The sequence below is a fragment of the Centruroides vittatus genome, unplaced genomic scaffold (assembly GCF_030686945.1).
Source record: "Centruroides vittatus isolate TY-2023 unplaced genomic scaffold, ASM3068694v2 contig_8, whole genome shotgun sequence".
In the NCBI taxonomy this organism is placed as follows: domain Eukaryota; kingdom Metazoa; phylum Arthropoda; class Arachnida; order Scorpiones; family Buthidae; genus Centruroides; species Centruroides vittatus.
The window spans coordinates 1,543,414-1,601,455 of record NW_027122517.1 but is presented as its reverse complement, the minus strand read 5'-3'; the positions used below and the strand labels follow the sequence as shown (position 1 = coordinate 1,601,455).

The following is a 58,042-nucleotide window of genomic DNA, read 5'->3' as shown; positions in this document are numbered from 1 at the left end:
TTTTTATATTTAAAATTTCATTTTAGAAAATATTCAACTTGTGAAATAAGGGAGCGTTTGTAACCTTGGCCCAGGGCGCAGATTAACCTGGAACGGCACCGTTTATTATCATTCGTTTTATAATTGGAATAGGTGAAAGTTGGAACAATTTTATCCCTAACTTATTTTAAAAGTATACTCGATAATTTGTTTAATTTTTAATTTCTTTACTTTTTCCGCCTCTTTCTTGTAAGTATTTGGTCTTTCAAATTTCAATAATTTTATTAACTTTTGAAATAAAAACAGAAGTGTGCGGAAGGGACGTAAAGTTGATTTTTTAAAATTCGCTTATATAAATAATTAAAGAATTTTAAAATAATATTAAATACGCGAGTAATGGAAATAATATTATCATTTAAGCTTTATATCGTATGAAATAATAATATTTATCCAAATTTTAATTTGTGTATTATGAATTTTTTTTATTAAAACTCTCATCGTTAGAATTATTTCATAAATTTATTTATAGAGTCATTTAATTGTAATATAAAGCCGTATTAAATAATATAAATAATAATAATTTATTTGCTCTATTTATTCGTAATAAAAAGAATAATTTTATTTCGTAGCACAAAAACACGTACTTTATGTAAATATTTTATTAATAGTTATTGAATAAAATCAATTAAATACGCAGTAAATACATTTATTAATTATTACCAGAGTATAAATTTTCGTATGAAAAAATGAAAACATTTTTTTCATAATTCTTTTCACACAATAAAGATGATTATTCTAATAATCGTTTGCCATTGATTTCGATCAATCCCGCTGCCAGCAACTTGAAAAAAAATAATAAAAATTTAATTTCAAATTGTTAAACAGTATTTATCTGTTTGATCTATCAGTAACTAAACAACTTTCGTGGTGACTTATAAAGTTTTACATCTTTATGCCTACATTTATAACTTTCGGAATACCTTTTAGCTGCGATAAAACTTTTACCCGAGGAGAATATCTTTCTCGTTATCGAGAGGGACGTCCGTGTATACGTTTGAAATGTCTACAGTTTAATTAGTTAATACTGTTTAAACTTTCGCGTGTTTCGGATAGGCCCGCATCTCCTATACTCCGTTATTTCTTGCTTTTAATGTTTCGAGATTGTCTTTCAAATCGTTCCCGTTTAGATAACGAATTTGGAGAAACAGACTGGCTTTTTTCGAGTCTTAATTAATAGATTTTCCTCTCTCGTATCTACGCCCTTCTTTTCCTGTAACTGTCTCATCGGAATTTTACCTTTGGCTATCGTCACTTCTATAATTATCTCATTCTCTCTTTCTCTTCCTTTTTCTCGTCGTCTTACTGCCGACGTGTCTCGTTCTCTTCCTTCAACCCGTACGAAGTTAGTATTAAATTTTATTTAATTTCTATATTAAATGATACCGAACTATTAAAAGCTATTTTTCGACATTCTAATAATTTCTTTTGAGACAATATTATTTTTTCGTATTTAACACATAAATGAAGAATGGATCGCCTATATTCTGGGAAATCTTTTTTATCATTTTTCCATTCGACTGAACTTTCGGTCGTATTACGAAATTTCGACCGACATTTAATAAATTATTAACGGATATTTGTAAATATATCGCCTAAATTGCCATCGGGCTAATTAGAGCCAAAGAGTAGTCGGAATTATTGTCAAAAATGTGGTCCTGGAGGATGACGTGGCGACTTGTGGACGAACGGTTCGCGTGTTTTGTCACGCGACGATCTCATCCGTCAAAAAGTGACGTAAAACAAAGTTTAACCAGGAAATCGACTGAACAAATAAAGAGCTATCAAACTAAACAGGCGAAATGGCCGAGTGTTGACAACTAGCAAACTTCTTTTCTTTCAATTCGTGGCATTTTTCGAAGCGTATTATTGAATTGCGTAAAAGTATATTTATATAAGTCTAAACATCCCAATTTAAGCTTACTAAAATTTTTAAAATAAAGTAAAAAATTAAGTATAAACTTTATAATTTTTCTAATTATTAAAAATTGAAACGATGCTACCAAGTTTAAGTAGAAACAAAGCTTCGATATAGTCTTACTGTAATGAAGTTTCTATAATTCCACTAACAAGTAAGACAATGTATTAGTATATGAAAGCTGTGTACTGCTGTATGAAGACTTTTCTATAGCATGATATTTTATATCGTTGCTTGTATACGGCGATATTCGATGAAAATCTAATTAAATCTACACGAAAATTAATACTTGGATTATTTTATTTTTTCTGATTCTGTGGGTAGAAGATAAGAGCATCGCTATTTTAATTTCGTGCAAAGTAGAAATTAAACGATTGTGATTGCATTTGAAGTCCTCCGGTTCGTGCGAGATTGGCTTTCCGTGCTCTCACGCAATTTCTACTAAAATAAGTGTGAATCGGTTTTAAAATATCGTTTAAACAAGGAATAGCCGTGAATTCTGTAACAAATCTTGTTTAAATTAAGCCTTAATCAACATTAAAAGTAACAATCGTAACTCGTAATCTAGCGACGTTCTCCGACATCTTTAATAGAGATCTTTCGTATCCATCCATTCGTCACAATTTAAATATTAACGAAATTGCTAAAAATTGCAAAAATATATATTGTTTGATGTTATTATCGCTGGGTAATTTTATTTTTATTTCAACCGCCGATATTTTTAAGCGCCTACTTGATTTTATTTGTTTTCTAAAACATTTTTATACTCTAAACCGAAAAATTAAATTTTAAGAAATATTTAAGTTTGTTTCTTTGTGTTTTGTGCCTATTTCATTCCCTGTTAACGCGTAAAATTAAAGGGTGAAAATTTTTCTGCCACGCATCGTTCTTTGGCGTGTTTACAGTTCCGTTTCCGGTCAGGGAGGAGCGATATTTTTCATTATTTTAATAATATTCCCTTAAAATTTCATTTGAAATAAGAGTAATATCGCGTTTATTGTTGGTATTTTTAAATCTTTATAAATTTTTAAGTTTCGTTTAATTACTTGATGCTAAAAATTCTGCACTTTTTAAAGAATAGGGCCTATACGAAGTTTTTGATGTTTGTTGACGTTTGAGATACGAATTTACTTAAAATGTCTAGTGATGAAGAGGGTAAGTAGATCGTTTTTCATTTGTATATGCTTTAAATAATAATTTTAAAAATTAATATATTCCTACATAAAACACGCGAATAAGGAAGAAATCGAGTAGAGATAAACCGCAAGTATTGAATAATTTCTGGCTGTACAGTACAAGTAGAATCTGAATTGATGTCACATCTGAAAGATTGCAGCAATCCATGCAAATTTATAGGTACGTAACTGCATTTTATAACGAAAGAATAAAAAATAAGTGTAGAATTATAAATAAATTAATCACTAACTCAAACTCAGTTTGATAAATTATTAACACTCTCCACTGATCTATTGTAGCATATTTTATGATCTTTTATATAGAGTGGATACAGCCTATACGTAAAAATCCAAAATTAAATGTTGTTTATACATATAATTATTAACATTAAGCGATATATTTTATCATTTAATAAGCCTATTGAATTTGCGGTTTTGTTTTTATAACACAACTAGCTGTTACCCGCCACTTCGCCCGCGCGGATTTTGCAAGCAAACACCATTTATATTCAGTACTTCAACAACCATAGTAATTGTTATATAGCACCTACCGCAGAGAGTGACGAGAATTGCCGAGAATCAAACGAACCGTTTTCAATTTGATCAATTTTCTGGAACGTTTACAATCGTTCTATAATCGAACCAATATGCAATAACAAATTCGAATTTTAAACGATTCGAACATTTGGTTAAAAAATCGAAATGTACAAAAATATTTATAACAATGTCTGAAATGTTATCAATTTAATACACCTAAGTACTCGATGAAGACTAAACGTAGTTGAAAACAAAAAGTCGCATCTAAAATAGTACGGTAGAAACCGTTCTTTCGGCTAAGTCTTAATCCTCTCCCTCTCCCCCGCGGGGAATTTCGAAAAATCCCTTCTTAGTACGCGTTTCCATGACCAAATTTGTGTACCAAATGTCACCTCTTCAGGTTCAGCGGTTTGCTCTGGGCGATGATGAATCAGTCAGTCAGTCGGGACAAGTAATTTTATACATTTAGATAAGTCCTTAATTAAACCATAAATTCAAATTTATTATTTTAACATAAAACGTGTACGCGTGTCAATTGTCTTTTCGGTGTTTATATTTTTTGAAACAAAAAATAAATAAATAAATTCTATAAAATAGAAAAATTTCTAATAGTATCAAACTATAGTTAATTTAATTGTAACGAATATATTCGCGGTAGTTTAATTATAAACGTAATAACATCTATTTGTGTCGTCTACGTTTATTATTTCTTTTTAAATTAATGTTTCTATTCCTTTAAATATTATTTTCTCAATATTGGTCTATTGTGACTAAAATCCATTAATTGGACTTTTTATGCCGATTTACTCGCGGATGAAATTAGAGATTGAATCCGTTTTTTGGTTCAAAAGAATAAACTTTTATTTGCACCCAATTTTCCCTTTTCCTTTTTCATTTTCTCACGTACTTTCCTTATTTTATATTTCTCAAAACCTGCTGTTAATTTTAAAGTCTTATTGATAGGTTATAGTCGTAATAAATTAATATTAATAAAATCATAATTCTTTCTTTACTTAAGAAAAAATGCTCATAATTATGCTTTATAATATTATGTATTATAGAAAGATTAATAACAGACAGAATAGCAAAATTTATACTATAAAAAAATGTATGGAGTGACTAAAAATACCCCCACGAGGGACAATAAATATAAGTAAAATTTTCAAAATGGCGGACCGTATACGGCAATATCGGCAGATTAAACCTTAGAGACACGCTTCGCCTTCTTATTGCTCAGATAAGTTTGCTTATTTTCTCTCTCCCGTCCAATGGTAGGAATAAACGATTCGACGTCACGTTTTGACATCTTTAGATATATTTATTACTCTTTATGAAGTCGAAACGTCAGAGAACGGGGATGAATATCGCCCTCCCGACTTATTCTACAAACGACACGCGGAAGAGGGAAGAGTCGCCCAGCCCATTCTGGTAACACGTCATCCTTTTATACTGTCAAATACTAGGAGAGTTTAGAGCATATTTTGGGGTCATTCGCGCGCGCGTCTATTAAATAACCAACGACGCGGCAGGCGCAAAATATACAAATTACGCCGTATCTTTCTATTTTCGTAATTTTTCTCAAATAATTCGCCACTTCTCGAAGTGACAAAGACGTATTCTTCATCCTTCTCGATGCAAAAAATGCTCGCGATCTGGGAGTTGTCCTAACATAATCACTGCTTTTATTTAATACTTAATTAAATTAACCACCTATTATTATTTTAAATTTAAAAATAAAATAATTCCATTATTATCTTATTATAATCTAACGGAAGTAAGGATTTTATAGAATTATTTTTTAAATGTTTTCATTTTTTATTCAATTACCATGAAATGGTAGGTGGAGGTGCCTCAGTTAATTTATTTACAAAGTAAATCGAATGTCGTATTCTTATTTTCAAAGACGAACATTTAAAATATTCGTGCCTAATATCTAAATAGGGGCCAGTTTCCCGTAGAAAATCCTTCGAGTACCTCTCCCATGGCTAAACAGGGGACAGTTTTGTAAATATTTAGGCTATTTCCTAACCTAACCGCTAATTTGGCTAATTTGAATTCATTATTTATCGTCTTTAATAACAAATTTTATATTTACAGGTTTTTAATTTATAATCCGTTACTTTAATTTTAAAAGATACGTTTAGAGCCAAACGCGTATCTAAGAAGTGAAGAAGACAACGTCGGTTATTCATTTTGGCAAATATCTTCAAACGTGACGTTATCGTGACGCAATTTTCTCGTTTGATGCGCGAGATTTAATTTTAATAAAAACTCTTCGTTTAAATGTTTGAAATTTAAATAATTTGCAAATATAAGCAAATTCACTTTTATTCAAAATTTTCATTTAGGCTTCCTATTCTTTTATAATGTCGATTGATAGGAAAAATTCCATCAAAGTATTTGACGGAATTTTTATTTTTCTTGTACATTACACTTTCTCCATTGAGATATCACAAATTATCTTTCTTTTAGAACGGTTTAGCATCGAAGAATTGATATTTTTTCGGTTTTCTCTTGTTTAGCAGATACTTTAGACATCTTCTTCTAATTCTAAAAGGTTTATTAAAAATATTATAACGGTAAAAATACAATAAAATATAAGTTTTTCTTAAATGTTACCGGCTGGTTTTCAAGCATTTGACTATGGGATATTCTTCCTTGAAGCATTCAATTTGCAAATAGTTGAAGAATGTATTCCCCACGGTTTTGGAGGTCGAAGTATTGGCGTGACTCAGACAAGAGTAAAATGTGTCGTCGCAATCGCAGTGACTTCTGATTTCGTAGAAAATTTGCATCTTAATACAAGAATAATTTTAAATTACGCAATTTCCTTCAAAATCTTCTTACTTGGTATAGAAATCTTTATTTTTCAGTTGATAATCTTCTCCGAATCCGGAAATGCTGACGTTGCAATGATCGTGAACTCTGCAACATTTATCGGCTTCGCGCGAGGATCCTAAATCTTCGTAATCGTCCGCGATGTTTCCGGCTCCGCACCATTTTGTGCCTAAAACGTGTTTGGCTTTTATCTCTAATTTACTGATTGGAAGCGGTGTCGAGACTTAGACCTACCTGGAAATATCAAAAATCTCCGGAAAAACTTTCGAATGTTATCGAAGGGCGTCTTCAACACGTGATAAAAGCCTTTCTGGAGGTTATTCAGGAGCAACGAAGTGCAATTATCCACCTGTTGCTTCAACTCCTCCTCGGACACCGTTCGAGTTAAGTTACTAGGAACGCTGTCCAGCATTTGCTCGATGATGAAGCTAACAAATTATACATCGATTATTATCCTACGCACGCGAAGTAACGAGAACTTAAAAATATTTACCTGTCGCCGTATAAATAACAATCCGAAACGATTCCTTCCGCACGTATCACTTCCACCATCTTCGTGGCATTCTTTTCTTTATAGAACGTTGTTATCACATTCGCATCCGCGTAGACCACGGTAATCAAGAGCAGAATGCTTTTTACGGACATCTTCACACCATTAAACGTGATAAAACGTATTTATATACATTCTAATATTCTATACGGATTAAAACAACGAGCTTTTTAGTGGTTAATTACACAAGTTTGGTAATTATATATTTATTGTATAACCCGAGATACCAGAGACACTGCTTGTATTTATATTATCAGATAATAATTAATACGAAACGTAACTTACCGCTTCCAAGATTTAATACAAAAACGCAAGCCGTCGGCTTTATAGTAAGCGCGAAACAATTCGAATCACGTGTTGGCTGCTCTAATTAGAACAAATGCGAAAAGCGGTTCGACCGTAAACATCAATCAATCGATTCTAATGGAAATATCGTTTCATAAATATTAAATAACAAACGTTAATTTCTAATCGTAAGTGGATCATTTGCCCGATAAATGGGTCGTTGTTACATACAACTTTGTTATATTCGGAATAAAGTTTCTTACGTGCAGGAACAAGTGTCTTACACAAAATTAACTCAAAATCTTTAATTTATAAAAACGGAAATACAACGTTTCCCTTCGTATAATTTAATTTGCGGTTTGTACGATACGAGAATTTATTCAAAATCGAGACCTAAATGAAACGCTTAACACTAATAATTCATCAAAATGAAAAATCATAAGATTTCGCAACAATATTCTCCTCACTCGAAAACACAAAATTAGTATTAACTGGAACAACGGTTTTAACTTTAGTTCATTCTTAGATCAAACACAAAACACCAAAGACTAAACACTAAACAGGAAGTGACGAAAACAATACGCATTGTTTCCATTTTTACTGGAAATTGTGGAAGAAGAACGTTTTATAAGTTTGTATTGTTAGTTAATGAATCATTTAATAAACAATAAAATAATAAGAGTAAAATTAGTCTAATAAAAATTTTATGCAGCTTTTGATTAATAAGAATGGTACTTGTTACATTTGATAAAAATAATTCCGCACCTGCATCTAATTCTGGGAAAATACTTTTTTTGTAAACCACGCAGTGGGAAAGAGAAAAAATAAATGAATTATTTGTACGAATTGGGCTACGTCATCGTTTGTAGTTTAAATTTAGGTGGGGAACAAAGATCTCTACTCTTGTAAATAATTAACATAAATGTTGAATAACAACGAGAAGAGAGAAGAAAACGTCTCCCTCCTGGAAAAACTGTTTTAAAATATTCTCCGAATTTGTTGGAAGGCTAAAAAGCCATTTATTATTAAAAATGGAAGATGCGTTGTGGAATTAAATATCTTTTATATTTCATAAACTGTTGGTTTACGTGTAACCCGAATTGCGATATTCAAATTTCATATAAAAAATTAGAACGTTCTAAAATTAATTCGTTTAGAGAATACTAATATAACGCTCCATTATCCCGTTACCCCACATCCTGCCGATGGCCGCCGAGACGGCCGAAAACGTTTCCTTTAATAAATAATTTCTCGGTTAATGTCTAACCTTGCCTCGTAACTAGACGCCATTCTCCATCCCATCGTCGTTATGCCGCGGCGAAACTTCGATTTAACGTAAGCCATCGTATTCCTTTGAAATCGAACGTGGCACTAAACTCGAGCTCTTCAAAAAATAAAATATTCATAAATGTGAGTTTGCGTGTAGTTAAGTATCGTACAGCAATGAGTATTTTAGGGTTCATTTTATTTTTTCAATTAATTTAAATATCGGAATACGTTAACGAAGTTTCAATTTCAATTAAATAATTGTATATCTGCTTCGGTTTCGTCGTGACGATGCCTGCATTTTTTTACTTTCTCTCTGTTATACGGAGGAAAAGTGTGGCGATCGGTCAAAAAAATGATCCCCTCCCAGATTTTTACATTTTTCAACTTAGGACATCTCGAAACGTCGAGAAATGCAAAATAAATTTGGGGGTAATTTCTGTGCCTATGGATGTTTATTTGTATGTGTGGGGGCGATTTTGTTCAACCTGTTCGAAGCTTTTCGTCGAAAAGTTCTGAAATTTTGCATGGAGGTTTGTTTATTAAATTTTGATAATTTTAAAGGTCGAAGAGGTTGGGCGATAATGGGGTAGTGTGTATCTCTTGTAGGGTCGGACTTGGTGACAGTTTTACTGGTTATTGGCATTTACAATCTTTTATACAGTTCATTCTTTCTCTCAAAATTAAGCTTTTTGCAATTTTATAATAGTTAAAAATATAAAAAGTTTTTTGTAAAATATGGTAACGGATGGCGCCACCAAATTTTGCCGGAAAAGTTGAGCGACTCGTTGCTGAATTTTTGTTAGTAGCAACGCATACTCAGATTTAGGAAACGCGGAAAAAAATTTGATAATAGTCCGGATTTCAATAAATAAATAAAAAAATACGGAAACGTTTAAATGAATATTATATTAAGTTGTACACAAAACAATTTAAATATACAAAATGATTTTCCAGTTTTGCATTTTATTAACATCGGTTGGTAGTTTACCTGCCTAGGCTACGTCTGTGGCGGGGTGATAACTTCTGTTTTTTTTTATTGTAGCAGAAAGTTTCTCTTAATAATAAATCTATCAACAGACTGTAACGAAGTTGCGTATTCCTTTGAACAATATTTGTATTCGATACGGCGACGTTTCCAGATGGGAAATTGTGTGATTTTATCTCTTGGCACGTTCGATTTGTTTAATGGAACATTGGCCACCAATTGTTAAAGTTTCGTATAGTTTTCAATGACAAAATGACTTTCGTAAACTACTGCATTTAAAATACTAATCTACTACGTTCAGCGATCGGGTAAGTGTCATCTAACGACTGTTAACATAAATTTTGTAATAGAAACGAAGCTCGAACGAAATTGTGTCCAAGACTCGAAACGATCGCTGGCATTTGACAGGTTTCGTTAATTATGGAATGGCAGCCGCTAATTAAAAATAGAGATAACGAACAAATCCCTTATTTTACGGTTCCAAACAGTAATTAAATCGTGATACGAAAATTCCACTTTTCGCTGATTTTTTCGTATTCGTACTCCACTCGCCATCCAAATCGAACATTTATTAACTAAAAAAACTGTAAAGTTTTCTATTTTAATATTAATAAAAAGATTTGTTTGCGCCTTTTGCTGGCACTTCGTCGAGATAGCGCTAAATCCAGGTTTGCTGTACTTTATTATGATTTTTTCAGTTCGGCCCGAAAATAAGCATAATGAAAACGTAAATTTGAACTTTTGAATAGAATGAAAATTGCTACCCGAATACGGTAGTTTTAAACACGAATAACTAACGACACTCGTCATTTTAATCAGTTTTAATTTCCAATTAATGTATCATCGGTTACAAAATGTTTATAACAGGGTGGATAATGCGAATGGCCGATTAATGCGCGTACTAATGTATTTTACACATACAACTCCTTTGATCGCAAAACCCGTGTTGATATCCGCTTCTCTGGCATATAGCGTTGCATTTCTGGTCGATCCCTTGACGAGGACAGAAAATCTCCGTCCCGTATTGATTTGTCGGACGGACCTCATCTTCGAAGGCCATAATAGTACCTGCAATCCATACCTCTTAATTATTATGCTTTATACTTTTTTGTACAAGCGTAAGTTTGTGAAAATTAATTGCTATACATAAAAAATAAAAACATTTTCTCGCATTTTATACATAGCGCACCAACCCGGCATTAATAAATCTTAATTTTGTACCGTTAATCGTTAGTTAGTAGCACTAGCAGCACTTACCAATTAGACAGATGTTTATCATTAAGAAACATACAAGCCGAAAAGTCATTTTGGCTCCTGCGAAATAAATGAATAAATGTAGACAAAATATTGCTTTCAGTTAATAATAAATGAAAAAAAGTTGATAGGAAAGTATTATTTTTTTCGACAGGAATTGTAAGCTCGTACTGTACGTTCAAAATATTACACGCGAGAGGATTTGCGTGCCACTCGACACGCCATTATTCTATTTATTTAACTCTCGTTATTTGTATTCGGAATGAAAATACACAGTATTTGCAGTATTTCTTTTTTTATAACGCGCCGGTAATACAACGTTCTTAAAACAGATCGTCGCGATGACATCGTAAAGTATATCCGGTAATTTGTTGTCAATATATCGATTTCGAATTTTCAACTAGAATTTCTTTATTATTATTTCGTGACGTATACTAAGAAAATTAATTAATTCCATTCGCTTCATTTATTTCTTTCGATTCCTAAACGGAAACGCTATTATGAATTTCCGATTCCAGGGGGTAACTCTAAGATCTAAATCTCTACACAATTAAAATTTATGAAATTAAATTACACGGGATCTAAAGTAGCGAAAAAAAGTTTTTAAAGTCGTTACTTTTTACATAAATTAATAATAATAAAAAATTATATTCGCATATATCGATACAAAGAGAGTAACACTACGAAGAGATGTACGAAGAGGGTTCTTTTCGAATGACTTACGATGAAATAAATCTAATTTGCAATCGTCGTATCGTATCAAGTATATAAACTATTTTTACAATGGAGGCTGAAGTTTCACCAATAACGCGTAGATCTTTCGCGCCACTAACTAGAAAAAGGTACACCGTATTGGTGGGACTCGAGACTCGTTCAACAAACAAAAGAGGAATCTATTTAAAATTTGGGTAACAAATTTACTCGATGCTAACGATTTTACATATTTTTAAATGTATACTTAATGAATTTACTTTAAGAAACTTTGAAACAAAATCTGTCAGTAAGACCGAAACATTTCCAGAAACCAAATCACGGAGGCTTATTTTGTGTTAGTTGTCACAACGAAGAGAATGAATTTCGATGGGCGATGGTTTTTAAAAGTATTTCAAAATAAATGTAAACTTAATCTATATTAAAAGTAAAAATCAACTCGTTGGAAAAAGTGTCTAAATATACTTTATAAAAACAAACATTTTTAATCGGTAATGTCGAAATTTTATATTATTACGTGAAAATTTAAAAACAAATTCTTCGTGCAAATAAAAAGAACTTTTACCAATGAAATTTGCAGGTCCGTCCACGTCCGTAGCCCGACGGCGGTTCAAGAATTAATAAATCTATTTTCTCGATAACGATCCGACCACGTAATCCGATGAAAAGCGTCCTCCTCCACCAATAAGCGAGTGCCGAGTCTCGCAAAGATTCGTTCGTTCGTCTCCGACGGAAAAGGAATGTCGCGATTTACGCTTCGTTTACCTCGACATTTCGGACATTTACACCGACGAGAAACGAAAGTGTTTATTTCGGTAACGAATTACATTAACTATTTGATAATAACCAGAACCGGTGGATATTCGGAAGTTCGAGAATACGGGTGCTACTCCGGGCGGATTTACGGACACCGCGGGGAGAAAAAGTTATCTAATCTTACTTAATCGAAATTACGCCACACGCGTTATTATGTTTATTTTTATTTTAAAGTCACAAAACTGAGAGTCTCGATATCGACGGAAGGCTGCGGCATCTCTTTGGACACACCCCGATCAAAACGCGCCGGTTTGTTTTATTACTCTCCGCCCGATGGACGATGAGACTAAGATGGCCATTTTTTCTACGCTCGTCGTCAGTTAGATCGTGCCCGCGATCGAGGAAAGGGCCCGGAATATTTTTAACTTAATAACGGTAAAACTATTTTGTAATCTCGAGTAGAGGAAGAGCGATTCCTACTAAAGCTGTATTTGTTCTGTCGAGTGACGTGATTTCGACACACAAATGACGCGACGTCAAAGAAAAATAGATAAATCGAGAATGAATGAAACTGAGACGTAATATTTACATTACTCTACTTCTATTTAATCTATTTGTTTAAAAATAATGTCAGACATTTAAACTCATTATGTTTTAGTTACATCTTTTAATTAATGCAATTAATTTGAAAATTTGCGAGAACAACGATACGATTACCAGTGTTTGTACCGGTGTCAATTGCATCCGATTTTATACGGTTTTTATAGAAATACATAAATAGCCTACGTATAATTTAAATAACTCGCGAAGAAGAAAATTTTTAATTAGAAGCAAAAATAAATAATAAAAATGAAATACATTTGACCGCTGCACGTCGTAATTTATTATCAATTTTGTTCGTCAAACATCGATTTAATTACCCACAAAACACGATTTGAACGTAATTAAAAAATGAACGCTCGAATAAAATTCAGCAAAGTCTGTTTACTTCTATAAAATTTATATTTTTGACATAAAGTATTAACGATAAGGAATCGTTAATAGGTTTTAAACTATATTTATTGCCTTGGTTATTTTAAAATTAGTCGATCGACTGAAATTTCGAGTCGCTTCGGTTTAACTCGGTCTTTCATTTTAGAAATAACTTTCAAAATCGTTTAGATCGATTATTCGTTCGTTTTGTTTGGTTAAGTTACGGCAACGCGACACTTGGGCCATCCGCCTAGGGGGAATGCCTTCCGGGAAGTCTTTCTAAGGGTAACTAGTCCCTATTCGGGCGTTACGGACGTGGAGACAACCCGGAAAACTCCGCGTGGCCGGCCCGTTCTGGCCAGGCGCCAACCCACCGACGAACTACCGGTGGGCCTATTCCTTCGTAAATATTCGATTCTCACCGGTGACTTCTACCTTAAGAGCGAGTTTCGATGCGAATTTATGAAATAGCATAAATTCAGTTTGTGAAATTTTAATATCTTTTAGGTACGTAAAAAATTTATTTTCTAAACAAAACGAGCAAATATTTATTGTGACGTGGTCGCAATGCCGGGATGACATTTTTAATCATATTTTTAATTTATTTGATTTAAAATATATGCTCTTTACCTCAAATTAGTAGTGGATTTCTCTGCGCATTATACTTTTCCGTTAGCAACAGTCGTGCCAGTCACGTAACTCCTTTTGGAGGAAAAATTTTAAACCGAAATAACGTGATTTCCGGTTTGCATCGGAAGTTCGTAAGATTTATATCGTTAATCCGGGGTCTCCCGCTCCTAAGCTTCCCATATCTGGACTTCAATTTAATTTATCTGACACGGTTCTCGAGATTAAAATATGACAGACGGACAACGGACAACGGTGAGAATCGAATATTTACGAAGGAATGGGCCCACAAATAGTTCGTTCGTGGGTTGGGTCCTGACCAGGACGGGCTGGCCACGTGGAGTTTTCCGGGTTTTCTCCACGTCCGTAACGTTTAATCACACCGTTCTTTCGCATAATGTGATAAGCAGTAGTTTTACAGAAAAAATTACGCATTAACACGACATGTTTCCATAACACAATTATAGAAAAAATCTACGTTATTACATTCTGTATTCTGTTTTGTTTTCGAGAACATTATTCGTTTATTACTCAACAATAAAATCTTCGTTGTTGTCATCATTATTGCTGTGTTATGAAAAGAAAAAAATTAAGAAAATAATAAAGAATGTTTGACGAGATTTCGGGAGGATCCACTTTGACCTTATGCGTCATCTCCGCCGTCAGATGTTTGGTGGAAGTGCTGATCGGCGGTTTCCTGTATTATTTGAAATCCAAAATTGATCGGTTGGAATCTACCCACCATCGCTTCCGCCGTTTCTTGAAGAAAAACGAGATTTCTGAACAGGAATTGGAATCGGAGTCGTCAGAGATCGAGGTCGACGATACAGAAAATAATACTCTTCCTACAACCTCTTCTTCTACCGACGAGAGTTCCGCGTATCTGGATTGTAATCCAATCGACAGTTCACTCGTTTCGGACAGTAAAAAACAATTTCTTAGTAAAGAATCGATACAGTTCATAAAAGTAACAAAATCTGACGATAAATCTTTACAAGAAACCATTCAAAAAATTGTCCTGAGTAAACAAAAATCCGAATGTAAGAACGTGGTCGATATACAAGACGAAGTAGACGAAGAAAACTCCGAAGTTCCGACGTACCAAATTCCTTCGGCTGTCGATAAAGAGAAAGAAGTACTTACGGATACTCGCGATACGGCCGCAGTTACCGGAAGAAATACGCCATCTTTCGAGGAACAGAAAGAAATTTCCGAAAACGTGGAACAAAAACTCGTAGAGGACGAAAATAAAATAACAAGGAAAATTAAGTTTCGCGTTTCGTCGGAAAGACTCGACGGTGGAGTAAACAGCAGCGATATGGCGCGCGAGATCAATTTAGAACTGGAAACTCTGCAGAAAAACGAAGAGAAACCGAACGTATGCGTTGTCCCGAGATACGTGGAAAAATCCAAAGAATATTTCTTGGCCCAACTGCAAATGACGGCCGTAGGTCAGGTGTCGGAAGACGATAAAGTCTGTTTGGATGCGAAAGGAACGGTCGACGAGCGGGAGGACGAAAAGAGTATCTCCGTCACTAAAGGAAAAGATGCTCGTTCCATTCGAAACGTCATGAGAAGCATCGAGCAGTTGGAAGAAGAAATAAACGAGACGAACAGGCGCAATTCGGAAAATCTGGCAAACGAAATCGCCAGCAAGTTTACTTTGCAATACGCTTTTGGTGGAACGTCCAACGAAACGGCCAAGAAGACCGGTCAGAAGACAGATAAACAGGAATTGCGAGTAACTTTTCGAAATATTTAAAAGCCAAGAGGATAAATTTAACCTTTTAAAAATATATTAGCAAAATTTACCCAACCAATTCTCTAAATATATTAAAAATTCGAAATAAATTACTTTTCCAAACTCTTTAAGTCAAACTTGTTTTCTGAATGCGAAGTTTATTTCTTACTTCGAAGATATTTCTCATAATTATAGGCGCAAACTTAAAATATTTTATATGATTTTAGTACGAGTACTCGCGACTCTTTTTTGGAATAATTAAGAGTAGCAAATTGTTTTAGTTTTTCCCATAGCTGGCATCAATTATGTCTATTACGAGTGGACTCGATCCATCCTTACTTCCTTAATCGAGATAAATTACAATATTCCCGATGGATTCGAATCCGGATCTATGGCAGCAATAGACAATACTCTATCCGATGATTTATGATCGGTGGTAGTTTTAATTGCTTACGTGATTCGACCCGATCAAAAAGCAAATAATTAAATATCAGAGTCGGGATCAGAAAGGTCATGGATAAAGTCCAAGGTAAATGTACTAAATGGTTTTTAATACACCATATATGTTTAGTTTAAGTTCTTTGCTTCCTCTGAGCACTAAAACGGTGGTTTTCTACGCCCATGACGGATGAACTGCTCTATACGAGTCGGACGATGGACGAGTTCAACGCGTTCAGCAAAAAATACGCATTTACTATTTAGGCAAAAAATTAAAGATAATAACGAACTAATGACTGTTAACCAGTTAAATTTTATAAATATTTTATAATTCGAATTTCGAGTCTTTTGAATTTATATACAGGTTAATTCACTCGCTGAAACGTTAATTCTCTGGCAACACTGAAACGTTTTATTTGGCTTTATTCAATTTATAATTAATTAATTTAATAACCCGGATTAAACTTTATCTTGTCGAAAATTAATTTACCGATAATAAATCGATAAATTCAATTCTAATTTATTTAATTTAATCGATATAAAATTTGCCATAAAATTCTTATAAATAGATCGCTGGGTGGAATCTACTCTCGACAACTAAATTATAATCTTTTCGTTAATTAAACCAAGATATTCTGTTAATGTAATATTTTAATATTACAATTGTAAAGGTAAATAATAACCTACGTCCACTTTCGTATTAAAATAAAGGATAAAATTAGAAGAGAGTCGGCGTGCGAGAGTTGTCGGGGACGAAAAGGTCGACATCTTGTTTGCACGGGGAGGCCGGCGAAAATCTGCAAAATGTCTCTGTTCTCGGCTCGATTGGCCAGTTTCGTTATAAAACAATTACCCAAAAACGTTCCGAAGGTAAATCGTCTACTTACGGTACTTAGCGTGTGTCTTCGAGAAAAGAAATTAACAAAATATTTCAATCGACGTATTTATTTTCGATGCTGCAGTTATTAATAACTGCAATATTTCGTTCTCTTCTCGTTTCTCCTTGCTTTTAACTACTTTAAACAGTATCTTATGTAAGCTTATTAAGTAGAGCTTTAAGATTTTTAATTATAAAATGTAGCTTTTAATATAGGTTTGTAGGAAATTTAGCTCTGTATTATCTGAGTTCGGGAAATGCTAATGGAGTGGCGAGAAAGCGGAATTTTAAGTTCATTTCTGATTTTTTTGCTTTTGCAGGAAAACTAATGCAAAACCTGTGTTACACCTGCAGTTTATGGATAGAAAGATATAACGATATAAAAATAATTTTGCCAAGTATTGGTATGTTTTTAAGAGAACATTTCAGAATTAATGGAAAAATACCAAATTAAGTCCGAAAATATATTTAGTGAAATTAAAAAGCGTCGTCCGGTTCGGCATTGGCGGTTTTCTAAAGTGGCTTCCGGCTCGTTTGTTTGGGAAGTGCCTCTGTCGGAACTTGGTTAGACGTGGTGGGTGGTAATGACGAATTGCAAAGTTGGAAAACTCTCCTAGTAGAATAAGTAACCTCTGGGGATGTTTTCGAATTAAAATTTGTCAAAATAGAACGATCTATTTGAAACGTAACCTTTATTATTTGAATGTACTAAATGGTATACGCATTGGGTCGATGCAAAAGTTTGTCTCGTCTTTTGACAAAAATCGAACAAAAATTTTACTAAAAGTTACGTTTAATTGATGCGGCGTGTGCCGTTTCCTTGTGCCGCCTTTCTCCGTCTCTCCGGCGGTTGCGCCGTCCCTCGCTCGAGTTCCGAGGTTTCCGGCCAAGGAACTCGTTCGGGTGTTTTTCGAGTCTTCCGGGGAAGTAAAGTTTTTACCGTCCGACCTTCCTGTCGAGATTAAAATTGTTCTTGCTAAACTTTCCGATTTGCTAATGGCACTTGTGGTCGTCGACGGCACGTGGCGCGTGTCTTCTTTTGCTTCTGCGGAGCGTTTTTGCCTCTTTGGAAATAAAAAAAAGCACGTGTCGAAAATGCTCGTTATTTTCTGCCGTTAATTCTTGACGAAATTTACGGACGACGGCCGAGCGACGAGATTTTTTTTTTCTCGGGTGCTCGCCGAAATCCCTCCCGTGGTACGTCAAACTTTGCACGTGTGGAGTAGATAATATTTTGGTTTTGCAGTGCGATGCCGTCTAGCACCAAAAATGGGAGGAACTTTTGCGTGGGTTCGATACCGTTGTTATTCCCTCTTGTTCCAAAATTGAAAATGTGTATTTTGAATCGGAGTAACTTGAAATTTAGAGATTTTGTTATGGTCGAAGCAACGAAGTTCTGATTGTTTCGGCTGACAAGAATCTTATCTGAAAATGTAGTAAATATCTTGACTAATAATTATGCAGAGAAATAGATTTTACTTGTCTGAAAATACTATTATGTGAATTTAATAAGTATGATTATTAAAAAAAAAATATTTAAATAGCATAGATATTGCCACTTTAGGCAAATTTCAATATTAGTAAAAATTGACGACATCCAAATTAGTTTCTTAATTTTAGTTATTATTCATATACTAGCTGGTGTGTGCAAGCTGTTGCTTGGGGTTTTGAGTGTGTGTGGAATTGAGATTGGTGATGAAAATAATGGTCCTAGTAACTAAAATGTTCATTTATAATAATGAAACTGCAAAAGAAAAAAACAAAACGTTGCTTGGGCTTGTGAGACAAAGATAAAAGATCGTTCTCGTCCCATCGCATTACTTTGATGATACAAATTTCACAAAAGCATTACTGGTGCACCAAAAAGAATGATTTTAATGGATAAATTCAAATCTTGCATACTATTGAATCATTCTCAATACTTTTTGATCATGGCTGTATATGAGAGGAATGAAGCAACTCACTTGGAAATCATAACACTTCACTGATGATCATAATTTTTCTCAATAACACATTATAAACCACACTAATTGGGAGTTATATTCTCTGATGAATTAAACTTGGAGTTCACAATTATTGGCACAATCTTAGAGATGAATCACAATTGTTTAAAAAGAGTTTAGGGTGGTACATATGTTATGATTTGGATCACATTTGGAAAACAGATTTTGACAAAATGCTTGAAAGTTGTCAATGGAAGAATGAATTCAAAATATTACATAATTTAATAGTGAAAGTATTACTGATTGAAGAAAGTATTATAGGTGAAGATTGGTTGTAATATCAGGATAATCCATTTATATTGGTATCTATCATCTAAAGTAAAGATGTTAAACTATTAGGCTGACCAGCATTAAGACTAGATCAGAACCCAATAAACTTTAACCATAACCCATATATATGATAATGGTTAAAGTTGTGTACGGCTCAGGGAAGCAAAATGCAATAAGGAATGCACTGAAGTAAAAAACAGTTTAAACTTGTCATACAATTAAGTGCACGATCAATTACTTTATTATTAAACTTCTGGAAGATGGTGGAATGACGTGACAACTAGGGTTTCTTATTTCCCAGACTTTTGCTTGTCCTGGGATTCTGGGATAAAAATAAACTTTCCCGGGATTCTGGGATAGAATTAATTAATTTTAAGATATACAAAATATCTTGAAATCAAATGATGTAATTATTTTTCATTTTTTAAAGTAATTTAATATGTTCAGCAACCTCCAAAATCATATTAATAATGCTGTGTAAGATATATATTAAAAATTATCTTTGAATTACATAGAAATTTTTACAAATAGAAAAAATTTATTGAAGTTTGCTGGAAACTGCATACAACAACAAAAATGCCTTTGAATTGAGTTGAAAATTTAAAAAATAAAATGAACTTAGATCAAATTTCTAAGTTAGAAGGTAATTTTGAATATTTAAATAAAACATAATACAAAATATTATTGTAAATTTTCATAATAAGATTTTAAAAAGCAAATATGGTCAATATTGTGATCACTCAATCTAATTCTTATTTTAGTAATGAAAAGTCCCGCTACCGTGAATGCCCTTTCCGATTCAATTGATGCGAGTGGAATCGTGTTTAATGCATTTAAGAGAAGACAGATGTTATGTGTTTTTTCGTCTGTAGCCTGGAAGATTTCTAGTTCGTTTTCAAGATTGTAGTACTTTTGCTTTCTAGTATTCTTGATTTGTTTACCTGGGCTGCTTTAATAGAAACATCAAGCTTACAGCCTAATAATTTGGCAGTTCGTTTGTCCTTAATAATCGGGTTTATGAAGAAAAACTTCAAACTTGCATACTTCGTACTCGTTTGTATCCTTGTCTCCAATTTGCACAACCTGGCATTATGCAGTTATTGAAGCTACTGGGCTTGGTTAAAAATTAAGACAGCGTAAGTGCAATTATTCCATATATTACAGGTTCTGACAAGTAAAGAATTTTCAGTGGCTTGTTACAAATAGGCTACATATTGATTATTGACAATCTGTGACATGCCATAACAAGGAAAAATTTTTTTAAAAAAACTAGGTTTAAAATTAATAAATAGAAATGTATTTTGACAGTTTGAGTTAGTTATACTTTCTATTTGCAAAATTTCCACAACCTTAATGCAAAATAAGAAGAAAGTGAACTTAATATCAAACAACAATCATTTTAACTTTAGTTTGTGTTAGCATATAAGTTTGTTTTGCACAGGTTCTAACTGTTCAAATTAGTAGCAAAGATATAACATTACAGCTTTTCATGTTCTACAGCTTTATCTTAGACAAGTTATTTTGCGGGAAAAAATTTATGGTAATAAACAAAATTTCCAGCATGAGTTTCTATCTTAGGGAGTATTTCTTTCAGGTTTTGCTGTAGTTTAATAGGAAGAGTTAGATATTGATCAAAAAGCATTCAATATTGTCAGTAAATCTTGCCTGCATGCAGTATTAATAATATGGAATTGCAAATTAAAATACAATACTGATACCAAAGTATTGCAGATTCAATTAGTGCTTCTGGATGGCTTGAACCTTATGACTTAATGAGGATGGACAATTCTCACACTACAATGATGTTTTTCAATCTCTTGAGAATGCTGGAACACTGGTGCTTCCTCAGTTATGCAAGCTCTAAATGTATATGAATTAAGTGCAAGTAATAAGTAACTTTATTGAATAATGGTAATGCAAAGATGCAAAGTACTGTTCAAATCTTCATGGAGAACCAGTTGAGAAAAATGCTTTAGTGAACTGTTGATGTAATGAAAAAACATCTTGAGTTACGAATGGATCATATTCTAAGTTTGTTCATATCTCAGTGTTGTAATAATTTTTCTCCCATTTTGCTATGTGTGAGAGATCTTGTATAATATACATTCCAAATAAATTAACTATGTAGTGTATATATGTCATGAAAATACTACTGAAAATTATTGCTTCATTTGTTTCCTTTAAGAAGCATAAAATATAACATTTTATAAAACATGTAACTTTTTTCCAGAGAACTTTTTAATATGACAAACATACTAAAACAAAAGGTTTGTGTGTATATATACACTTGTGATGTTTTTCTGAAAAGTATATAGTGTAAGATGATTAATCCACCATAATAAGATAAATTGTTTAGCTTATATTCAAATTATGTAATATGTGCTTATTGTACCAAGGGTTGTTTCAGCCTTAGGAAATGTTCTTAGTAGCTATTATTCACCAATATACATAAGGACTGAAGAGGGGCATAAAGCCCCAAATGCATATCCATTGTAAATTATAGAAAATAAAAAAATTACCATTTCCATCAAGAGGAGTGTTCCTATATGATTTGTTCTCAATAGCAACTTTATGCTAAGTTTATTAAAAACCATATAGCACATTGAGAACATATAACTAATTGAGAGAACAGCAAATAATCAAGTGTTCTGTGCATTCCAATTAGAAATGAACAATTTCAACCTGAAACTGGAATCAGGTGGATTCTGAAAACATTTGTTTCATCATCTGCATTTTACTGGATGCTGAAGAGGTTCTGTGATTAGATATTAATGTGTTTCCAGTAATAGAGAAGTGCTTTTTTTTTATAATTAATATTTCTTGTTAAAATTGTCAGAGAAGAATGTATCAGTGAGAATCTGAGATTTAGAAGAAATATTTGTCAAAATTTTAACTTGATAGAATGATTATCAGTCTTTGACTGACTCAGGAAGAAGGACATTTAGTTCCTCCCAAAAGAGTAGTTTCAGAGCAGCAACCTGCCCAAACTATTGTTCAGTCACCCAACTTCCTTCTCTTGACAGAAGTATGGCATGACATCTCAATAATCTTATTGGATATAATTTCATATAAAAGGGCAAAGGTCACCTTTTAGCCCGGCTCTTAGCCACTGCTTTATTATGTTCTAGCCATGCTCTAGTCATTGTTCTCATTTTTGGTGCACTCACCAAGTACTGAACAGATTAGCGATTATCATCCCAAGATTTTGAGTGTAACTCCATGAATTAAGTGACTCTGTACTTACCATGCACAGATGTCAGATTATATATATATTTATACACTGTAAACTCATTTTCAAGGTAGAATTTGAGATCTAGAAGTTGATAATTTTATATGGTCAAACTATTGATCTTTTTATGTATGTTTATCTTATTTTATTCTAGTATTATTTGAAACAATCCCCCTAGTTTACATTCTGGTGTCATTGGAGTGGGATTGAAAGAGACCCCATTCTCACCTAAACATTTAGATTTAAAGCAAGTTGGGCTTAATATACTATGTATTTGAAATTTGTTAGATATGTATCATAATTTTCTGTAATTATAGCTCAAACTCTGCAAGTCTGGAATATACCAAAGAGAACAGTCGAATTGAAAAAATTATCTTGAAGAGATTTAAATTTGATTTAATTGGTATAAATTATTATTAAAATGTTCCATTTTCACATTCTAATTTAAAGAATCCTGAGGAAGATCTGTGAAGATCAAAAATGTTAAAATTTGCAATAGATTATGTTGGAATTTCTTTTAAGGTTCAATTTGTTGCTATGTTTTTTATAATTTTCCTTTTTAACAAGAGGGTATTTGAAATTCTAACTTTTTTTCTTTTAACAAGTATCTGAATTCATTTTTTTAATTGCTTGACAAATATTTTATCCTTGAGTATTGTTGCTGCTGAGTCTGAACAGGAATGTCTAAAAATATTACTTTTACTGTAATAGGAAAAATTTCACTGAAGCAATTTCATTTATTTATTTTTTTCCTTTCATTTATTTATTTATTTTTATTTTTTGGTTCTTTCTGGTTAGCAGGACACCATTGAAATTCCTACTGATTTTTGCAATAATGAACTTTTATTTTGCAATTTTTAAATAAATCTAATTATAAACATAAATTAAATAAATACAAAGAATTTTAACTTATGATATAAAAAAGGAAAAGTTTCTGTATTCTAACTGTGGCATATCATTTAGGTGGCATAAATTTTGAGATGTAGCATAATGTAGCTGTAAAGGCTTCCTGTTTACAATGTTGTCTTCTCCACATAAATTCAATGAAATAGGACTGTAAGTGGTGACGAGAGGTACAACATTGTAATTTATTTCTCCATTTAAATAATCCATAGATCATATAACTGTTCCAGTACACAGTAGTATTTTGATTTAGGCCTAGTTGCATTTGATAAAATTCACAGGATGATAATTCACATGACCATAAATAGATAAAACACACAGCATTTAAAAATGATATGCGGGATCCTACAAACCAGTTGTCAGTTCTAATGCCCTTTTCATGACACGTTCTTACGTGACATCTCAATTTTGGACTTTCTGATGAACAAAAATACAAAGACATTTGGTGTTTATTCATGCACAGTCTTTTTGGTAGGGAATATTCAGTGTTTTTGAAATAACACCTCTTCGTTGTGAGGAATATTCCATAATGTATATTCCATTTTCAGTTATTTTTAAAAAAGTAACTAGAAAAGAGAGAAACAAGCTCCACAAACACTACTCACTATGAAATTAGGCTAAATTACTGCACTTCTCACCAATGCACAAAACACTTTGCATAATCGCACAAAATTAATGACATCGCATTGTCATAAATGTAAAAAAAATTTTAAAAAACCAACAAAAAATATTACAATATCAATATTAATAATGTATTTCATGTTTATAAATATTTACAACAACAAATGAAGTATAATAAAATGAATTTTCATTCGAAAACCGACATAGGCACGTAAATAGGCTAATCGTTTCGTCAAACTTAATGTAAATGTTCCACAAGTGTTAAATGTCACAATCAACTTTTGTAAATTTTTAAATCCCATTCACAGAAATAGTAAATTTGCTTCCTTTTTCACTGAAAACAACTAATCTGTTGTAACTTAGAAAATTTCACACGAATTCACAATTTTGATCACCTCTATTGACTGGCATCCTGCTAACCAGAAAGCACCATTTTTTTAACAACTTAAATGAGGAGTAGGAAATTCAAAACTTAAAATAATTGCTCAATAATAAAACACTACAAAATTATTCATCTTATTTTAACAAATTATTTCATTTATTTATTTTTCATAAGAAACCAAAAACAATTATTTTTTGGCTTTTTATTCTTATTGGATTGATGGGGAAAAGGCAATGAAAACATGGGCACATTTCCAAGGTGAATGTCTCCTAGGAGACATTCACCTTGGAAATGAGGCAATGAAGCTGAGACTGAGGAAACCAGCTCCTGTTTAGGTGTTAGATATGTAAAGAAAATCCAGAAAATGCCACTTGGCAAGCCCATTGGCAAGACACAAAGCCACCATTGAATACTGGTGTTTGGTGGTTTTATCCATTCATCCACCAGTAAGCCTGTTTCTCTCAAAGTTTGTAGTTTGCTCAGTTGTTGAAATGGGTGGGAAATAAATAATTGCTTTTAATTCATTATGAATATTTTTTATAACGAAAGGTTTTTATAAATTTATTTTATTGAATGAATATATTTTTAACTGATTTAATTTATTGTCAGAAAATATATAAATTTAAGAATATTTATTTGTCAATGTTAATTTTCAGATACCATCTAAATTTTTACCATGCGCTTCAGTTGGAACAAGAAATTTCTCGACCACAAAATATGCTGCTGCGGGTCCAGGTGAGTTTTATTCCGATTAATATTCTTAATATATTTTGTTCTAGCATGTGTGCTCTCTCTCTTTCTCTCTGGGCAAATTGGGTTGATTTTGTTATGGATGATATACATGAGGGTCAGTCAGAAAGTAATGCCTCCTATTTTGTCTCTCTTATTTTACAAGAAAACTTAGTGAAATTAACACAGCATTTTAATAATAATCTTGCATGGTAAAAATCACTGTCCTTAGCCATTGGCTTGTGAAATTTTTCAGAATCTCATCATCTTCAAAGTGATGTCCATAATGAGCTTCCTTTAGTGGCCCAAACAGATGGTAGTCTGATGGGTCAGGACTTTGTGGTGATGGATGAGGCAAGACTTTCCATCTAATATTTGCAACCTCATGAGTGGTTTGTGCACTGGTGTGTGGTCGTGCATTGTAATGCAAAAGAACATCTACTGGAGCTTTTGTTGGGCAAATTCTCCAAAGACATGTTTTAAACTTTCTGCCAGAAGAAAATATTTCATTAAATGCCAAAATAAACTTGCTTTTTCAGAAACATTATCCATGTTTTAGGAACTTAATTTCTGGAAGACCACAACGGCTCAGTCTGTATCCTGCAATAATAAGACTTCTGGAACAGTGGAAAGCTATTCAAGAATAGTTTAAATGTTTTCCTTCATTTTAACTGAAAGTTATGTTATCTCTGTCAATAAGTTATTTAAAAGTTATGTGAGGATAGTAGAAAGCTTAATGTAGCTGTATTTTCTGAAGTCAGGAGTTAGGTTTAATTTCATCATATTTCACAAAAAAATATTGATTCACATTTTTTATGATCATTGGAGTGATCTTACAATTTTATTGCTATAAAGATTTGTGAAAAAAGATTTAATAGAAACCCCGAAACGCACAGAATTATAAAGAAATAAAAAATTACGACAGTTGACTTTGGGTATGGTCATGTAGCTATGATTAATTTGATGACAAAGAAGCAAACAGCAGCAATTTGAGGAACATGAAGCTTCTATCAAAATGTGTTTCAAAATTTAGTACAAATGATACATCTTTTCAGCACTCAGTTTTTCAAAACTGTCATTGTATGAAGGCAACTGCTCATAATGAATCATAGTCTACTAAAGCAAGAAAGCTTCCTTCAACCATTGATGCTGATACCCTAGAAAATGAACAGAAACTATTAATTAGGATTAATTTCCTAAAATTGTTATCAAGAAAGTTGGAGATCACATTAAACACATTTAGATAGATTTCTATTGCAGGAATATTTTAAATATAAAGAATTTTGTAGGATTGTTGGAAGCACTAGAAGCACTTGTTGGAATTGCTGTAGAGAACTTATCATATAGGATTAATCAGCTGACATTTCTGTTTGATAAGTTCTCTACAGCAATTCTGTGCTTCTTGTTTTTTGCTTACTTCCAATGATCTAAAAAGAATCTAGTACTAATTTTGTTGGATACCTAAAGTATCCATTACTGGTGAAACTGATCAAGATAGCCTTTATCATTGCCTATGGAAATGCAGATATTGGAAGAGGATTTTTCATAAAGCAGCAAAACTAACTTCCGAGAGAAAACTTTGAGCAAAGCTTCTATCAGTGGTCTTACATCAGCTTCTGATGGATTGAAAGCATTCAGTACAAAGTACATTTAGTAAGTATCAATAAATACTGTTACTATAGTCTATTTATCATAACTTGGCACTGACTGTAAACGAACTAAGACACACCTCCCTTTGTTTATTCGTTTAAACCAGGGATGTCCAACCCGTGGGCTGCACTACGGCCTACTTAATATTTTATGCAGCCTACGGCCTACTGGATCCTCCACATTTTTTAGATACATTTTCATTTATTTTGATAAACTATGTCATAAAATTCTCATTTCACTGGATATACTTTGATGTCATAATAATATACTTGGTTCTAGTAAACTTATGCATGTGCAGTAGTACATACTGTTGTGAACAATTCTTTCGTGCATGTAAAACATCAAAACTGTTGAAATAAATAAGTCAAGTGATTCTAATTCAACTATCTATCTTAGAATTAAGACAAGTATCATAAAAGCAGATATTGACAATATTATAAAAGGAAAGCAATGTCAAAAATTGCTTTGAATTAAATTATATTCCCACAAAATAAAAATATTTTTTTTTCCAACTCACATCAACCAAACATACTGGATAAACGTACTTCTTCTAATGTAACCTTAATCCTTCCAGTTAATTTCTTTCACATTTGTTCTAACATTTTCGGCCCACCCTGGGCCATCTTCAGGAATATAATGAATGAACGTGTAGATTTAGAATGTATAAATCGAATGTCGCCCGATTCAAATTACTGTGAAACGGTTAATTTGTTGAAGGAACATTCTCTCGTGCTATGACGATACGGCACGTAAGAATTTTTTTTTTTTTTTTTTTTTTTTGACTGACAATAATACAGTATTTTTTTTAATTATATATATTTGTTATTAACATTTGATATTTACATTTTAAACTTTTTAAAAGCATATATTTATATAAAGTATCTTTGTGCCCTGAATATATGTAAATTTCTAATTTGGCCTATTGGGGAAAAAGGGTTGAAAAACCCTGGTTTAAACCCATGTCCATCAATTAGAGATTGCATTGCATCTCATTTGTCCACAGAAAATAGTTTTTCGTTATTTATAAAATTATTAATTAAATACTGGTTACTTAGCAATAATTATAAATGTAATTATTTCATATTTATTAAATTGTTATTTTAATGAATATTTGCATATTCTGAATCATTAAAAAATAAACTTTTTCCAGTCATGCGCACTATAATGTTTTGATTCATTTTCCATTTATTGCAATAACTGTTGTTATTTCAAACTGCGTGTTGTCGAATTACAAAAATGGTAAACTTAAATGTAAATACCATTAAACATTGACAAGGAAAATCACTGAGGAGCTCAGATAAACAAATAGTATTAAATTTGTTTAATTCTGTAACTGAAAACAAATTCAGAAGTCTGTGTGAAAATGGTAGCAAAGACAACAGGGATATCAGAAAGGAGCATTCACAGAATGCATAAAGAATATTTTACTAATGGTAAAATAATAACTACTTTGAAAACCCATAAGCGTACTCAACTTGTTGACACACATGATGAATTACCTACTGTAGATAAGGTATTACAGGCTGTTAATGATGATGATCATTAACATCCTGTAATACCTTATCTACAGTAGGTAATTCATCATATGGTTTGAAAAACTATTGTCAAAATTAGAAAATAATGCTGCTGTTGTCATGGACAATGCTCTATATCACTCAGCTAAAATTGAGATTCCAAATTGTAGTTGGAAAAAATAGGGTTCGTCATGTCAACAAAATGTTGAAAACAGAACTTTTGAATATTGTTTAAAAAGTAAAACATAAATACGATAAATATATTATTGATGAAAATGGCCAAAGAAATAGGTGTAGATGTGTTACATTTACCTCTGTATCATTGTAATTTAAATCCTATTGAGTTGATATGGGCAGATATGAAAAGTTACATTGCACGTCACAACACAACGTTCAAACTGTCGGATGTGCAAATTTTAATGAATAAAGCTATTGAGCAAATAACTGAAGAACGATGGAGAAAATGTATTGAACATATAGAAAAAGAACAACAATGAATGTGGGAACTTGATGAGATTTCGGAAACTGTTGTAGAAAAACTGATTTAGTCGAACACAAGTAGTGATGAAAGTGATATAAATGATTACTTTGAGCAACTATCTTCTGACACAGATGATTTACATTATAATTATTTTTAATTATGTAAATATCACATAAATTCATACATTACAGTAACATTTTCCTTTGGAGGTTTGCTTATGATTTTGAAGGATTGCCAAGAATCGTTTTTGTTTTGTTTTGTATCTATTTAATAAAATAGTTGTGTAGATAAAAATTCTGAAGTATGTTCAACTACACAATTATAAATATATTTTGTGCAAATCTTAATATATATTTAATAATAATGTTTGACAAACTATATTTAAACAATGGAAATAATTTAAATGGCTACATAAAAATGTTAAAGTAGGGCTATAATAACTTTTCTAAGTATTATCTCAGTAATTTTTAAATTGTGACTACTCTGACCTACTTTAACATGTGCAGAGAAAGGGGCTTAACTAGTCAACACATGTCTAGCTGCTTCCAATTGTGATTTGACCAATGAAAATCTCCAGTGGATTAATAGGACAAAATCTTTGTGTACAGTAGGTGCCAAGTTATGATAAATAGGCTATAAGTACGCATAGTTTATACATTTAGAGATTAGCAGAAAGAAAAGGAGATGACGGAAAGAGGAGAAACCAGGGGAAAAGAAAAGGCCCATCAAACCTTCAACAAGATGAAACAAAAGAAGTGTTTTGAAGAGAGAGAAAAGGTCTTGGCTGTGGAAGAAAAGAATGATAAGGAAGAAATTCATGTTTCATTCCTCTATTGGATCAAACAAATAAAAATTGAAAATTGCTTTATGGAATGATTATTTCCAGGGCATGGATGTAGCTCGGGCAGTGCTAAAGAGTGAGGAGAACAAAGTACAAACTGGGACCAAAATTCTGGAAGATAAGACAAGATCAAACGAAGCTGTAAAGGATAAAGAAAGCAGTAGACAATTGTTAATCTTCACCAAAAATACAGAAATAAAGGAAACTTTCTATTTTGTGTGGTACATAATAGTAATTTTTAGTAATAAATAATAAACTGTATTTAAATGTAGTGTTGCAATATTTTTGAGAAAGAACACATTCTTCTTCTTGCTCTTTTCCTTCCCCCTCTCCATTTCTGATGCATATTGTAATTTTTACAATAATATTTTAATTTATGTTTTAAGAAAATTGTGTTACTCTTATTTTCTGGTTGAAATAGCCCATATTTTTATTTTTTTTATATCACAAAGGTATGACCCTTGAAATTTAAACATGTTCTAACCAGTGTTACACAACCATTTTCTCTATCATTTCCTCTGGTAATTGAAGAAAACAGCTGAAACACACATTGAAATTTGAAATAGTTAAGTTGGGTCTGAAAATGAGATGCTATAAACTAAAAAAGCATTTTATTGCATTAAAACAAAATATGGATTCCATGAAAAGATTGTGTTTTTGTAAACAAAACAGTTATAAGTTAGCCAATTAGTGGTTTACAGTTATGAACAAACTCTATGTTCATAACTGTAAACCAATATATGGCTAACTTATAACTGTATTGTATCAGCACCCTGTATGTCATGCCATCCTGCAATGTTATGAAGATTTATTACACCTGTCTGCACTGATAATGCTTACTGCTCATACAGTTATAATGGCATTTTCATCTTTATATTGTACAGCTTTAGGCATATTTTTAAGTTAACCTTTTACCTTGTATAATTTTAAATATATTAAAACCTTTAGTTAATACCAATCGAACAAAATGCATTTCAACCTATTTTCTATTGGAAAATAGTTTGAAATGCATTTTAGGTTTTTTCATTTCCATACTTATGTAGTCATTTTTGTGTTTATTAAAACGTTTTCACTTTGATTCCTGAGCATTTGTGCCCATCATTGGTGTGATAAGCTTTCACTATTATCTGTCTCACGGTTGTTGATAACTTAATTAATATAATACTTTATATAATGTTCGTAAAATGTTCATATATGCTGGAGAGAGGCAAATGGACAAAAAATGAAAGCAGCCACAAAAGCTCATTCAGTGTCAAAAGAAAGTAATAAAGGCACTGAAAATAGAACAACTAAAATCCAAGTATGAGGTGCAATCAAAAAGTTCCAGGATTGGTTCAATAAAACATATCTGACATGCATGTTAATTTATTGAGAATTGTTATCTTCAAAATAAGTTCCTTTGCAGCTATACATAGATTTCAGTTTTCTAAACATTCCTGCAACTTATTTTCTTTTTTGTGACATTGTTAAGCAGTCGCTGTGATTTCGTTTGAATGTCATCAATGTTCTTAAATCACTGTCCTTGCAGCACTTTTTCCAGCTGTGGAAATATAGAAAAGTCACGCAGTGCCAACTCTGGTGAATAAGGGGGGTGGGGAACCATGGACATTTCATTTTGCAAGAAACTGTTGAATAAAGATAGCTGTGTGAGTAGGAGCATTGTCATGAAGCAACAACCAGTTCTGAGTTTTCCAAAAATCTGGTCTTTTTTATCTGTTTTTATGCAGATACCCCTCAAAACATCCATATAAAACTTTTAATTTATGTTTTGGTCTTGTGGAACAAATTTTCAAAGAATAATTCCTTTCCCATAAAAAAAAATGAGCATGCTCTTGAGATTTCACCTCACTTGATGTGCTTTCTTTGATCTAGGTGTGCCACAGTTTTTCCACTGAGTTGATGGTTGCTTGGTCTCAGTGTCATAGCCATAAATCCATCTTTCATCTCCTATAATCACTTTATTTTCTGCTGCAGTCATGCTAAGTTTGAAACAAAATTTCACATATCCACACACCCACTGTTCCTTAAAAGAATTGCAATTTTCATTGCTTTGTGAAATGAAATTAACAAGAACATGGATCTAATCCAAACAGCAAAAAACAAAAACTAAATATGATAATGGCACGAAATTAGGCGGGAAGCTAAATGGCTGTCACATGTCCTAGTCACGCAGTCTGCATGTGGCCAACTGTAGTGCCCCGTCACCAGTCCTAGAACTTTTCGACTGTACCTTGTATTTTAAATTAAAAGTTAATAATACTTAGTGTTAATTTAGTGTTTCAGTTCTAAACAGTAGATAATTAATTAACATAGTGGATAAAATAGAATGTTTTAAACTACAAGAAAAACACATCTTTAAAAATCCAACAAAGAAATTTACTAATAAAAATGTTTTCGATTGGTTTAACTGATCTTCCTCAATCACAATGAAATGAAATGTGAAAATAGAACATAAAATTTAAAAATAAACAATAACCAAAATTCTAAAATAAATACATAAATAAATAACTAAAATTGTAGTTGAGAATAATAAATAAATAATTACAGAAATAAAATAAACACTAAGTAAAAATAGATGAATAAACGTCCCTTACTAAAATTAACTTTCATGAAAAGACAGCCATGCAGTAGCCAAGGTGTTGGCGTCTTTCTGGTTGACGCAACTGGTATTTTTGTGACTTTAAAAATCTTCAGTCTTTCCAATTATCTCATAGTATTTATATTTGATGTTGGTTTGATGATCGATGCCTGCTCCCTTTGCACCTGAATGTCTTGATAATGTGCGTAAGCTGCCAACGTCGTATTATTGAGATTTTTATCAATTGTATATACCATATTTACTTGCATATAAGACGAGGTTTTTATTGATTTTATCACACGGCTTCAAATTCCTAGGTCATCCTATATGCACGAGCGAAAGATTCTTTGAGTTTTTGCAGATAATTTTTGTGAACCGTGTATTCGCATTTTTTATCAGATGCTTACCCTCTTGTATTTAAAAACATAAGTATTTTATCTGGGTTGTTTGAATTGTTCTTGTATATTGTCAAGAGGAAAGATGAATAGCAATAAGAAAAGCAAAACTTTTGAATTGAACTCCAATTTGAAATACCCAAGTCACACGGGAGCCCGATATGTTTTAATCCATTCCCGTGTGAAAACAATGATTATTCGGAAATCAAAATTTGGAAAAACTCATAAGTGTAATCGACGGAGAGTGGATTTGACTGTTAAGAATTTGCAGAAAAAAGGTCTAGCTTTACCTAAACAAATTATGTTGTCAATTTTACAAGATTTTCCGTAACATATTAACTAATAATTGTTTGAATTCATTAATAAAAAACCAACAAATATAGTGCCGATTATATTGATTTATGTGACAAAATGTCGCGATTATGATTTAGGCCTAACTGAGATTGAAAAAATACAAATAAGCCATGTAACTTCGTTATTATTTTAGACCTGTATATTTTATACGATATTACACAATTTATATACTTTGTATACATCATCAATACAAAAGTTGAATTCCTAAATTTCTGATAGATTGCTAATGCCATTTAAAATGGTTGTAAAGTACTATTTTAATTTACAACGATTATCGACTCTACCGTGTCGGAAACAACCGTTAACCTACCGGGTACTTTACTCGGATTCGCGTTAGCGTGCCAGGCCTGGACTTTAAGCGTGCACCGAATTAAATAAAGACAATATTTGTCAATAGAAAAAAATCAAAGATTTAATTAATCGTTTAGCAATAACTATGTACAATATTAAGTAAAAATCAAACAATAATTTATTCAAAGAAATTCAACAAAGTCAACCCGACAATTCTCAATTCAAATCTATGTCTAACTTAACTCTATCCCCTTGGGAATCCGACAAAACCAAAAAGTTTAACTTAAAACAATAATTCTTATAAACTAGAAATCCTAATCGTCACCTCAATATACTCGGAACCTATTTCCTTAAACTCTCAAGACTTTCTCAGACTGTCGATCCAAACTTCGAATCACTTCAAAATCACCTTGGAACTACTCGAGATCCTATCGGACACCTCTATTACTGCTGCGAAGCTCACCAAGCTCGTTGCTATCAGAATTCACCTCTCCGTCTTCACTTGAGACTCGGGATTTATAGTGTGAGGTGACGTCACAATTCTGAATGCGGTCACTCCCCTCATTTACATACTTAAATGCTAACAATAACGTTTTTCATCGTCTGGCAGCCCTTTTTCCGACAGTTTACTCACTAACCTTTTACATTATTTGTTGTTACAATTCTTTCCGGGACGTTTTTATTACTTAAGGTTTAGCGAGTTTTATTTCGTGCTTGTGGGTTCTCCCCCCCCTCTTCTCGGTGCGGACCTATTCTTTGCCGCTCGGGGCGCGAAAATGTGCGTGAGTCCTATGGCGCTTTTCTTTCGTCGGTGAGTTGGGTTTTAATTCTTCTCTGTTTAATTACTGAAGGTGAATGGTGAGGAAACCTTCGTCCTAACAAAACATAAGCCCCAAACAAAAATAGAATAATAAGCAAAATAAAAGTAAAATAAAAATAACGCTCGGACTTGGTTCCTTACACCCCTTCCCCTTTAGAGTAAAGAGAAAGTTATTTCTCTTTTTACTTACTGCCAAAATCCTCCAACTCTTTTTTTTCTTTTAAGTAGTGCGCCTTATTTACAATTGCTGCCAGGTTACAAAGGAATCCGTCCCTTACAATGATTTATCATAAGCGAGAGTGACTCGTTGCTTAGTAACTTTATTCTAACGTAATGATACAATAGAGGGGAAACTGTTGACATGTGCTCATTTCGTGTTCCAAGGTTTGTTGCCATTTTCACGCTCTAATTTGGCGTGAGCAGGGTGAAACGTTAACCCAAAATTTTGTTCTAACGATGATTATCATCTTTCTTACGCTACGGACTGATTGTCGGGTTATAATTTAGCATTGTTAATGGTTTTAGTGTGTGGTTACTCCAGTCCGTCATCGTGAGAAAAACAAACAAAAAAATATGTTTTTTTTTTTTCTTCCCCCCCCCGTAGCCAAAATCCTTTCCCTTCTAGGGACCCTTGGATTACAATTAATTTGGTCAAGGACCATCTGTAAAGAAAAATATATACCTCTGGTTTCCTTCTCTATCTTTGGGCTCTCGGCTTCCTGGTGAGACCGGCGAGTTGTCTGTAATCCACTCGTTGCATCGGTCGTAATCGTCGCTGGATGACTCCAGACGGTCTAGCTCTGGCGATGGACGGCGCTCGGGTTCCGTGATCCATCGACGATCCCGTAACGGAGTGTGATCCTCTAACGTTGCCCCTATTGGTTGCGAGTAGGGGTGTAGTAGTTTTCCTCTTTGGAAAAAGGGTGTATCGCTTCAGATTAGCGATATGTTGACTTCCGTGGCTGGCCCCAGTGTGGGGATCTTTTATCTCGTAAACTACTGGTGAGATAATCTTAGCGATCTCGTAAGGTCCTGACCACTTAGGTGCCAATTTAGCGCTGAAGTGTCGGCTAGAAGAAGAAATAGGGTGAGCTTTTAAGACAACTAATGAACCCACCTTGAATGTATCTGGCCGTCTTCGTGAATTGTAAGCCCTTCTCTGTTTCTGTTGTGCAGTTCGCACGTTGTCTCGGGCTTGTTTTCTTATCTGTTGTAATTCTGCCCATTTTTCTCTAATAGTCGTAGGGCGACTTGGATAAGCCGTTAGACGGTCCCACGGGAGTGCAATCTCTCTCCCGAGATGTAGTTTAGCTGGCGTATATTTCGTCGAATCCTGTTCTGAAGTTCGTAAGGCCAGCGCAAATTCCGATATATGTGTGTCCCATTCTTTGTGGTTCCTTTCGATGTATGCCGCAATCATCCTACCCAAGGTGCGGTTCGTTCTTTCCGTAAAATTCGACTGAGGGTGATATGGCGTCGTCAGGATGTGCTTAATTCCGGTGCGGTTACAAACTTCCGCTAGGAGGTGAGATATGAATTGGGGTCCGTTATCGGATACTAAGATTTTTGGCATGCCATACCTGCAAAAGTATTCTTTATACATACAATTTACCACATTTTCCGCGGTAATCTTCCGCAGGGGAAAAATCTCCACCCACTTACTGAAATAATCCACCATAACAAGAAGATACTGATTACCTTTGTTGGACTTGGGATAGGGTCCCATAATGTCTACGCCTACCTTTTCCCCTGGTTCCGTTATCTCGGGGACTTGCATTAGTCCGGCCGTTTTCTTCTGGTCGAACTTCGTTATCTGGCATGTATGGCATCCTAGTACATATTCTTTTATGTCCTTTCTCATTCCAGGCCAATAGCAACGTTGTTGTATTTTTTTCGTAGTCTTTCGTACACCTAAGTGGCCAGCAGTGGGATGATTGTGTAGTTCTTGTAATACATCCTCTCGTAAGTTGTACGGAATTACTGGTCTGTAACCTCCAGTGTCATCTGTTTTCCGGCTATAATATAAAACATCATTTACTAGCCGGTAATGGGATGACTTACCTACTATTTCTGCTGACATGGCTGGGTCATTTGGTAAGTTCCCAGTCGCTAAGTAATCGTATAGTCCGCTCCACTGTGAATCAGTTCGTTGAGCGTCTATAAGGTCTTTCTCTCGTTCAAATGTTGTTACCGCTAACAATTTTGCGGTTATGTCCGAGTCGTTACTTAGTTGTGGATCTTCTAATGGACGTCTAGATAAAGCGTCTGGCAATTGATTGTCCTTTCCACTTCTATGTTGGATTTGGAAACTAAATTCCTGCAATCTTAATGCCCATCTCATTAACCTACCTGAGAGGGATGTAGAACTATTAAGCCATCGTAATGCAGAATGGTCCGTTACGACGGTGAATTTGGTTCCGTCTAGGTAGATTTTGAACTTCTCTGTAGCCCATACAATGGCTAGACATTCAAGCTCCGTGGCCGTATAGTTCCTTTCGGCTGCGTTTAAAGTACGGCTAGCGTATGCAATGACTTTCTCCTGGCAAAGCACTGCTCCCAGTCCTACCGTGCTAGCGTCTGTATATAACGTATAGGGCACACCTGGCCTAGGAAGCTGCAAAATAGGTGCAGTTATCAACTTACTTTTTAGCTTTTCAAAAGCTTGCCGGCATTCTTCCGTCCACTCCCATCGTTTCCTTTTCCGCCGTAATTGATACAATGGTTCGGCAATAGTTGCGTAATTAGGTATGAATCTACAGTACCAGCTGCACATTCCTAAAAAGGTGCTAAGATCCTTCGTATTTCTGGGCGTCGGAAACTCTCGAACGGCCCTTACTTTTTCATCTTCCGTCGCAATGCCTTTATTGCTGACTTTAAATCCCAGGTACTGAACGTCTGGGCGGCAAAAGTTACTCTTAGCCAACTTAATGGTTAGTCCTGCAGCTGCCAATCGTTTGAGTACATTGGTCAAATGTTCGATGTGTTCTGTAAAAGTAGATGAGTATATAATAATATCGTCTAAGTAAACTTGGCAATACTTCCCTTTTTCTTCCTTTAGGACTTTGTCCATTAGTCTTTGGAATGTTGCCGGGGCGTTTTTGAGTCCAAACGGCATGACCAGGAATTCATACAAGCCACTATTCGTAATAAAGCTTGTCTTCGGTCTGTCTTGTTCCTTTAATGGCACTTGCCAGTAACCAGACGATAAGTCCAAGGTAGTTATAAAGTTCGCTTCTTTAAGCGAAGTCAGTAATTCTGAAATAATCGGTAAAGGATATTTATCAGTCACTGTTACCTGATTTAGCTTTCTATAGTCAATACATAATCTCCAATCGCCCGTTTTTTTCTTGACCATGACGACCGGGGATGCCCACGGAGAATTTGATGGTTGGATGATACCATCTCTTAACATTTCCGCTATCTGGCGGTTCATTTCCTTTAACTTTACGTCAGAGTATTTATACGGACGTCCACATACTGGTGTCGCTTTGTCAGTGACGATTTCATGTTCTATCATATTAGTTAGTCCCGGCTTATCTGTAAACAGTTGCGAGTATTGCAATAATACATTTTTCAAAGTTACTAACCTTTCACCACTTAAAGTGGTTTGGAGTTCGTCCCACTTAGGTGAAATTCTCTCTTTGGGATGACTTACGTCCAAAGAAATTGTCAAATTTTTAAAGTCCATTGTTATTCTATGATTCTTGGCGAAATCACGCCCTAGTAAGCATGGCATTATAAGTCCTTTTACTACTACGCACGCCTGTCGAAGGGTAACACTTCCAATCTGGATTTTTGCCAGGAATTTTCCAATGGAGGTTCCTTTTCCTCCTTCAATGGCTAACTTAAAATTCGGTCCTGCTTGTAACCGAATATTTCTATTCTGCAAAGAAATTCTCCTCCACACTAATTCATTGATTAAAGTAAAGTCAGAACCCGTATCAATCCGGGCTGAGGTTAGTACTCCATTAATAAAAATATTTACCTCAGGCAACTTGGAGGCTTCACTCACGATTAGTCCTACGGTGGAGGTATTTGGATCCATATCGGAGACAGGATCCTCCCCTCGCTGTCTCCGGTTTAGTTTAAAGGTTTTCTTTTTCCATTACCCTTCCTTTTCCAGGTTACTTTTCTTTCGGGACTATTGGGCGTCTTGACATTTGTTTGATCATTTTGTCCTTTCCCTTTTGGACAATTCCTCGAAAAATGTCCCACCTCACCACATGAATAACAGGTCATGGGTGACTTTGCCGGTGCAAAATTTTTCGGCTCTAGCTGCTTACTTACTTTTCGACAGTCCTTAATCTGCTTTGCACTGTCAGGAGAACCTTGGTCGTTTCGTCTAAATTCGTACTCTTTCGCAGTACGTACTAACTCGTTTAATGAATAAGAACGGCGATTTTCCAGATACTCACGTAACGGAAGAGGCATCTGGGCAACTACACATTGTATAATTTCCTCATCCCGAGCTAAAGGTCTCCACGTGCGGTATAGCTGAACTGTGGTCCATATAAACTGCTCGACTCCATTGGTTCCTGTGTATTGTCGGCTAAATAGTTCTTTAGCGACAGCTACTTCGTCAGCTAAAGGAGCGTAAAGATCCAGAAAAGATCGCTTAAACAACGGCCAACTGTTGCCGATTCGGTGGCGTCCTTCATTCTTCCACCACATTGCTGGGCTACCGCGAAGACAACTAGCGGCAGTATCAACCCATCTAGTGTTCGGTATTTGGTTTACCAGGAAATGCTGTTCGAGGTCCTGCAAGAAATCATTAGCAGTTAATGCTGACCTACCGTTAAATTGGATGGCTGGCGGCGGCGGTGCAGTCTGAAGCCAGACCATCGATGCATTAGATGTAGGCACTTCCTGTCTCGGAGTAGAAGTTTCGGGCCGTACAGCACTTGTAACGTTCGGTGTTGTTGGCTCTACAATTCCAGACGTGACACATGAAGTTAGATGAGTCACGGCGTTTGACAAGGATGACACTTGTTGCAACAGTACTGACAATTGTTGTTGCAACTGGTTATATTCGGCTCGGGTGACTGGTGCACTATCTTCCATTTTTTTGAGATTACGAGGTGTTATTCCTCTAAGCTAAAGTCAATATCAACAAAGAAAGCAACAAAGTCTAATATTAACCTTTAGAGTCCCTGTTCGGGCGCCAGTTGTAAAGTACTATTTTAATTTACAACGATTATCGACTCTACCGTGTCGGAAACAACCGTTAACCTACCGGGTACTTTACTCGGATTCGCGTTAGCGTGCCAGGCCTGGACTTTAAGCGTGCACCGAATTAAATAAAGACAATATTTGTCAATAGAAAAAAATCAAAGATTTAATTAATCGTTTAGCAATAACTATGTACAATATTAAGTAAAAATCAAACAATAATTTATTCAAAGAAATTCAACAAAGTCAACCCGACAATTCTCAATTCAAATCTATGTCTAACTTAACTCTATCCCCTTGGGAATCCGACAAAACCAAAAAGTTTAACTTAAAACAATAATTCTTATAAACTAGAAATCCTAATCGTCACCTCAATATACTCGGAACCTATTTCCTTAAACTCTCAAGACTTTCTCAGACTGTCGATCCAAACTTCGAATCACTTCAAAATCACCTTGGAACTTACTCGAGATCCTATCGGACACCTCTATTACTGCTGCGAAGCTCACCAAGCTCGTTGCTATCAGAATTCACCTCACCGTCTTCACTTGAGACTCGGGATTTATAGTGTGAGGTGACGTCACAATTCTGAATGCGGTCACTCCCCTCATTTACATACTTAAATGCTAACAATAACGTTTTTCATCGTCTGGCAGCCCTTTTTCCGACAGTTTACTCACTAACCTTTTACATTATTTGTTGTTACAATTCTTTCCGGGACGTTTTTATTACTTAAGGTTTAGCGAGTTTATTTCGTGCTTGTAGGTTCTCCCCCCCCTCTTCTCGGTGCGGACCTATTCTTTGCCGCTCGGGGCGCGAAAATGTGCGTGAGTCCTATGGCGCTTTTCTTTCGTCGGTGAGTTGGGTTTTAATTCTTCTCTGTTTAATTACTGAAGGTGAATGGTGAGGAAACCTTCGTCCTAACAAAACATAAGCCCCAAACAAAAATAGAATAATAAGCAAAATAAAAGTAAAATAAAAATAACGCTCGGACTTGGTTCCTTACATGCTTATGTACATTTTCCGAACCCACTCAATTATGAAAAAACAGCTACAATCAGAAAAAAGTCTGCTAATAGTATTGATAAGTACATCATTATTTTCAATAAATTCATCAATTTACTATATATTTCATACATAAAAATACAAATTTTAAAGCTATATTGCAGTTTTCAAATTTTTTTAATTTTATCTTTATCTCTAAAACAAGTCCAAATAACATTATAGAATAATACATAAAAATAAAGCCCACACACATCAAAATTGAGTATCGTACAGATAAATGTTTTCAATATCATAAACTGTTTTTACTTTTTATCTAGCTTTAGTCAATCATTTTTTATTTTCAGTATAAAATACTGTAAAATTGCTTAAATCAGTCAGCACATAGGTAAGGACTAGATCAACTGGGCCAGCGCAGTCAGTGTTAATGCACCATATCTAAACGTAACTTATATATAATGAATAAAACAACTCTATATTTGCTTGCAAAATATGGTGACGAAACTCCAGATCGGATGATGATTGTGATTGGACAAAATTGCTGATATTTCAAATTTCTGAATAAATAGTGCCCATTATTTATTAACAGACACACTAAAATACACAAAGAAATCGTATTTTCATTGCTGAAAACGTATTGTTACGTTTTGAAGCTAGAAATTACAGGATATATTGACAAACGTAATATTACGTTTTTTGCATTTTGCGAAGAAAAGCCTAAAACATAATATTACGTTTCTAGCATGGTAAGCGTTAAAATTTAAAATGCCAGTAATTTTTTTGGGACAATGTGTGCATTTATGTTTATTTGATATTTTACTTGTGATTAAACAAAATAAAATTAGAATTGTATTAATAAATTTAATTTTCTTTATTTTGATCTTTAAAATCACATCTCGTCCTATATGCGAGGTTATCTTATATGTGAGTAAATACAGCATATGTTCTTTGAGCCATTGTTGTAAGTTGTGCATAGACCAGTTTTGATTTGAAACATTAGTCGATTAATGGGATGGAGTAAATCCCGATAGCTGAATTTTTTATTGTTCCTTAAAATTCTGAATATTGTCGGGTTGCGTCAATATACAACCTCAAGATTATTAGCTCTGGCAGCTTTCTTATGTATTCCGTAATACATAAGAAAGCTGGATTCATTTATTTGTATATTTTTACTTTTTATTGTTTATCTTATTTCTGTAATTATTTATTATTTGCAACTATGATTTCAATTATAATGATGCCTCGGTTTTCGTCGATAATCCGTCTGAAAACAATCGATGAAGTCCGAAACCAACAAATACCGAGGCAATTATTCACATATGAATTAATGTAAATCCAATTAATTCGTTCTAGACACTCCGAAATACATACCAAAAACACATTTTATAAAGAATAAATATACTGTTTAATACTAAAAACAATAAGAATTTAATATAAAATGAATATAAAACACTAATGTAATGGATAAATTAACATTTAACATGGCATTCGAAAGGATACTGACTCTGGAAACTTTCTTTGGTCCCATGATGGAGCTGAAAGGAAAGCAATGGAATTGTTTGGCTTTTTTAAACTCTTTCTGCCCTGTGGGCACTAAGAGGGCTTATTTTAGCAGGCCCATTATGGGTTCGGCCAGGCCCACAATGGGGCAGCCGAGTGTTGAGGACGGGGCTCGACATATCTGGACAGTCCACCACCCAAAAATTCTTGGGGATTTTTTTTACTTGTCCAGATTTGATCCCGGGTTCCCCAAAGTGGTTGGCTGCCACCTTCACCACTCGGTCATCCGGCTTTCATAGAAAAGTTGTTTGGCTAGACGCACAGCTAGTTCCCACACAATGAGAAACAACACCATGCTGAGCAGGAAAACACGTGGATTGCCCTTTGTTTTCGAAAAAAATTAGCAGCGAGATTATATGGACACGCCAACAAAATCTGAGACAACTGACAAAAACAGACAAATTTTTTGCAAAACAAACAACGAAAACTGTATTTATTTTAGAATTCTGGTTATCGTTTATTTTTAAATTTTACATTCTATTTTCACATTCTGTTTCATTGTAATCGAGGAAGATCAGTTAAATCGATCGAAAACGTTTTTATTAGTAAATTTCTTTGCTGGATTTTTAAAGTTGTGTTTTTCTTGTTGTCTAATTATCCAGTTGATAGAAAATAAATTGATATTTTAAACTTGAAAAAATCAGAAGATCCTGGAATTTTTGGATAAATCTTTTTGAGATTAGACTTTATGTATTCATCTTGTTGCTGTTGAAATAAAGTAGGGGGCAATCAAACAAATGATTTTTGATTACACACACTATGGCTATTTTGAACTAGTCCAATTTCCAAATCCAAACTTCTTATGAACAAGGAGCTATAATTCATCCTCTCTTATTTTCCAGAGCATTCTACAGTGACAATATCTAAATTTCTCATCCTTCATTCCAGAAAAATCTAAGATACTGCTAAAAAAAACTTGGCATCCCTTTTGGATTTCTTTAGAATACTTAACCTTTTGTCTATGATTCTTTTTATAAATTGTTGCTCCCAAGTAAAAGTGGCAATTGCTTGGGGCAAGACAACTTTCTGCTTAGAACTAAACTTACAGAAACCAATAAATCCTAAAAAATTTTTCAACATTGTAGTCTTAACCAATTTTATGATTTATAATAATTGTATTATCGGATATTCTTATAAAATATTTTTTTGATAAATCGTTACCGTGCAGTGTATGATCTGTAATTTGATCCTGATAAAATTTATTTTTACTTTTTGTGTTTACTGTATATACAATTGGACCTGTGTCTTGAATCTTACAAGAATAAGGAAATAATTTGAGATAGACAGGTTCAACTGTATTTGTAAACTGTGAATATCAGTGAAATAAAAGTATTTTTAAATTATAGGTTCTGCAGAAGTTTCTTCCATCCTGGAGGAAAGAATTTTAGGCCAAGCTCCTACTGCCGAGTTGGAAGAAACCGGACGAGTGCTGTCTATCGGTGACGGTATTGCTCGTGTCTATGGCTTGAAGAATATTCAAGCCGAAGAGATGGTTGAATTCTCGAGCGGATTAAAGGTTAGTTTATTAAGTAGAATAGCAGTAGTAATAATTTAGTGCCTTGGTTTGGTTCTTGATTTTGTTTTCTTCGAATTATAGGGAATGGCTTTGAATTTGGAACCCGATAATGTTGGTATTGTAGTGTTTGGTAACGATAAACTTATTAAAGAAGGCGATATTGTGAAAAGAACCGGAGCAATTGTAGATGTTCCAATAGGTGCAGAAATTTTAGGAAGAGTTGTAGATGCCTTGGGAAATCCTATTGATGGCAAGGTAAAGTTAATTTTTTGTTATTTGTATAATTCATAAAAAATAATTTTTCTTTGGATTGCTATTTTATTAAGGATTGCCTCATAAGGTTTACTACTACATGTAAACCTTATGAGACAAAAGGTTTTTAAATAAAATTGATTACACACACTCACACTCTTATTGTAAGATAATATGAATGAAAAGGACAGTAAAATCTTGTTAAATTCTAAAAATAATAATGTGAAAAATTTATTTGTATTTCCTATTTAGAAATGTAAAATTTCATTAGCTATCAAGCTAATGAAATTTTCTGCCTTTGCAATGTATGTAAAATAAGGACACTAAATCAATTATGGCATCAACATATTAATAGAAGTAGTTTTGAAAACATTTTCTCTATTCAAATGTTTAGCATTCTTATTTTGTGTAATAATTTTATGGAATAATGTTTGGTGTAAAGGACTTGGCAACATAACTAATTATATTTAAATTTCTACTGTTCTAGATTATTTGCATAAAATGAATAATTAGTATAAAGTGAAATTATCATCATGCTTGAATTGATTCATTGAGCTAGTTTGTTTCTAATTAGTATAATAGTAATTGTATGTATGTATGTATGTATATATATAATTGCATGTTGAGAATATTTTCTTTTAATATTTCTGAGAAGTTCCAAAAACAATGTTTTTGAGGACAAACCAAAAACCAAATATCTCTTATTTGACACTTTTTAGTATTTGAGTAGTCCAGATCTTAAATATCTTACTGATGATGATAATTTGAATACTACATACATCTCTAGTATCATGTTGTATGTACAGACAACATATCTTTGCCTAGAGTTGCCAGACAGATAGGATAAGATCCAAAGTGTGTGGAAAATTTTTCCATGTGGAATTGTGTGAAAAATTCTTCACAATAATATTAATATTACAATTTTAATAATTTCAAACTCCACACCTTTTTATCAGTGTTTTTCAGAGTAGTTTATTTGATTTACACAAAATTATTCTGTTTCATAGTTTGAAAATATGTAAAATACCTAATATTGGCGGGGTCACACTGCCTGTTAGAAAATTCACAATTTGCAAAATTATATTCATCTGGTGATTGGAGTGGCAAATAGCCAGAGAAATCCTGGGAGAAAGGCACTCAGTTTAATGGAAAATAAATACAAAACAATTAAATATGATACATGTGTAAGCAAAATTCCATGACGGATATTTAAGTTATGATATATATATAAACAACAAGAATAATTATAAACAAGAAGTTAGTAATAAATATATATTTCAAATATATAAACAAGTCAATCAATGATGTACAAGCTAAAAAAAACAATCAATAAAAAATTCTTTTTCCAACTTGGGATGTACAACTAGGGATTGCAATATTGGACCAAAAGTTCAATACCGGTATTTGATATTTTTTAGATCTTAATACCGGAATATCGGTTTTAATACCAGTAGTAGGAATTTTTAAAAAAAGAAAGAAAACACAGGTGTTTTTTTGTTTTATTTGCCAGTTTTATTAGAGAGAGTAAATATCACAAAAAATCATTTGTAACTTATAAATTATAACAGTATATAAAGAATCACAAAAAGTAAAAGAACAAGGAACGTTTTATTTATTTAAATCACAAAAAAGTGTAAATATCACTATTCAGTTCGTGGTATTATTACAAATTTTTGAAATGTGATCTTAAAAAACAATGCATCAATTGTACTGTCATTAAGCCTGGAACACAATTTTGTGCAAAAATTACCAGCTGTCGAAAACACCCTTTCAGCATCTACGCTAGTTGGTGGTACTGTTAGCAATGCGTGATATACTTTTTCCAAGTATTTACCTCTAAATCCCTCATCTTCAAATAAATAGATTTCTCGTCGGATGGTTTTGGATATAATTGATTTCTGTATTGTATTTTGGTTTGTTGAAATTTTTTTAGTTATCGCTAATTCTAATTTTTGTTCAAGAGACAATTCCTTTTCACTATCGACATTAGTGTCATCATCATCTTCGATAACTCTACCGAATTCTTCTGAATGTGGATAGGTTTGTGGGTAAAAAATTTTAAGAAAATTTACTATAAACTTGATCAAATTTGAATTGGTTAGTCTCTTTTCTTCTTTTTTATTTTCATTTTTAAAATAATTATAATTATGTAAATACCGTAAGACATTTTCTATTTCGGTATGCCTTTCTTCTGTGTGATCTTTCAATGTAATATATAATTCTTCAGATAGTGATGTGTGCGTGCTGTTCTTTCAGTGACTGCAACATGAAATTTATTGTTGCATTAGCTGTTAATAAATTAGAATTTCTTCGACATAATGCCTCCACAGCCAGTTTTATTGGAAGTAGAGTATTCGAAATAGTATGCACTTTCTTCACAATTACAACCTTGTTTTCACAGATACGAATATCAGACTACGAATCCTGCGCGTGTGCAGTATCACTCTGAGCTGTAATAGGACAGTTTTGGCCCACCTCCTTGGGTGATTTACATATTGATCACTTCTCTAGACTGTATGATGCAACTTTGTATTCACAGTCTAATTTATTTCGCCCGTTAGGGAGACATGAAAACAAAAACGTATACTCTTTTGCTATATTGGCGACCCCTGAACATATAGTGGAGACAATTTAAAAAATTTATAGTAAATACCGAAAAAACTGTATTTAAACTTGTGAATACCGGTATTATAAAATTGTACAAATGACTCAAAATCCCGGTATTCGGTATCCTGGTATACCGGTATTGCAATCCCTACGTACAACTAATTAAAGCTCTTTCAGTATCAACTAGATTCAAAAACAAAGAATACACCACTTGCGAGTTAAGTGCTTCATCATAAATAATGCCAGACAATTCAGTCTGAAGTAGATAGCCTCCACTCTCTCAAGGTCACTGTGGGAGCTATTCCTCTGTTGAACAGGTGTGTCATCTTTTACCTGGCTTACAATTGTAAAGCTGCACTATCCTTTTTACATATTCGAGTGTTTGGGATAAACCATGTATGCAAGTGAATGTTTTTATCCTTAATTTAGTTTATTGTTGATATTTTGGGGTTTTCCATCCTTAAAAATATGAACAATAAACTAAATTCAAAATTAAAACATTCACTAGCTATCATGCGATCTCCTGCTACTGTCATTTACTTAAGGAAAAAAAAAGCGACAAGTGAAACTTTGTGACTTTATTGCTTTAGCAAATTTAGCAATTGCTTTATTGCTAAAGCAATAAAGTCGTTTTTTTAACAAGAATTTCAGAAGAGCCAGAATCTTCGTCACAAAAATGAACTTTATATTTGTGTTTGCATACATTTATGTGTTATTTAACATATATTATTATACAATAATATAAAAATAACTTAAAATTAAAGTAAAATTTGTTTATCTTGGTCATTTGTTCTCCTATCTCTATTTACTCTGTTAAAATAATCTTGTTTAATGCTATTTCATTTAGTGCTTTGTCGTCTAAGAATGCATCCCCACGTTAAGCAGGGTCTTACTATATTTTTTTAAAACATAGAAATGTTTTTGTATTTATTTTATTTTAAAATCCAAATAAGATTTTCCTCTCTTTTCCTTAAGTATATATTACAATGATAATAAACCAATTACTGTGTTTAGATTTATTTATTTAGATGTATATGCATGTTTAGATACACTGCAAGAATATAAAAATGCTTAAATTTCACTCACTCTGTTATATTTTTACAAAATCTTGAGTTAGAAGTGTAGAAATTCCAATTATTTTTAGTTGATGATGATACATTAAGAATTAGACACTTGACTGTGTATAATTTTTATATATATATATAATTAATCATTATGGAGAAGAATATAAACTTTAATATATTTTAATAAAATCATTATTTGTAAATTAGTTATTAACTTTAAAAATTTGCAATAATTGCTAATACTGAAAACAAGGATTTCACTAAACAATTATTTATGTTTTTGAAATAAGAGAAATAACAAAATCAGTTGGGTTTTTCTCCATTTAGGCAAGCTAATAATACATGAGATGCAATAAAAGGTTTAAAACAATTTTTAATAGTAGTAAGTTAAATTATCTTTAAACAAGTAAAATGGTGAAGCCAGTTTATGGGACAAGACTGTCTCAGCGAACACAAGCAACGCATGCGCAAATTGTGCACAATGAATTGTGCATATTTTTTTTTTTTTTTTTTTTTTTTTTTTTGACCCGATTTTCAGTGCCCTGACTACCTATAAGTCTGGTTTATTTTGTGTGTGCATGATTTGGGTACCAAATACTCTGTGCCGAATTGCACCTCCTGACATGTACAGTATCTGTACTTCTTCATACCTCTAAGGCAGCGTTTCTTAACCTGGAGGTTGTGAGACAATAATGAAATCATTTTATGAGAAAAATCATTTATTATAAACTTATGTTTTACTTACAATAAGTACACATGTAAAGAAAAGAAATTAATAAAATAAATAACACCTTTCTCGATCCAGAACAAAAATTTAATCAGTTAAAAAATGTTTTCAACTGACTTAAGCAGTCTTCATCAGTTATCCATTCAACGAAAAGAACAAAGAACTTGAAGTTACGTAATATAAAAAACAAAACTCAAACCGCGGTTGCACGAGTTAACGGTAATGCACGGACGGCAGATAGTGCCGTCCCTGAGGATGTATCTGTTAATTTATGTTGTTATAAAATGATTTCCAGGCAGATGACAAACCGTCCGCATCCCTGTGATTAATGCACTGTGTGGTTATCTGTGCCCTATATATATATCCATTTTTTCAAGGTGCTTATCACTTGTCTAGATCTTGTAGCCCTGATGATTGCAGCTTTATCCCAGAACACGCTAATATCCTGCTGTTTTGCAAACGCTGCCAGTACTGTAGTGTCAATGCTTCTATTTACAGAGTATTTGTGCTCGTTTATTCGTTGCTTTAAGTTCCGCAAAGTTGTGCCAATATATACCATGTCATTACTAAACCTATGGTGTTGTATGGGTATAGAATGTATTCCTGTCATGTCATTACGTTTATCTTTTCTCTTATCATTTCTTAAAAGTCTGTATGCAGTTGGATTACGTCTGTAAATTACTCGTAGATTCCTATTTCTGGCTATTTTCTTAACCATTTTATTTAGAAATGGAATATAATTAAGCACTATACTTTTTCTTTGCTCTGTATCGCGAGGTTGCCAGTTTTATTTCTGCATTTTCATAATTAGTGCTTCGATTTCCTTTCTCTGGTAACCATGTTGCACCACTGTCTTCCGTATATATTCTAATACTTCGTAAGTGTCATATATATTCGTGGAATGGGTGTAAGCTCTAATAGGTTATTCACAAACATATTATTTAACACACTACTTTGTCTTGAAAATATTAGATGAAACAGTTTTTATGGATGTTTTAAAATTAAATATCATGTGTTTATGTAAATACACATATCATGTTGATTTCTAAATGTCTAATTTTTTTTTTTTTTTTTAATTTTGTTAAAGGGGCCACTTAATGCAAAGTCTAGGGCAAGAGTAGGAGTAAAGGCTCCAGGTATTATTCCTCGTATTTCCGTCAGAGAACCAATGTTGACGGGCATCAAAGCCGTAGACAGTCTAGTACCCATAGGACGTGGTCAGCGTGAATTGATTATTGGAGATCGACAGACGGGGTAAAGTTTTTATTTATTTTTCATTAACTTTAAAAGTAATTTTGATTAATGTTGTGGAATTTTATTATAGAAAAACAGCTATTGCCATTGATACTATCATCAACCAGAAAAATTTTAACGAAGGCTCTGACGAGAAAAAGAAATTATATTGTATATATGTTGCTATTGGTCAGAAAAGAAGTACTGTAGCACAAATAGTTAAGAGACTTACAGACAGTGGTGAGTGCAATTATTTAATAGTTTATGGCATTTTATGTACAGTACATATTGAGAAAATGGTATTGGTATTGGTGTTTTGATAACTTTAACTGATTATAATAAATATATAATAACTAGCGGGTGGGCCCAGCATTGCTCGGGCAAAATTAACGATAGTGAAGATTAAGATTATTACATTATAGTCAACCTTACCCGCTTTCACAGAATGCAAGAATTGGGTTCCCCTGTTTCCAGACTAATTAGAGAATTTTTAGATGGGTCTAAAAATATGTTCGATTTCCCGCAAAACATGTAAAATGTAACAATTCAAATGTTTTTGGAATCTACCTGATTTCAGCTTCAGGTTCAATTTGTTTCGAATTGGAATTCATCAAATCAGGTGATTCTGAAAACATTTGTGAATTGTTACATTTTACATGTTTTGCTGAAAAGTGAAGATGATTTCAGTGATTTGAAGATATTACATTTCCAATGATAGAGAAAGATGTTTTGTTAATACTAGAATATTAGTATTGTTAGAAGGTGATAATCAAGGAAATTGATCAATATGATTTGATAATTTTGTCTTTTGGTTTTAAATATATTGTACAGTACATTTTCAGATGATGAGAGGGGGGAAGGCTATTTACATGCTAATCTGTTTAGTTATCTATTCAGGTTGTTTAAATGGGAAATTGGATTATGAGAGACATTTTCATTGGATCATTTGTTACTTACTATATTGCTAAAAACATTAAAAATAGAATTTTGAGACTAAATTTGGATAAATACAAATATAGTAGGCAAAAATGATGTCCTGTTGAAAATGGCTGCATTCAGCAGAATGAACAGTTGTAAGTGAACAAAGGTATTTCAATTGGTAGATGTTATGTAGTTACATCTGCTGAACGATGAGCTGATGTGTGCATTGGAACAGGAATCATCCATCATTACTCAGTTTTAGCTACCGATCGGTAGAATAAATGAAAGATGCTACTAAATGTGACGTCAAAATACCAAACATGTTCCAAAACAGTGCTACTATAGAGGGTGTTCGACAGCTTTGGAACTGTTGAGTCTGCTGAACGCAGCCACTGTGAATCATTATGACAATGGTTCACATGACTTAAAAGTGATGAATTTTTTAACCTGTATTTTAGTGTTTGGTTCATATTGTAAGATGTTTTACATTATAAATCACAGATGCTATGAAATATACCATTGTCGTCAGTGCAACTGCATCCGATGCTGCTCCTTTACAATATCTCGCTCCATATTCTGGATGTGCCATGGGTGAATATTTCAGAGATAATGGAATGCATGCACTTATCATTTATGATGATTTGTCTAAACAGGTAAAAGAAAATAGCTATTTATTATTTTAACCTAATACTTTAATAAAAGTTTGTTTTCAAGTAAAAATAATAATATATAAAAACATGGCCGACAGTATTACATTTAATTTAATTACACGTAATTGTATAAATATAAACATAAAATTGCAACATTTAACAAAAATACTTTGTTTCTGTTATTCAACCTTTGTTCGCTCCAGTCGACAGTCCATAATTTCAGAAGCATGGAGGCAACCTTTCCTTAGAGGCTACTGCCTTCACAATAAAATGCAAATATGGTAAAAAACGTCCTCTGGTGAAGACGTTTTTTACCATATTTGCATTTTATTGTGAAGGCAGTAGCCTCTAAGGAAAGGTTGCCTCCATGCTTCTGAAATTATGGACTGTCGACTGGAGCGAACAAAGGTTGAATAACAGAAACAAAGTATTTTTGTTAAATGTTGCAATTTTATGTTTATATTTATACAATTACGTGTAATGAAAATAAACTCTGTTTTTAGGCGGTAGCCTACAGACAGATGTCCCTGTTGCTTCGACGTCCACCCGGTCGTGAAGCTTATCCGGGAGATGTATTTTATCTTCATTCGAGATTACTAGAGAGAGCTGCCAAAATGAACGAGCAGTTTAAAGGCGGTTCGCTTACTGCATTACCTGTCATCGAAACTCAGGCCGGAGACGTTTCGGCATACATTCCCACAAACGTAATTTCTATTACCGACGGACAGATCTTTTTAGAAACGGAGCTCTTTTACAAAGGTATCCGACCGGCCATCAATGTCGGTTTGTCCGTCAGTCGGGTAGGATCCGCCGCTCAAACTAAAGCTATGAAACAGGTACGTTTAATTCTAATATAAATCTGTTGTTTTACAAATTCTGATTTTAAAAAATTAGCACTAGAAACTTAGTTTTTCTTTAGTTCAATAAGTATGTATAAAATAGTGAATGAAATATAGGATAATGAACTATAATAATTAAAACTATAATACCGTAGGTTGCCGGTTCCATGAAATTAGAATTGGCTCAATATCGAGAAGTGGCCGCCTTCGCTCAGTTCGGTTCCGACTTGGACGCCGCCACACAACAGCTACTGAATCGGGGCATTCGTCTGACCGAACTGCTAAAACAAGGACAATACAGTACGCGAAGCATACATGTTTGTAATATAAAATAATTAAAATGTTTCAATAACTTTGCGTACTTTTTCAGCTCCAATGCCCATCGAAGATCAAGTGGCAGTAATTTACACCGGCGTGCGAGGTTATCTGGATAAACTGGATCCCGCCAAGATCCAGAAATTCGAGAACGAATTTCTGCAACACATCCGTACTTCTCACCAAGATTTGTTGAAGACCATTTCCACGGAAGGAAAGATAAGCGACGAAACAGATGCCAAGATGAAGAAGATCGTCACGGATTTCTTAGCCACTTTCCAAGCTTAGAATAAAATAATTAATAGTATTTACAAAAACAGTAATGAAAATGATCTGTAAAAAATTAGCAATTACTTTTCTTAAAGATTCCAATAGTTAGAGACTGGTTAAAATGGAAAGATTTCGGTGTCTTTACAGGAACATAGATGGTTATTAACAAGACCACCCATGCTTGTAATACAACATGAATAAAGTGTTCTTTGTTATATTGGTTTATTTATTCTAAGGTAAGACTTTGTTTTAAAAGAGGTTTCCCTAATTTATATAATATCTTACGTATTATTAATAACAGGAGTTAAATTCTGATCTGTTTTTATTATTGCCTTTTAAATAGTGTATTCTCAAAAACTTATTTTTACAAAACTTATTTTAAAACATTTGTCAGATTTATTTTTCTTGGATTTTAAGACAAAGCAGTTTTGCAGCAGGAAATAATAATTTCTAAATTTATTAATCAAAATTTTTTCCTGCTAAAAAATAGGTCGTCTTTTATAAATAGAATGATAAACTGTTATCATAATTTATCAATTAAATATAATCAAATTCTGCAGAACATATTTATATTTATAATTGTCTTTAACTCACAGTTTATATAAACTATATATGAATCTTGGACAGCTTTTATATAAATAGTGAATATAATGTAAGTTAAAAAGTACCGTACATCGAGAGGTTATTATTACATAGGCTACATAAATAGCAAGACCAAAAAACTTGACTGTCAGGTTATCATTATTTCATAAGTCCGTTATTTTAAGTAGTATGTGTGTAAATAAATTAATTCTTCGTCTTTTATCTTTGTTCTGAATGCATTTATATCAAAAAGAAAGTGTTAACGATCCTTTCTGGAAATGATCGCTAAACTTACTGTGTATGACATTATTTAGAGGGTGATTTCATTAGGTTTTATATCCAAGTGCCTGCTTGCGCTTTATTATTAATGCTTAAAGAAATAAGAGGTGCATACCAGAATTATGTACAGTTTCCCTCTAGCGCAGTGGTTCTCAAAGTGGATGGTGAGTAAATCTAGGGGGTACTGAATGGTGACCATAGGCAAAGGTTGGGATCATGGACGACCTTTCCTCTGTTTAACGTAAGAAGAAACATTGCGTTTAATTAATTAATAGTATCCAGATATGGAGATATGTTTAAAAAGTGAGGTTTATCAAAAGTTTTCCTAAGAATATTTCCATTCTTCACAAGGGAAAATAGGGTAGGGGCGTTGGGTATAACTTTATGGAATAAAGTTTGGGAATCTGCTCTAGTGGGTGCACTGCAAACTAAGCACTCCCTCTAGTGACAAGTTTGAGCAAGCGTCTGCCAGTTGACTCCTGAAGTTCCACTAGTATGCTAACAGTAGTTGCCGAGTAATTCACGTTTTTTACGCATTTGTTTTCGAGGTGCCCGAAAGCACGGTTTTTGGTTCGGGAGCAGCGTGCTGTCATAAAATTTTTCTTGTGAAAAAGAGACCGAAATCCACAGTAATAAACCATTTATTTTGAAAGTGGTGTAAGTCCAGTTTTGGAAAAAACTGAGAAATCACATAATATACATACAATTTAGTGTAAACTTTTTATTTATAAACAATTCACACTTAGCATTTTAAAATAACCGTACACTTTGATCAATTAAAGATTCATTGGTAAATGACATTGCATAACCATTGATTATGAAAGTGGTGTAAGTCCGTTTTCTGCAGTCTAATTAAGCACTTGGGCTGTCCATAAATTACATCTGCATTATCCTTGATCTTTTACTCCTCCCTTTTGTCCAAGTTTTCTAACCCTTCCCCTGTTTGGATGTCCAACATAACGCAACCCCCATTAAAACCTTCATCACTTTATGAATGATAGATACCATAAGTGGAAATGAAACATGCGAGAAACTTTGAAATAAATATAATAAAATGCATAAACTGTATAAAAATTAATGAAATAAATGGATGTCCACTAATGCTCAACCCCCCTTGTCCGACTTGTCTTAAGGGAGGGGGTTAACCCTCTCTCAAGACAAGTCGCTTCCAGTGTGGACATCATTTATGGACAGCCCTTTACAACAGAGGAATAAAACTATGAATTTTACCAACAAATATACAACTTGACGGAATGGGAAAAAAATCCATGTAATGAACCTAAATGAAAAGCAGTGTCTAATGGCAAGCTCATAATAATGATAAACTTATAAAATAGTTTAACGATAAGTAAATATTTTTAATATTCAGAATAAACAACACTATTTTCTGTTATTATATATAAACAAAATCAGAATAAAACATAATGTGTTTCAAGTGAAATTGAGTTTTACATAATAGAAATTTAATGAATTTTACAGTTCAATAATTATGAAAGTGGTGTAAGTCCAATAATTATGAAAGTGGTGTAAGTTTCGCCTCTAGAAATTTCCCACTGACCGGTTTTCCAGTAGTCCTAAGCGTTAGGAAGCATGCCAACGCTTAGGACTACCGGAAAACGACAACCACTGAGAATTAACACTACAAGAAGCCTCAATCACAGCCTCAGCTGAACAAATGAGAGACTTATTCGCCATAATTCTAACAACACGTAACCCATCGAATCCAAAACAGCTACGGGACTCCTTCAAAGAGAGTATGAGTGATGACATACCGTACCAAATCCGACAAGCTCATCCAGAACTGGCCACCGAATTCAACGACGACATCTTCAATGAAGCACTCATTCGCCTAGAAGATAAATGCTTAGCAATAAAAAACCAGACCTTAGTACAACTTGGGATGCCAGCACCACGAAAAGGTGCTTTCAGTGTGCTAAACTTCGAAATTACAAGGGAAAAAAGTTACAGCATCGACGAACTACTTCAATACATTGCTCACAACAAACCACTCCTCAATGACAATAAAAAAAAAAAAAATTACAACGTTATCGTGGACCGGATCAACAACAACACTGGCGGAATTATTTACTTGGACGCACCAGGCGGCACCGGGAAAACGTTTCTAATAAATCTATTGCTGGCGGAAATACGTGCTAAACAACACATCGCAATTGCACCGGCATCATCCGGCATTGCAGCCACACCTACGGAAGGAGGACGAACTGCCCGTTCGGCCCTACAACTACCGTTGAATATAGCCGAAGAACAATTCCCGGTATGTAAAATCTGAAGAGGATTTAGACGGGGCGAACTTCTAAAACAAGCTAAAATTATCTTCTGGGACGAATGCACGATGGCACGTAAAAAATCACTCGAAGCCGTGGACAGAACATTACAAGACTCGCGAGGAAACTCCGAAGTGACGGGAGGAGCTCTACTCATACTCTCGGGAGATTTTCGACAAACACTTCCAGTTATCCCCAATTCAACACCAGCGGACGAGATCGATGCGTGCTTAAAAAATCACATCTCTGGCCACACATACAAATACCGCGACTAACAAAAAATATGAGAGTTGAACTCTCGAAAGACGACACAACGGCACATTTTGCTCGAAAATTTTCACAAATAGGCGAAGGCACATATCCCACCGACCGGACGACCGGCCCGATCGAACTCGACGGTAATTTTTGCAACATAGCCACTACCGAAAACGAACTCGTCGACCAAATTTATCCAAACATTGTTCACGACTATACCAATCCGGAGCGGCTATTTCAAAGGGCAATTTTGGCAACTAAAAATAATATTGTCGACGATATCAACTTTAATATTCGAAAGAAAATTCCCTGTGAGGAGAGAATATACAAATCGATCGACACGATGGTAAACGTCGAAGAAAGTGTCAACTTCCCCGCAGAATTTCTAAACTGTTTGCGAGTACCGGGAACGCCATTACACCGCCTTCGAGTGAAAATTGGATCTCCGATCGTACTACTCGGAAATCCGAACTCACCAAAACTATGTAATGGAACGAGGACGATCGTCAAACAGCTATCGAGTAACGTCATCGAAGTTGAACTTACGACTGGAAAGGACAAAGGACACGCAGTATTTGTCCCCGGAATACCGCCGATCTCTACCGAACTGCCATTCCGATTTAAAAGACTGCAATTTCCAATCAAATTAGCCTATAGTTTTACAATTAACAAAGCATTAAAACTCTGCGGCATCAACCTCAAAGACTCCCGCTTCTCTCACGGTCAACTATAAGTAGCTTGCTCTCGAGTAGGAAATTCGAAAAATTTGTACACATATACCTCGGATAACAAAATGAAAAATGTTTATAAACAAGTATTGTAAACAGTTAGAATATGTTTTAAATAAATTTTTTTTTACCTCTTACAAAGTTTATCCTTTCATTCCAACTACCACACAATCTCGTATCAACTCCCCGAGCGAATAAAACGAAAACAAATGAAAATATAATTATAAATAAGACCAATAAGGTTAAAGAGAATATCAAATTTGAATTAGAAAAAGAAAAACAGAACAGCATAAATTATTTAGATATAACCATCGTAGGAAAAAATAATAGATTAATTTATAAGAAATATGTTAAACCGATACAAATACCCAAAATAATTAATTATAAATCCGTTATCCCGGTCAGTATGAAATATATTTAAAATGTATACGAATAAAATAAAGCAAATAACAAGTAAAATAGAAACACAAGAACAAAAAGAAGAAATAATTAAAATGTTTATTTTAAATGATTACCCAAAATGTATACAGTAGAACCTCGATTATCCGGACCTCTATTATTCGGATTGTTCAAAATAAACAAAAATTATACGAATTTGCCGACTCGCACTCGGCGAATTGCGACACCGTTTATGTACGTACGCGATGGAGTGCGTGGAACAAAATTTTGAAAAGACCGTTAGTAAATTGCAGTAACACGGTAGAAAGTGGTATAGGAGACATTGCGGAAGCAATAGCACAAATTTCAATACGTGCCGAAGGTGACGAAGAAGATGTAACCGAGTGGTTAAATTGCGACGCGAACGATCCCGGATTCCAAATTTCGAACGACGAGGAGATAATTAAAGCGATATCTGCCTCGGATGAACAAGATCGAGAAGACGAAGAAGAGATTTGCGAAGTAAGAGCTATTTGTCCTACGCATTCTAAAGCTTTTCGGTGCTTAGATGTCGCCGCGAAGTGGTTCGAGAGCTAAGAAGAGTGTAACTCGTGTAAGGACCCAGACGAGGTTCGAAATCGCAAAAATGCAGAATTCTGTTGTGAAAAAAATAACGATAAATTATATAAGAGAGAGAGAGAGAAAAAAAACTCTTAATCAAAACAACGTAACGAAAAATGTAAACAACGAGTCTCGGGATGACGTCAACGCGTGTTAAACGACCTGTTAATGTTCAATCCAAAGGTAGAACTCTGACACACGCACTCATAAAGAAGTATAAGTTTGACACAAGTATTCAAAGAAAAAAAAAATTGAACTTAGGAAAACAATTTCAGGAAAAGGGGGAAAATTGGAGAGAGAAAAAAATATCGCGTAATCGTTAGAATTCCAAAATGACATCAATTACAAACAACGGATTAAATTATGAGTGCAGGTGTTGTGGTTCTATCAACAATCTCGGAGCATAGTCGACAAAGGGTGTCAAATAGACACATCGAATCGGACCTTTTCCGCGACCCGACATGGTCTCGTTTTGCGCTCGAAAACAAAGGGGAGACCAATCGGGAAGCGAGGAAGGGGACGAGGGACCAATCCGCAAGGTGGATAGTACACGAGAAAAACGTATAAAAACTGGGACTTCAAGGTCAAAAAGGGGGTTTTTCGGAATGACGGACATGCCTCTTGTGGGTTAAGACAGTGTGTAGCGTCGTCACTCGGAACTTTATAAGTGTGTCACCGCCCGTCACCAGCGTCCAACGGCCCTTCTCGTCCGCCCGGGACTGGATAGATCGACCAACCGAACTCGTGCACGTTACTGAA

The 58,042-nt window shown here is 33.8% G+C and overlaps 4 protein-coding genes across 4 annotated transcripts; 3 read left to right on the top strand and 1 right to left on the bottom strand.

Annotated features, from left to right (window-relative positions):
- Window positions 1-6,030: 6,030 nt before the first annotated feature.
- On the bottom strand, window positions 6,031-7,137 carry LOC136981985 (phospholipase A2-like). Its single transcript, XM_067278410.1, has 5 exons — window positions 6,998-7,137; window positions 6,739-6,932; window positions 6,514-6,673; window positions 6,286-6,438; window positions 6,031-6,216 (listed from the first exon to the last, which is right to left on the bottom strand). Exons 1-5 carry the CDS (start codon window positions 7,054-7,056, stop codon window positions 6,135-6,137), a joined length of 648 nt encoding a protein of 215 aa, XP_067134511.1. The 5' UTR covers window positions 7,057-7,137; the 3' UTR covers window positions 6,031-6,134.
- Window positions 7,138-16,813: 9,676 nt separating this feature from the next.
- On the top strand, window positions 16,814-52,370 carry blw (ATP synthase subunit alpha blw, mitochondrial). The gene is made up of 10 exons (XM_067278437.1): window positions 16,814-16,962; window positions 25,034-25,112; window positions 43,108-43,277; window positions 43,359-43,532; window positions 49,015-49,181; window positions 49,252-49,400; window positions 50,583-50,734; window positions 51,235-51,567; window positions 51,726-51,870; window positions 51,941-52,370. Exons 1-10 carry the CDS (start codon window positions 16,897-16,899, stop codon window positions 52,171-52,173), a joined length of 1,668 nt encoding a protein of 555 aa, XP_067134538.1. The 5' UTR covers window positions 16,814-16,896; the 3' UTR covers window positions 52,174-52,370.
- Window positions 52,371-54,772: 2,402 nt separating this feature from the next.
- On the top strand, window positions 54,773-55,306 carry LOC136982022 (uncharacterized). The gene has a single exon (XM_067278460.1). The coding sequence runs from the start codon at window positions 54,773-54,775 to the stop codon at window positions 55,304-55,306; it is 534 nt and encodes a 177-aa protein (XP_067134561.1).
- Window positions 55,307-55,584: 278 nt separating this feature from the next.
- LOC136982021 (uncharacterized) lies at window positions 55,585-56,289 on the top strand. The gene has a single exon (XM_067278459.1). The coding sequence runs from the start codon at window positions 55,585-55,587 to the stop codon at window positions 56,287-56,289; it is 705 nt and encodes a 234-aa protein (XP_067134560.1).
- The last annotated feature ends 1,753 nt before the right edge of the window (window positions 56,290-58,042 follow it).

Coding starts and splice junctions, on each gene's coding strand:
- LOC136982021 (XM_067278459.1), top strand. CDS start 55,585: ATGAGAGTTGAACTCTCGAAAGACGACACAACGGCACATTTTGCTCGA.
- LOC136981985 (XM_067278410.1), bottom strand. CDS start 7,056: ATGGTGGAAGTGATACGTGCGGAAGGAATCGTTTCGGATTGTTATTTA. Junction 6,674..6,738: donor GAGATTTTTGATATTTCCAG/GTAGGTCTAAGT, acceptor AACACGTTTTAG/GCACAAAATGGTGCGGAGCC. Junction 6,217..6,285: donor AAATGCTTGAAAACCAGCCG/GTAACATTTAAG, acceptor TAAACCTTTTAG/AATTAGAAGAAGATGTCTAA.
- blw (XM_067278437.1), top strand. CDS start 16,897: ATGTCTCTGTTCTCGGCTCGATTGGCCAGTTTCGTTATAAAACAATTA. Junction 43,278..43,358: donor AATTCTCGAGCGGATTAAAG/GTTAGTTTATTA, acceptor TTCGAATTATAG/GGAATGGCTTTGAATTTGGA. Junction 51,871..51,940: donor GCTAAAACAAGGACAATACA/GTACGCGAAGCA, acceptor GTACTTTTTCAG/CTCCAATGCCCATCGAAGAT.
- LOC136982022 (XM_067278460.1), top strand. CDS start 54,773: ATGAGTGATGACATACCGTACCAAATCCGACAAGCTCATCCAGAACTG.